Source organism: Taudactylus pleione, unplaced genomic scaffold (genome assembly GCF_031769625.1).
Source record: "Taudactylus pleione unplaced genomic scaffold, aTauple2 ptg000093l, whole genome shotgun sequence".
NCBI lineage: Eukaryota > Metazoa > Chordata > Amphibia > Anura > Myobatrachidae > Taudactylus > Taudactylus pleione.
The window spans coordinates 14223348-14284295 of NW_028284495.1; the positions used below are offsets into that span (position 1 = coordinate 14223348).

The window sequence follows — 60948 nt, forward strand, 5'->3', positions numbered from 1 at the left end:
TTCTATTTATCTATTGACATGTGGCTGCAATTTACGCTATGTAGGGAGGACCACTCGAAAAATTAAAACGAGATTCATGGAACATCGTAGAAACATCTTGAATAGGAACCCCAAACATAGTGTCTCCAAACATTATGATGTAAAACATAACAGAGATCCAACATGTTTGACAATAATTGGACTAGAACATATATCAGCTACTAAAAGAGGAGGAGACAGGTTTAAACGTCTTTGTATCCAAGAAATCTTTTGGATGTTTAAATTTGACACATTGCATCCAAATGGTTTGAATGAGTCTGTAGAGTTGAATATTGTTCTATAGATTGCAATTTTAGTAATGAGGCTCTCTCTGACCTAACTAATATGGTTACCTTTTTCAATAAAACATCAAATTGGGATGAGGTTGGACCTAATTAAGTAGGACTCCATAATGTTTGTTTATAGTGGTTATTAGGGACAATGTGTCATATTTGTCTTATTAATGATAACTAAATAGCGTAGTCATATGATAGAATGTATATCTTTGATATATAGGTATAACTGATTCTAATATTATAAAAATACTTAAGACTTATTATATGAGATTTTCATGTTTTTTTCGAAATAATAGAGTAAAAATCCCCTAATGAACAAAAAAGGAAATAACAATATATCTTCTTATTTGTGGGTTATGATAAAAATAATGTGCTATTCTGTATGTATTTGCCTCATTATTAAGATATATCATTGGTTTAAAATTATTCCTTTTTTATTATGTACACGGAGATGAAGTGTGATTGATTTCATGTGCAGGCAATTAGTAGCCATATTGAATGTGTATAAATACCCTCAATATCCAGACATACAAACACCTTTGATAAAGCTGGGGGTTACCCAGCGAAACGCGTCAGGAGATTCAACACCCCACTTCATAAGAAGATACTTTTTGGATTCCATCTCTGCTGTCAGTCATCATTTTGGAATATACTTTGTGGACTATACAAGTCTTTTATCTGGACTATTACTAAGTGCCGGACGGACTCTACAGCTGTTCCCAAAGAAACTTTTTGGATATTCTTCTGCTTCACCACTCCAAGGGACATTACACTGGCACAATGATGTCTTGGAAACACCTGGATCCCTATCTATTGTGAGTTGGTGGAGACTAATCCATATTGGGAAGCTAAAGTACTTTGCCACACTTGTTCCTGAAAAGAGCCCTAGAGCTCTAAATTACTGACACCATATCCTATAACAGTATCACACACGTATATAGGGGTAGTTGTACCACAGATTGACCTGCATATTTTTATTTGTATGTATTTCTATATATGTTTAATTAATTTTCATTAATTTTTTATTGCATTTATTTAATAATTAAAAATGTCTTTTTTATACTAATCACACTTCATCTGGTTAATTACAATCATTAATAGACCTATTATATTAGCGCTGTATTTCCATCTATTTGTATTTTTCTTTTTGAGTGCAACTACACTCATTTATTGCAGCTGCTGTGGAAATCGTGCACACCTGAGCGCCTGTTGTGAGGTTCTCCTCACATTAGTTAATTAATTTATCCTCAAATTAAATCTGAAAGTCTGCAGGTAAAGCACATCTTGTTTGTTTCATTTCAAAGCCATTGTGGTGGTGAATAGGGGCCAAAATATGAAAATTCTGTCAATGTCCCAATATTTATGCACCTGACTGTATATATATATATATATATATACATATATTTTATATATATATATATATACGGTCCACATAAAGCAAACAGCGGCACTCGTTGTAAATCAAAAATAGAAAAAGCTGTATTAAATCATAGCCGACGTTTCGGGGTTCGCACACCCCTTTGTTAAGATAAACACGAATAAAAGTACATGAACAATCACCTAAATAGATGTGAGAAGCCCGCTAGTTGTGCAGCATGGCTAGTTGTGCAGCAGGGAGGCGGCACGATTAACGAGTGCCACTGTTTGCTTTATGTGGACCGTATAACTCAACTTTCCAGAGGGCACAGTTGGCGGTTGTGCCGATTTATTTGGTATATATATATATATATATATATATATATATATTTTTTATTATTATTATTTTTATTTATTTATTTATTTATATATTGTGGCAGTTTCACCAGAGGTGGCACTGGTGAGCAGCAGATTCTGTGTTGGGCAGGAGAGATCTGCCCACACAGAGAAGAAAAGGAGTCTTGGAAGTTGTGTAAGGGCTGCCTTGAGAGAGCTCAGGTGTGGGCTGATGAGGCAGACCAGTCAGAGAGCCCAGTGAAGCTGAGCGAGCCATTGGGAGGCCTGTGTCTGAATCTTGCAGGAGGCAAGGGGGACCACAAACTCTCAGACTGTGACAAGAAGGCAGTGAAGCTGCAGGCTGAGGAAGCCAAGGCCTAAACCTGGAGGATACAGGGAAGGCATAGAGACAGACTGTGTGTGTGTGTAGTTGTGTCAGCCAATTAAAGACCAGGCCGGAGCCTGTGTTAACCTGCAGGAAGCAGGGCTAAGCTGACCTGGGACTTTTGTTTGCAGACTTGCTGCTCCCTTATAGAGAGGGTTGAAGAAGTGAGCTAGTGCCCTAAACAAGGGCTAGGTTTGTTTGTTATTTTCTGTTTCCTGATTTCACATGCTGCAAGTAAAGCATCACCTCGTTTATTTCATCTGAAAGCTGTGTGTGGACCCTCATTAAGCACCTAAACACTGCACCCATTCACTCTCTGCCGAGCTAATTAACCCCAAGACATCACAAAAAAAAAAAATATATATATATATATATATCTATATATATATCTATATATATCTATACAGTATATCAATATCCACAAACTGCCGGCACTCAATAATAGATAAACAGTCCTCCGGTGCACAGAGAATAATAAATACTGTATCCAAAGAAGAACTGGCACTCAGAGGTATTATGCAATAACAGCGTCTATTGGTCGACGTTTCAAGGCCGAAGCCCCGTCATCAGGACCACATCATCACACAGGACAACATATATACAAGACAATACATAAAAACTTACCCCTCCTAAATACCATAAGTGCAGCATGTGGTCCATCCTCCTCACTGCGCAGCCGCTCACCGCCCGTCGCACAGACATCCGCGTCAGTTCCGGGTGCCACAGGACGCGTCTCCATGGTAACGCATAAGCATGCGTTCCATGATACACAGCCTCTGCGCTCCACAGGCGACCTCCGGATGTACTGTGATGGCTGAGGGGCATGCACAGAGAACAAGTGAACCACAGTGCACAACAATAGCTAAAACCATGGTGAAGCCTTCAATATACAAAGTACATATCGCAAACAACCCAATAATAATGTACAATACATAAATGACAAAAAATGCAATATTAAGCTACTAGACTCATGAATAGAATTTAGACTAAACTATTCCAATTAATTTTCCATGCGTTACCATGGAGACGCGTCCTGTGGCACCCGGAAGTGACGCGGATGTCTGTGCGACGGGCGGTGAGCGGCCGCGCGGTGAGGAGGATGGACCACATGCTGCACTTATGGTATTTAGGAGGGGTAAGTTTTTATGTATTGTCTTGTATATATGTTGTCCTGTGTGATGATGTGGTCCTGATGACGGGGCTTCAGCCTTGAAACGTCGACCAATACACGCTGTTATTGCAAAATACCTCTGAGTACCAGTTCTTCTTTGGATACGGTATTTATTATTCTCTGTGCACCGGAGGACTGTTTATTTATTATTGAGTGCCGGCAGTTTGTGGATATATGTGCTAAGTACACTGTTTAGTGTACCTGTTGCAAGGCACCTATTCTATTGTCATAGTATTCCTGGACTATATACTTTTTATTTCGCCTCCATTTTTCTGTGTTTCATACACCGCAGTTTATGTGTTATTTTATATTGTACCATGGAAGGTCAATCTATGGTAACAGAGTCAAGAGATTTGACTGGAAGCCAAAGTCTGATTAACCCTGGGGCAGCTGCCACGTTTAGTTATTCTGCGAGTGAGATAGAACAAATTTTGTTCAAGGATAATCTCTGTTTGGAAGTTTCAACACAGAAATGTGAGGATTTATATTATCAATTATTTAAATTGAAACGTCGTGAGAAGGACTTTTTACTACATGGTGTGTCTTTATCTGAGTACTATCGTGAACATAAAATACCACGTGGTTTTAGAGTACATAATGTACCTACGATTGGCCGCAATAATCCAGAATTTGTTAAAAAATGGATCGCAATTTTAAATAAATGCGCCTATCACTTAATGATTGCTGTCATAGAAGAATCCAATCGAGAATTACAAATCACGCAAGACAAGATTAAAGCTTTTGAACAGCTGCATTTAAAGACTTTAAAGGAGGAAGCCAGCCAAGATTGGCTGAACAAGCTGGACAATCAATGTAACAACTATCGACGTAACTTGATTAAGTTCAAGAAAAACAAAAATCATCTAGTGGATGCTGACTATGATGAAAATCGTGTGTACAAATGGTTAATAGTGGGCGAAAATCCCCGACCATACAGAGAACGCACTCAGAGGCGAATACCGTGGCATAAGAAAAAGCCAGAGGGCCAGGGTGCCAATTATGTGCCTAACAGTGGAAGTGATAGTGACTTTCAAATTTCTGACGGTGATGACAGAAGCACATTGACAAGTGTCCCTTTAGGGCAACCACCACTGAGCACAGAGCTCGTCTTTCCCGATTTGCCACCCGCAGGGGCGGGCAAAATAAAAGGAAGAGGAAGACCAACGACCAGAAAGAAAACTTAAACTTCAATTTGTCTAAACGGGTGTTAAAGGACACAGAGATTAGTGTTCTTAATAGAGGTTTAAGTTTTGTACCTACCAATATGTTTGATGAGTTTAACTGGAAATGCGATTCATATAGATTCGCACGTAAACTCAGACTGAAAGAACTGTACAGACATGAAGATGCCTCCTCTTCTCTTGTTTCACCTATAGATGTTTTTTTGAGTAAAACCTCGAGGTCTAGATTTGACCCTAGTTTCCAAATTTGTGTCAGCTCCAGGGAAAGTGCGGCTTAATTTATCCAAAGCAGAGCGGGATGCTCTTAAGGATTTAGGATCTTATGACGACATTGTAATCAGGCCCGCCGATAAAGGCGGTGCCATCGTCATCCAAGATATTGCGGAATATAGAGCTGAAGTACTTTCTCAATTGGAAGCTAGAGTTGTTTATAAAAAGTTGAGAAGAGATCCAACCCTGGACTTTCAACGTGAGTTGGAGTTGTTTCTTATTAGGGCTAGGGACTCTCATTTAATCCATCAAAAATTATTTGATGCCCTTTATATTAAAGCTCCAAGAGTGCCGGTGTTGTATACACTTCCTAAACTTCATAAGCATCCGACTAAGCCCCCTGGATGCCCTATTGTATCGGCCAGAGACTCTTTTCTGCAATCAGTCTCCCAATTACTAGACTGTATCTTACAACCTCTAATTCAGAGTCAACGTACTTTTCTTAAAGATACCACTAGTTTTTTGCAGAAATTAGCTACTTTCCGGGATATCCCGAGGGTACCCTCATGGTGTGCTTGGACGTGTGCAGTTTGTACACGTCCATACCACACCTGGAGGCTCTACAAGCTATGAAGGAGTTTCTAGACACTAATCTGTTAAATACAGTGTTTGATCATGATTTGTTCCTCCAACTTTTGGAATTAACGTTATGTAGAAATTATTTTCTTTTTGATGGTGAATTTTTTTTGCAGCTACGGGGGTGTGCTATGGGTTCGCCCGTAGCCCCCTCGTACGCTAAATGTGTATATGTTTAAAAAAGAGGAGGATTTGTTTTTCAGCCATGAGGAGGTGGGCAGATATATTTTGTGGTACTCCCGGTACATAGATATTTTTCTTTTATGGACCGGGAGAGCCACTCATCTGCAGCAAGTTGTTTATGGTATCAACAATTCAGCTTCACCCATTAAATTCACATGTAGTTTCAGTTCTTCGGATGTTCACTTTCTGGATGTTAGAGTTAAGGTGGTGGATAATTGCTTTAAAACTGAAGTGTTTAAGAAAGATACAGATAGAAACACTTTCCTGGCAGCATCGAGCCATCACCCTAAGTCTTTGATTAGGGGGCTTCCCGTGTCTCAGATGATGCGGGTTGCGCGTATTACTAGCGACCCAGAAAAAATACCTGAAGAGTTAGATCTTCTCATTAATAAGTTTCTTGCAAGAGGTTATGAGTATAGTGTGCTTCAGGAACAAAAGTCCAAAGTTTTGAAAATCCCTAGAGCCCAGCTCTTGGCCCCATCTGTGCGGGATTCTAAAAATTTGATTCCATGGATCAGTGACTTCACTACATCTAATCCCATCATTAGACGAGCCACACAGGCCCTTTGGCCTATTGTATCGTCAGATAGGGATCTCCCTTTTGCTAGAAGTAGACCGGTAGCTGCATTCAAACGTGGTAGAAATCTCAGAGATAGGTTGGTTAGGGCTGACATTACCTGTATTGACAAGAAAGTGGCCCCCAATGTTTATGTGAAACCACCAGGATGCTATAGATGCAGTGGCTGTGCCACATGCACCTATCTCAGAGTTTGTAAGAATTTTAAGCACCCCCATGGGAAGATATATGACATAAGATCTGTTCTTACTTGTTCAACTGATCATGTAGTGTACGTGATCGTATGTCCCTGCGATTTACACTATGTGGGCCAAACCATTCGGAAGATTTCCGAAAGAATGGCGGCCCACCGTTCAGCGATTAGATTGGCACTAAGTGGGAGACCCATAGATCAACCGGTCGCCAAGCATTTTATGGCAGCTGGTCATAGTTTGGCATCTTTGTTATTTTATGATCGATCACGTTCCATTGTCTTTGAGACGCCGGTGATCGTGCTAAATTATTATTGATTAAAGAATCCAGATGGATAATGCGATTGAGGGGTAAAATGTGGTGGGTATTAGGGGTAACACAAGAAATAGGTGTTCTCCAGCAATCTCGGCCCGGCTGTATAGTGGTGATATAATATGTAATAACTACTGAGCAGCCCCAATGTGCATTTGAGAGATCTGTGAAAAATGCAAGATATCTATGTGAAAGAACTGCGCATGATTGCAGACCGTCCAAAGGTGGCAGCAGGGACTTGTAGGTAAACATATCACCATTTTCAGCTACTGTATGTGTTATTAGACAAGCAATGAAAAGTTCAGCTTTTTGTCTCTTAGGAGCCTATTTATCAATCTTTTTTTTACATAAATAATAAGAAAACGGTGTTTTCGCACTCTTTTCACATTATTTTAGTATCACTTAAATGTATCAAAGGGCTTTTGGAGCAGTTTTCGTAAATAACTACTCCAAGCCCTTAAATTTGCATTCTTTTACGAAGCAGATCACATACTTGTAATGGGAAATGTGATCTGTTTCAGATTTACTGAAAGAAATTGTTCTGGAGATGGCATTAAGCAGGGGAAGTTCCCCTCCTGTTTCACCTACTATAGCTCAACCTTCCCAGTCTGTTGACAGGGAGAGCAGAGCATGTGTGTCTGATAGACCACAGGCTGATCACAGACAAAAAAAAACAACAACCCACATTTACCTCCAGTCAGGTGCTCAATGATCCGATGAACTTCTCAGTGAGATGGTCAGCTGATCGCTGTGCCATAGTAATTTGAAAAACTGAGATGCTGGGAAGTCCTGGAGGTATAATCACTTTACAGGGTCAGATGAACGGGGTCACGCACAACCATCATAGGACTGGATCACTGAGGAGCTCCCTGATCACCTGAACGATAGTAAGTGTAAGTTGAGCAGGGGAGGGGGGAAGAGGGCAGAGCCTGGAGTAGACTTCTGTGATAAGCCTGTGTGTCTTATAGACCACAGGCTGATCACAGTAAAAAAAAGCGCACAAAATAACACACTTACCTCCGCTCAGGTGATCAATGACCCGGTGAGCTCCCCAGTGACCCGGTCATTTGATCGATGTGCCCTGAGATGCTGTGAAGTCCCGGTGGTATTCTCGGTTTACTGCAGGGTCAGATGACCGGGGTTACGCACGGCCATCAGATGAATGGATCACTGAGGAGTAATAGACCCTTTTATCAGCAAAAGCACAGAAAAAATCAATTTACGAAGATTGAGCAATTGTTAGCCACTGTGCACACGCAGCCATTGCATTGCAATTACGCTTGCCTAGAGGGTTCACTCGCAAATTGAGTGGTAGTCAGTGTTTGTGGGAGGTAACAGTGGAACAGGGGTTTTAAAAAATGCGGGCGTGTTTAAACGCCGCTCCATGGGCGTGCATAAATTAGCCATTGCAATCTCCTTCGGAGTATGGGAGCTCTCCGATGTTTACGTTGTTGTACGTCGTCTGACGAGAAGGCCACAGTGGGTGTCCCTATACTCGGGTAAGTTTTGGAAGGCGTTAGCATATTTTAGCAATTGTGATCCATGAGAGAACAGTTGTGATTGCATTAGCATAAATCTCAGAATTAGGCCCATAGTATTTTGCTCATGTTTTAAGTAGTGAGACTGTTTCCATTAATGCAACAATGTGTCTACAATAAGTACATCAAGCTCTGAAAGTGTAAAGTTTTTTTTAAGCTTGAGCGCGGGAACTGCACGGAATGCCTTATTTACAGCTACTGGAAGGAGTTCTGTAGTGCACTGCAGATCCCTTTGCCTCATCCGGCCCTCGCTGTGTGCATGGGTAATCTAAGTTCACATATGCGCAGTAACGTTAAAATGTATCCATCAAGCAGCTGTACCCTCTAATAAACTATTTATTTGATTTATTAACAGTTAAAGCCATGTATAGTAACTACTAATTACAATAATCATTCAACAGAAAGTGTCGCAACCACTGATCAATTTACACTCAGCCATTGCATGTCTGTCTCCATGCTGCCACCAACCTGCCACTGCTTCTCTCCAACTACAGACACAGTAATGACAGAAAAATCATGAACCATTGGCTGTAAATATGAGGGAGAACAGAGATATGGGTGACTGGGGGCGGCTGCTAGAAAGAACAATACAGTGGCCATGCACAAGCATTGTTAGGAAGACACAAAAGCAGACACACATACAGTATGGGATGTTGGGATGTAGTTATTTTGCCTACAGCCGGGATGTCGGCTGTTGAAATTCCGCCGCCTATGAGGGACAGAGCACCAGCCGGCGTCACGAATGTAAGTATAGTGTGTAAGGGGGGGGGGGGCGGGTTAGGCTACGGAGGGGGGAGGCTTAGGCTACGGACAGGGAGGGTTAGGTTCAGGCACCACTGAGGGGGGAGGGTTAGGCTACGGACAGGGAGGGTTAGGTTCAGGCACTAACGGAGAGTGTTAGGATGGGGGGGAGGGTTAGGCACTAACAGAGAGTGTTAGGATGGGGGGGAGGGTTAGGCACTAACAGAGAGGGTTAGGATGGGGGGGAGGGTTAGGCACTAACAGAGAGTGTTAGGATGGGGGGGAGGGTTAGGCACTAACAGAGAGTGCTAGGATGGGGGGGAGGGTTAGGCACTAACAGAGAGGGTTAGGATGGGGGGGACGGTTGGGATGCATGAACAGAGGGTTGGGGGAGAAGGGGGTAGGGTTAGTATACTCCTGGAGCCCCAGTAATACTGAGCATCGGGATGCCGCAGTCAGTGTTTTGACAGCTGGTATGCCGACTGCCGGTATTTAATACCCAACGCATCTATCTATATACAGAGACACATCTATCTAGATATATATCTATTTTTTTTCAAATTGGTCCCTGACCCAAGTTATTATGCAGTGCTATTTTTTCACAGGAACTGGGTCAAAATGTATTTTCCATAAGAAGTTTTATTTTAAAGTCCCTTTTGAGTACCTTCTTTTCTAAATACTATATACTGTATATGTACAGTATTGTGCCAAAGTTTTAGGCAGGTGTGTAGTAATGCTGCAAAGTAAGAATGCCTTCAAAAATAGAAGTGTTAATAGTTTATTTTTATCAATAAACAAAATGCAAAGTGAATGAACAGAAGGAAAATCTAAATCAAAGCAATATTTGGTGTGACCACACTTTTTCCTTCAAACAGCATCAATTCTTCTAGGTAAACTTGCACACAGTTTTTCAAGGAAATGGGTAGGGAGGTTGTTCCAAACATCTTGGAGAACTAATCACAGATCTTCTGTGGATGTAGACTTGCTCAAATCCTTCTGTCTCTTCATGTAATCCCAGACAGACTCGATGATGCGGAGATCGTGGCTCTGTGGGGGCCATATTATCACTTCCATGACTCCTTGTTCTTCTTTATGCTGAATATAGTTCTTACTGACATTAGCTGTATGTTTGGGGTCGTTGTCCTGCTGCAGAATAAATTTGGAGCCAATCAGACGCCTTCTTGGTGGTACTGCATGATGGATAAGTACCTGCCTGTATTTCTCAGCATTGACACATTAATCCTCACCAAATCCCCAACTCCATTTGCTGAAATGCAGCTCCAAACTTGTAAGGAACCTCCACCATGCTTCACTGCTGCCTGCAGAAACTAAAAATTGTACCGCTCTCCAGACCTTCGGCGAACAAATGGCATCCTGTTACAGCCAAATATTTAAAATTTTGACTCATCAGTCCAGAGCACCTGCTGCCATTTTACTGCACCCCAGTTTCTATGTTTTTGTGCATAGTTGAGTTGCTTGGCCTTGTTTCCACGTTGAAAGTATGGCTTTTTGGCCGCAATTCTATCATGAAGACCACTTCTGGACAGACTTCTCCGAACAGTAGATGGGTGTACCTGGGTTCCGCTGATGGCACTACTGGACATCTACCGATTTTGAAGGGAAGTAAGCATGATGTGTCTTTCATCTGATGCACTCATTTTCCTTGGTGACCACTGCGTCTACAGTCCTCAATGTTGCCCATTTCTTTGAGCCTCTTCAAAAGACCTTGCACAGCACATCTTAAAACCCCAGTCTGCTTTGAAATCTTTGCCTGGGAGAGACCTTGCTGATGCAGTATAACTACCTTGTATCTTGTTGCAGTGCTCAGTCTTGCCATGGTGTATGACCTGTGATGTGAAACTGCCTTCCACAACCTCACGTTTTAGCACAGTTTGGCTGTTCCTCACCCAGTTTTAAGCCTCCTGCACAGCTGTTTGTTTCAGTTAATGACTGTGTTTCAACCTACATTTGAAAATGATGATCACTATCACCTGTTTGGTATCAGTGATTAATCATATACCTGACTATAATCCTACAAGATCCCTCACTTTGTGCACGTGTACCTAGAAGAATTGATGCTGTTTGAAGGCAAAGGGTGGTCACACCAAATATTGATTTGAATTAGATTTTTCTTCTGTTCATTTACTTTGCATTTTGTTAATTGATAAAAAATTAACACTTCTAAAGGCCCCCATACATCAGAGATTGATTTCAGCAATCGTGCAATTTGCAATCGATTGTGTATAAAAATCTTTCCCTTTTTCAATCGATTGTGGCAATTCTGCAATCGATCAAAAAGGGAAAGATTTTTATACACAATCAATTGCAAATTGCACAATTGCTGCAATCAATCTCTGATGTATGGGGGCCTTAATTTTGAAAGCATTCTTATGTTGCAGCATTTTTCCACACCTGCCTAAAACTTTGCACAGTATTGTGTGTATATAAAATATATATGTTTATAATTGTTTTTCTATAGCTCCATCCCCAGTAGCTCCACCCACAGTTCCTGAATCTATTTTTCCAGAAAAATAGCTCTGTATATACCACCCTTCCCGACCCGTCAATAAATGGACACGGGTCCCTCAGCAAGCAGCTCCACCTGTCCTCACCCACTCTCTTCCCCACATCACACCCCAATCTGCACCACAGTGGTCACTCTATATGCCACACTGTGCCCCCACTCTCGCCAATATGCACCACTGTGCCCAAATATACTCCGTGCCCCCCTATAAGCCACACTGTGCCCCTCAATATGCCGCACAGTGCTCCCACTATATGCCAGTATATGCCATTCGGGAACAGGGCAGCTGTTCTCAAAATTGCAGAGCCACACCGACCTTGTGTGTGTGTGTGTGTGGGGGGGGGGGGGTGTGGTGTTTGTGTGGGGTCCCTGGGGTGACAGTCCAAGTCGCCCCCCCCCCCACCTAATCCGGCCCTGTAGGTCTTTAAGTACCTTAGGAGGACAAATGCATACGCATACACACTCATATTTATAAACTCATATATTCACTCATATTTATATACAATTATTTACTCTGGCACACATATAGACACACATTTCTATACACTTATATACTCAGGCACACATATAGACACACATTTATATACACTTATATACTCAGATATACACACACACCCATATATACATTACACACACGCACTCACAGACATACACAGACACACACAGATACAGTAGACACAAACAAGTTACACACAGATACACAAACGTTCAGGCACACTCACATATAATTATGAACTGTCGCACACACGCATGTGTTGGTCTTCAGGAAGAAAGTTTCACAACACTACCAGTAACTAACTATGCGGAAGCGCAGTGCGTGCGCACATTGCAAAGAGCCGTACTCAGCATCAGTCTAGGGTCCCCGGCACTGGCAGTGGCAGCAGGGATCACTTGGACCAGGGGATGGCACTGGGGTCAGATAAGAAACCCCTGATTAAGCTGGTGATGGCTGGGGACTCCAACGTTGGGAAGACGTGCATTGTAAGCCGGTACACCGAGAACACCATCCCATCCTACATCTCCACTGTGGGTGAGTTCATGAACAGGTTGTAACTTCTTTGGGTTAGCAGAGTTCGTAACTTGCAAAACTCCAGTTTCCACTGCAGCAAATTCCCCCATCGTCTTCATAGAAGCTGACTTTTTTTAAAACTATTATTTAAGCTTTGGAAGCAGCAGTTGCTCGCTGGGCTACATACTGTAACCACTCCAGCAACGATTCGCCTCACCCCAATTTAACTGCAGTTCACATTTTGGAATGCAGGACAAAATAATGATGTTTTTATGTATTTATAGCATTAAATTTGCTGCATGTCTTACGAATTTCTGAACATGTGATAAGTAATAAACATGCATTTGTTGAATTATGATGCAAGACAGTGCTTTGTTTGTTTCATTTGATCAGTAAACAACTTTCAGTTCTGTTTGCTTTTGTATGCTGATGTTTTATGCACAGATCCCATACATTGCACATACCCTCTCTCATGCGCAGATCCTCTACATTGCACATACCCTGTGTCATGCTCAGATCCTCTACATTGCACATACCCTGTCTCATGCACAGATCCTATACATTGCACATACCCTGTCTCATGCACAGATCCTATACATTGCACATACCCTCTCTCATGCACAGATCCTATACATTGTACATACCCTGTCTCATGTGCAGATCCTCTACATTGCACATACCCTGTGTCATGCTCAGATCCTCTACATTGCACATACCCTGTCTCATGCACAGATCCTATACATTGCACATACCCTGTCTCATGCACAGATCCTATACATTGCACATACCCTGTCTCATGCACAGATCCTATACATTGCACATACCCTGTCTCATGCACAGATCCTATACATTGCACATACCTTGTCTCATGCACAGATCCTATACATTGCACATACTCTGTCTCATGCACAGATCCTATACATTGCACATACCCTGTGTCATGCGCAGATCCTCTACATTGCACATACTCTGTCTCATGCTCAGATCCTCTACATTGCACATACTCTGTCTCATGCACAGATCCTATACATTGTGCATACCCTGTCTCATGCACAGATCCTATACATTGCGCATACTCTGTCTCATGCACAGATCCTATACATTGCACATACCCTGTGTCATGCTCAGATCCTCTACATTGCACATACCCTGTCTCATGCATAGATCCTCTACATTGCACATACCCTGTCTCATGCACAGATCCTCTACAATGCACATACCCTGTCTCATGTGCAGATCCTATACATTGCACATACCCTGTCTCATGCGCAGATCCTCTACATTGTCCATACCCTGTCTCATGCACAGATCCTATACATTGCACATACTCGTGTCTCATGCACAGATCCTCTACATTGCACATACCCTGTCTCATGCACAGATCCTATACATTGCACATACCCTGTCTCATGCGCAGATCCTATACATTGCACATACCCTGTCTCATGCGCAGATCCTATACATTGCACATACTCTGTCTCATGTGCAGATCCTATACATTGCACATACCCTGTCTCATGCACAGATCCTATACATTGTCCATACCCTGTGTCATGCTCAGATCCTATACATTGCACATACTCTGTCTCATGTGCAGATCCTATACATTGCACATACCCTGTGTCATGCTCAGATCCTCTACAGTGCGCATACCCTGTCTCATGCACAGATCCTCTACATTGCACATACCCTGTCTCATGCACAGATCCTATACATTGCACATACTCTGTCTCATGCACAGATCCTATACATTGCACATACCTTGTCTCATGCACAGATCCTATACATTGCACATATCCTGTCTCATGCTCAGATCCTCTACATTGCGCATACCCTGTCTCATGCACAGATCCTATACATTGTCCATACCCTGTCTCATGCACAGATCCTATACATTGCACATACTCTCTCATGTGCAGATCCTATACATTGCACATACCCTGTGTCATGCTCAGATCCTCTACATTGCGCATACCCTGTCTCATGCACAGATCCTCTACATTGCACATACCCTGTCTCATGCACAGATCCTATACATTGCACATACTCTGTCTCATGCACAGATCCTATACATTGCACATACCTTGTCTCATGCACAGATCCTATACATTGCACATACCCTGTGTCATGCACAGATCCTATACATTGCACATACCCTGTGTCATGCACAGATCCTATACATTGCACATACCTTGTCTCATGTGCAGATCCTATACATTGCACATACCCTGTCTCATACACAGATCCTATACATTGCACATACCCTGTCTCATGCACAGATCCTATACATTGCACATACTCTGTCTCATGCACAGATCCTATACATTGTGCATACCCTGTCTCATGCACAGATCCTATACATTGTACATACCCTGTCTCATGCACAGATCCTATACATTGCACATACCCTGTCTAATTGGGCCTGACACAAAAGTCGTTGGTGCTGCATCTTCTTATGCAGCGGATCTGAGAAGTTATGCAAACGTTGCAGGGCACCGCTTTTTGTAAAGAGACCCCCACCGCTGGCTTCTCACGGAAACATCGATAGCACTTTCGGACCCCTGAGTAACCCTGTGGTTGCTCAGAATGCCCATCACAAGTTAGAAGTGTTGGCCAGTGACATTGCGTACAAAGACGCAGTTGCTGGCTGCCACACACCCCTGAAACAGTCTCAACATGCCTGTATTTTTGTCGTCACTCGCCGTTACCTCCCCCAATCGGCCGCTGTCTGTCAAGTACCATTATTCACACTGCGACCACCTTCGCAAGAATTGCGGCACATGTGCAGTGTGCGGCTCAGACACTTACGCAGTGGGCAAAACTTCGCCCAGTTGTGCCAAAATCTAACCTGCGTCCACCTCTGAACCAGGCACATTGTCCTTTCCCTACAAATGCATTGCACAGAGCATCCTATCCCACCAGCCCCCCAATGTATACTTGCCCACTCTCTTGGGATGTAGCTTTAGGGCTATATCACACCTGCTGGTTTTGACCGACCGGCAAAAACACTTCAGTTTTTTTGCCGGGTGTAAAATTTTATTAAACTTGGAAACTGGTGGGTCCATTTAGACGGCACGGGCACAGCCATATTACAGCCGGGAATATCCACTGAGGATGGCTGCCGTGCCGTGTCCCTGCAAGTCAATGGAGTATAGGATACACTGTTTCCTTTCACACACGCCGGCTTTTCTGAGCCTGTACTGCTACTGCTGCGCATCCGCCAAAAAAAAAAAACAGCATTAAAAACGACTCAAAGCTGTTGCATGTGAAAGGAAATGTTTGTCGGAAAAAAAATGGCCGGCTTGTGCCTGGTGTTTGTCGGCCGGTCAATACCAGCGGGTGTGAAATAGCCCTTAGGGAGCTCGCACGGACTCCTGGGTGGGTGTCCAGCCTACTGGAACCCACCCACTTCCTCAGAGGCGCCTGGGGGCTTAATGACACTGTGAATAATATAATTTAGGCCTTGCATCTACCCTGCTGCTCAATGGCACAAATTGCGGAATAGGGTAGTGGGACTGGAACGCGAATAGTGGCGCCATTAACCTACCCACATCTGTCAGCGGGTATGCCTCATTTGCATATAACCTATTACACAGATCCCAGGGCTGCCCAAGGCCCCAGTTACACAACCCTCAAATTGCTATATGTTGCTATGCATTGCACGCGTAACCTATTCCCCTTCATTATTTACATAAGTGAAGAGGATCTACTGTTCTTCATGTTCAGCATTAGAAGTAGCTCTTACAGCCATTTTTATTTATCCATTAATGTAGGGCTTTTAAACAGATACAGGCCCATGTTCAGCGGACCTGACCCTCCCCCACTGTGCAGCATTCCCATTAATACATGTTGTCATTTTTTTTTTCTACTTCAGGGTCCATAGGGTATCCACAGGATACCTTGGAGTATAGGCGATGGCGATAGACATTGGGCACCTCAGAGTTAAAGTTTTCAGCCTCCCAGGATGCACTGGGATCTCTCTCCTATACCCCGCCCCCGAGCCAAGGCAAATCAGTTTCGTAGGTGCCCAGCTTGGAGTCAGTCACTATATTCAGAGGGGGGCTGTTACAGCCCCTGAAGTTTATTTTCAAACAGCTTTGTTGTACAAGATGAGCTGTACAGCATAGACAGTCAGTTCAGACGTCTATGCTGTCGCTCCTTCACCCCGCCGTACCAGAACACCGGTACTGATCTGGGGTGCTGGTGGGTGTCTGGGGTCGCAGCTAGTGGTGACCCCGGAATATCCCTAACTGTGACCAGATTCAAGGGGGTCAGGTAAGCGGTGGGGTCCCGTGGAGGGTACCTGCCGATTCACGGTCATTTGGTCCTCAGGCAGCGGGCTCCCTGGGGACAGGCTGCTCGTGGGGCCAGGTACTGATCCTGCGCTTTACACTAGACCACCAGGGACAGCGGGCTGCAGCAGTGTGGATATGCTCCAGCATTCCAGGGGTTAATAGCATGCCAGGGGAGCGCGCCTTCCCTGTCTCACAGCCGGCGCCTCCCCCGCTGCACAGTGCCTTTCCATAGTGGTCTGGTGAGCTGTGTCAGCACTCCTCCCCTGGGCCCGCCTCCTCTCAGCTCCTCGGCTTCCATTTTCTAGGAAGTGTGCAAATGCTGTTGGAGTTTGATACAGGTGGCATCGCGGTCCAGGTCCTCCCGCATACCTCTCCTCCGATAAGGTCAGAGTGTGCAGCGCTGTTTCCTACCAGGCTCTGGTCTGTGTAGTTGATCACAGTGCTTGTAGTGCAGGTTATTTAATTATTCTGCATTGTATGTGACTATCTGCTAGCGCTGTCTGACTGTACTTTCACTTCTGACTGTCAGCCATTTTACTATCCCTGTTCTTCCTCTACTAAAGCCCTTGCGGTGTGGTGTTGCAGGGTGTTCATTGCCTCACAGTAAACAAAGTATTTTTCTGTGTGGGGAGTCACATACGCTCCGTTTACACTCATCATGTCTGGGAGTGAACATGAATATCCTCTTCAGTTAAAATGTAACACATGCAATGTACTGTTAGCGGAGGGAGATGTGAACACTGAGGATTTATGCAGGGCATGTTATCTTATATCACATCCGATTACTGTCACTGCGCCTGTACAGGAACCGCCCTGGGCTTGTTTTGCTAAGGCATTTACAACCCTTGTGGGCCAGTTAGTGACGCCCCCTGCGTTTCCCCAATGGGGTTATTGCAGCAGACGGTAGTCTCATCACCCATGCAGGGGTTCCCCAGGCAGTTGATGATACCTCAGGGTCTCCCGGTTTCGCCCCCCCAGGTCTCGCAGGAGCCTGGGTGGGTGAATTAATTGTCCACTATGGTACAGCACCTGACGGACGTGTTACAGGGGAAGTCACCATTGCGGCCTTCTAAGCGGGCTTTATTGTCTTAGACGGATGATGATGACATGACGTCTGATGACAGTGAAATTATTGACTTTTCAGACCAAGAGCCCTTTCGTGCAAAGGAGGCGGAGTCTAATTCTAAAGTCTATATACCTGGCCTTATACGGGCAGTCCGTGCGGCCTTGGTGATCCCCCTGTGGCCAAATCTAAATATGCCTTCTTTAAGGATGTTAAGGGAGATGCCACTGTATTTCCTTTCTCTGGTCAGTTAGAGGATCATTTAGAGGAGACGTGGAAAAATCTGGGTAAGCGGTACCAGCCTCAAAAATGCTTGGCCTTTGTATACCCATTTGCGGATAATTATTTTTCAAAATGGGAAACACCTCCACAGGTGGATTCTCATGTCAGATGCCTCCATGTCCTCTTTAAAGGATGTTACGGATCGCAAGGTGGAGATATGCCTAAAATCTATTTATTTACTTGCTGGAGAGGCTTCCAGACCGGATATGGCCGTGTGCTGGGTGGCCAGAGCCATGGAGTGGAGGGCGGATACCTTGGAGGCATCTGTGGACACTGACTCTTCCCCTGAACAGGTGGAGTTAGTGGGCAATCTCAGAGACTCAGCCACGTACATCAATGAGGCAGCCTTAGATATAGGTCTCCTCGGCAGCAGTAGCGACTCGCCGCTCCCTGTGGTTGCACTCTTGGAAAGCGGACGCAGATTCCAAGAAGGGATTGGAATGCTTGCCCTTTAATGGTCAGGTTCTGTTTGGCCCTGACCTGGACAAAATTGTGGCCACACTGGCAGCAGCTAAATCTGCGTGTTTGCCATCGGCTACAGTCCCATCAGGGTCTGGTAATTCGTCCTTTCGAACTTATAGGGCCCAGGGTAAGTCCAAGATCCAGTCCTTTCCCAGACAGTTGGGTAACAGGAAATCTGCCAAGCCTAAGAAGCGGGCTTGGAGTACAAGACGTCCTACTCCCAAGTCGGACGATAAGCCTTCAGCCTGACGGGACGAGCCTCCCCTTGGGGGACCCCAGAGTGGGAGGCCGCCTGCTTCAGTTCGCCCAGTGCTGGTACCTGACTACCAAGGACACTTGGATACAAGAGGTGGTCTCTCGGGGGTATGCCCTCTCCTTCCGGCGAAGGCCTCCCAGCCGGATTTTCACCACAGGCCTTCCGTAAGATCAAGGCAAGGCCCAGGAACTCCAAAAGGTGTTGCACTCTATGCTCCAGGCTGGAGTTATAATGCCTGTTCCGTTATCCCAGAGGGGCACGGGTTTCTATTCCAATCTCTTTCTGGTGCAGAAACCCAATGGGTCTTACCGACCCATCCTCAACCTCAAATCTCTTAACAAGTCCTTGAGGGTTCCTTGGTTTAGGATGGAGACCCTGCATTCCATTATTCTGGCAATGGAGCCTGGGGTCTCCATGGTCTCGACCATCGCGACCATCAACCTGGACGCTCGCACTAGCTGTGGCCCCCCTCTTCCCTATCTGCAGCTCATTGTAGGACCCCCGCCGCCGCTGCTGTGCAAGGGACCTACTAGGCAAATAATATCCTGCTCTGCTCCTGCCGGAGACTTGGCCCACACCCTCCACCCGACCAGACGGTGAGCAAGAAGGGAACCAGCACTTACCGATCACACCAGCAGTTGCTGGCCGCCACTGCTGTGCCCTCTTGCCCCCGGCTCACAAGAAGACTGCTCTGGGAGCTGGGAGGGAGCGTCAGGAAGGTAAGTGGACACAGCAGGGATGGATCTTTTCAGATTCCTCTGCTGTATCGCATGCTGTACGGCATCTCAGGGTGGCGTACAGCATCACTGTCAAGTTATGAAAAAAATGCTTTTTTCAGAACTTGATGAATTTCATAATTTCTACATCCCCATACTAAAGTATGGGGACTGTGGAAATTATCGATGCACAATTGTAACCAGGAGATATCTGTGATATCTCCTGCGCTACAGGAATGATGAATAGGGCCAACACAAATGATACAAAATTAGGTGAAAATTTTTATTTTTCACCTGCTTTTGTATAAATTAAGTGATGATGAATAGGCCCTTAAAGCTGGAAAATAACCTGTCTTGCAACTCAACTGTGAATAGTGCACAAAAAAATGTTTTATGAATATTTAAATAATTACCATACTTTGTATGATCTTTCATTTTTTTAAATTTATCTTCTCTCTGACATGAAATTGGGTGACACTGTATACTATGAGGAATAGAGGTGCAGTACAGGAGCTTGGGCACTTTAATTCTTACTCAAGCTCCTCCCCCTCTAAACGCTATTGGCTGCCTGGCAATTGAGTGTTTCTCTTACAAAACCCCAAAAGGCCAGAACCTGAGAGATAAGGGATTACATTAAGTGCAAAATACAATTTATTTATTTTATTAAATAATTGTTTTATTTATTTATTTGAAGATTCAACAATATCTTATTCTTTGACATATATATTTTAGATAGCATGTTTTACATGCGATCTCCATCATTTTCTTGTGGTACTTTAACACATAACAGTCTTAGTTATTCATAGGACATGCTGTGGAAATATGGTTTATAAACTGTGCTTTAACTCCATGGACCTGCCTAATTCTTCTACTCCCTGACGTGGTAACTGGAATTGAAAACTTCTCACCAAAGTTATTTTGAAGGAGGATACTCCAAGCTGCCGCTGAAGGTCTGTAAAATCCTGTACCGGATGGAAGACACAGCATTTCCACAAGAACTAGTCAGTCTGCATGGAAATTGTGATGTTTCCTCTTCTTCACAGTTTGACCACCTGACTTTAAATAAGGATCATGTTTTCCATCAATGCATTATTTTGATTCTTATATTTAACTGCAATTCAAATACAGTATTTTTTTTTTTGCTACCAAAGAATTAACAACCAATGGGAAGCTTCTCCCCTCTGCTGTAAAGCTATAAAGCTTCCCCCCGCTATAAAACCCTATCTAGCTTCTAGGGGCTGCAGTCGCTAGAAGTCTTAGCTCAGTGAGCTACTTGTCAATTTGTGCGCATGAGCGGAAACATAATCCCACACGTGCACACAAGCCGACAGCACAAAACGTAGAGAGCAGTAGACCCGAGCAGCGAGCAGACACCCCGGCAGATGCAGGTAGGAGCCTCTGCTGCTCGGGATAGAATGTGAGAGTAACAGGGAGAAGTTCGGCAATAACCAATATGCCATCGGAAAGTAGAAATGGAATCGCCTATAAAAATTAGGTATTTTTATTAAATAAATCACTCTGGTTACCTGTAAGAAGAACCCATGACTACGTACTGTGAGTCAGCAATACCAACCACTGTGCCACAATGCTGCTTATATTTAAAAACAGTGAAATAAATAAAGTTGTAAGTGACTTGCATTCTTTTATCTCTATGTAATTTATAAGTGGTTATAAAATAAAATGTAAAATTTGTTTTGTATTAAAGAAGATATCCACTCAAAAGTTTTCATTTAGAGTAATATTCTCCGACTAAGAAGTGAATTCAATTAAACGCTAGGAGAGCAAGTTGCTTTTGTAAAAGGGTGGAAACGCTGCCAATGGCCCTGCAACTCACCCCCATCTCAGCCCTAGCTCTCCCCTGACTCGTAGATGTTTTATGGGGCAGTACCATAAGTGCAGCATATAGCCGTAGTTACTCACATCTGCAAGCAAAGGTGCCTATCCACTAGATGACTAAAATGAGCAATTGAACGATATCGATATTGTTCGATCGTTCGATAACCGTTTCAAAATCGTTTGCAGATTGTTTAAAAAATTGGTCGTTTAAACATCTATCATCGGTCAAACATGCTGGTCAACCTGACGATTACGTCAGGTTCAGCATGTTTGCAGATGATTGATGTGCCTACACTGAATGACTGCTCGTTCAGTGTAGGCTCATCATAGACCGACAAAGGACTGCACATTTACAATGCCGTAATCGTGCAGTCTTTTGCCTGTCTTCTAGTGGATGTGTGCCTTAAGTCGCTTCTAATTGAATCGACCTCTAAGAAGATAATTGAAAACAATTGTTATTTATTTTTCAACTGATTTATGATTAAGATTCAAATTGATACTTTCCCTGTAGCACTAACATTTATATCAGGTGTTCAACACACTTTCACAAAGTTTGTTAAACCTAGTTTAAAGCTAAAAGTTAAAGATAAAATGGATTGGACTTGTACTGTATGTACTTTCTGACAAGTGTTTATTAGATTATGTTTTGAGCCAATTTCATTGTTGCCAGCACTGGGCCTGATTCAGAGATGGACGCAGGTCTCACAGCAGCTGCTCAGAGATGGACGCAAGGTCTCACAGCAGCTGCTTCTTAGGACACAGCTGCTGTGCGAAAATATGCAAAAGTACCAGGAGACATCTGTAGTTAGAAGATGCCCACTGCATGCTTTTGTCATCTGCTGCTGCATCAAAGCACGCAGCATTGGATCATCTGCATGAACATTGGTCATCTCAGTAACCCTCAGGTTAGTCAGTATGGCTGTTTTTTTATAAGCTGCCTGGGCCAGTGGTGACGCAGCCACTGGCCTCAGCACTCCCAGAAAATTGGACTGACAAACCCCCGTTTTCTGTGACTCTTGCGGTCGCCTCCTGTTTCCCAGGGTTGCCGACATTCTGTCTGCCCCCTCTGGGAGGGAGCAACCAGATCAACATAGCAGAGGGGCGTGGCCAGCATGGGGGGGGCGTGGGCGGACAGCTTACCTGGCATTTGTGGGCGGAACAGGTGGCGTGGCCAGTCGATCATATTATTTTGGCCCCGTCCCCACTCCACAATGCCGAGATTACGGGCATTGTGAAGCAGGGCTGGGCCAAAATTACGTGATTCAGCGTGAATCGCGCCATCTGCCTTCCCCGCTGCGGGGGTTTCCCTTATAACCGAGGGGGGGAAGCTTCCAGCTGAATCGGGAGGGTAGGCAAGTATGTGTTTCCCGCTCCCAAACAGCTGCAGCATGTAAATGGTGCTGGGGCTTAGGGGGCATTGTGTCGGTCATCGCAGACAGACATCTGCACATGTGCAGTAGAACCATTGGAGATGTGTGCAAATCATCAGGGTTGTGTACATCTCTGAATAAGGCCCATTAATCATGAGCGTTAACACTTGGTACAATATAGTGGGGTTCTATGGAAATGTTAATGTTGCAGAAAGGTTTTGAGAAAATGATTTGAATGCTCTGTTAAAATTGAATACATGATTAACCATTACTTAAAATGTAAGTTCAGTGCATGATTTTGCTTCGCTATCAGCAGGCAGCGGGAAATGTAATGAACAGTATTTTTTTTAATTAAGGATATTATGCGATTTTTTTCTGCCACATTTAAAGCATAAATTTTTTTAAAACTCTTCCCTGCTCTCCTGGGAGTCAGAGAGAACTCCCTAAAATGTGGAAGTCTCATGGACATCCGGGAGAGTCGCTTGCAAAAATGCTCTAAATGAGGGTTGTTCAACATGCGGCCCTCCAGCTGTTGTGGTTCTTTACATCCCAGCATGTCCTGCCACAGTCTTAGCATTCTCTAATACCAAAACGGTGGCAGGGCATGCTGGTGTGTGCAGTTCCACAAGAGCTGGAGGGCCACATGTTGGACACTCCTGCTGTAAATGCTTCTCTTTTTAAATCCATATTAATTTTACAATACATTTTTTTATTATATTTTTAGGTATTGATTTTAAAACAAAAACAATCCACATTGACGATACAGAATTAAAACTTCAGATCTGGTAAGATTGTATTCCTGCTAGCAGACTCCTCTAGCTGTTAAAATAGCTGCTTAAGGCTTTGGCATAAAGTGAGGTTTGGTACGCCTGACTTTGATGCTCTCCCATTGCTGTAGACTGTGCTCCTGTAATGATTCTTATAGAGTATCTCCAGCTTTGCAGTAAACGATGGTTCTGTGCTGCACAGGTAAGACACATTGCATTTGCATAAGAACTGCAACCATACAGCATGTATCTGAGCACCTGTCAGCAAAACCAAGCTTTCTATTTCATTTAACGTTATCATGCTTTTGGGGAGCACATGGCTTTTGGTCAATTTGGCAGCAAGGACATAAATGCATAAATAAATGGCCTGATTTGTATCTCTTGGTGTAGTTTTACTGGTCTAATTGGTGCTGGGTGTAGAACTATATTTTGTTCAGATGGGTAATACTTATAGTTCAGTGTTGCCGAATTGAAAAATAAATTGTACCTTCTTCTGCATGCTCCACTCTCATTTACTTGTGCCCGGAGAGGTGGAATAGGGGATGAAACAGGCGTTCCAGTGTTGCACTAGTATAGGTAGGACATGTTTGTGCACTTGTGAAAACACGCAGATAGACACACACAGGCATATATGCCTGGGAGAATCTTATTATATGCAGATGTTTAAAGGCACACTTGTAATTTTGCATATGCATGTCATTTCAGCTTTTTTTAGTAACAAATATTCCTGCAATTTGGGGAGCAATTGCATCCTGGTCTGCATCAGCACACATATTTATTACATATTACCGGTCATTTATTACATATTACCGGTCAGGTTGTTGTGTTTTGTTTTTTAAATAAAAACACAGTACAACACCCTATTATGTGAGTTGCTGCTTCAGGGAAAATATTTGTTCCACTGCTGATTATTGTTATAATTGACTGTGTGTAGAAGAACTGAGCTCCAGCCATCATAGGAATCATTTTTGAAAGATCTGTTGATAGTTTAGTGCAGGCCTGGCCAACCTGTGGCTCTCCAGCTGTTGTAAAACTTCAAGTCCCAGCATACCCTCCCACCGATCAGCTGGTAAAGCATGCTGGGACTTGTAGTTTCGCAACAGCTTGAGAGCCACAGGTTTGCCAGGCCTGGATTAGTGTGAGGTGAAAGAGGGCAGGAAGGTATACTTACAGTTACCTCCAGTCCATACAATATGGTACAGCAGTTGGATGTTGGGATACATGTATGCCATCAGGTAGAACCTCTGCAGGTTTCTCTTTATTTTTTATCTGGAATATTAGAAATCCCCTACAGAATCCGTGACCGCACACAGAAATATGTACTGCCAGCTTGTCCTCACAGTAAGTGACTTGTATTTGGGAAGCACAAATCAACGTCTTTTACTTGTAAATCAAACATTGTGACTAATTAGGAAGAAAATCAGAGGCCCTTTGCACTTCTACATCTGAATAAAGCCTAGAAATGATAACAGTTGTACTCATTTCATTTATTTAGTTACCAGATATGTTAGAAAATGGGCATCACAAGACATTACCGTGGCGAGACTCTGAATCGGGCATAGAATTGGGACGGAGAGGAGTCCTGCAGTACTGGATCTCATTTCTAAATGAACTGTTTTTCAGGGATACAGCTGGACAGGAACGTTTCCATACCCTAAGTGTCAGCTACTTCCGTGGTGCCCAAGGATTTGTTCTTGTTTATGATATCACAAATCCAAACTCATTTGAAAACACATCTTTGTGGATGAAAGACATTAAAACGGTAAGAAACAGCAGTAGGTCAGTAATGGAATAGTAAGTAAAACAACAATTTGAGTTATTTTCCACTGTCAATTGGGATGTAGTCATGTTGTCGACCATCACAACGATGACAGTCAAAAGTCGACACCGTAATGTAACATTTCATAATGTCTGCCTGGTTAAAATGTCGATACCTGCAAAATGTTGACATTGTTAATCCCTTCGCTGCTGAGACCATTTTTCTGACATTAGCCCTCGTCACATTTCAACATCAATATCACTGATTTCTTAAGTTATACCTTGTTTTTCCAGAAGACTTTGTATTTTCAAAAAATACCATTTAGCTTTTTACTCATTCTAACACATCAACATTTTTTTACCCAAATTGCCAAAAAGTGGTTTTATTGAAATTCCAAAAAAGAGAACCAAATGCAAACGTGATTTTTTTTTTCAAAAATTCAAATTCCAAATAGAAATACTGGTTTTTGTTTCGCCAATAATCTACCCGTCCCAAATTGTAAAAGCAGGATTCTATATGTAGGTAATGAAAATCTGCACTTTAATTGAAAATGCATCTTTTTAAAAAAAAAAAATTTGCTGTCTATACGCTTCTTTTGTGTAGTAAGAATACGATAGCCCTGTAAGGTTCCAATTTTAAAAACTACACAACCTACCGCATTAAGAGTCTGATATGAGTGCAGCTGGCCAATGTACTGCACATGTGTCCCAATTGTTACTGTTCGGAGACGCAGAACAAATTTGGATGCAGGGAGTGTGGATTTTAGTGGCCATTCCTGAGATGTAACGGGTGGTGGCTAGCAGACACTGGCGTGTCGCTGTCAGCAGACTGCGTCCAAAGATGCACAACCTTTCATACATTACGCCATTCTCAGACGGACCAACAGCAGCTGTCATAGGACTGGTGCAGGTTTTAATGGTGCATCTGTTTTACAGACAATAACTACTAAGGAGTTACATCATTTGAAAGAGGAGACTCTACTCTTTCAAGACAGGATGCCTCCATGTGTATGCGGGCCAGTATAGGGCAGATAGGCCCTTGATTTTTGGGGGTAACATTAATGGGCTGCTCAAACCATTTTTTTTTTTCAAACTCCTAAGATCTCTTCTCTGTGCCAAGTACAATATTTTATTTAGAAACATTCTGGATTTAACAATTCTTTGAACCACTTGTCACCTTCTCCATGAAGTTGTGGTAATGCTGACTGTCAGCAGCCTTTTCATACCGTGCCTGAGCTTCTTGGGACGCACATGAAGCACTCTTGGTGCTCTTGCAGATTTGTCAGTGACTTCTGGGATAGAAATTTTAACTAAGAATGACAGCTGGAAGCTTTAATATGTGAAAAAAGTGCTTTAGGAATTGGAACACTGTTAATCATTATTAGACACACACTCTGCTTCAGGTTAGATAAATTGTAAAGCATCTGAGGCATTGTTCCAACATTTAGTTGGTGTATTAGGTTTGCCCTTTAAGCTGGGTACACACTGAACAGATAGATCTGCAGATGATGGTTGTTCATACACACTGAACAACCATCATTAACCATCATTTGTGTTCTGTGTGTTGGAGGGGGGCGGGTCTGGCTGGCCAGGGGTGTGTCGCACCTTCCTCCTCACAGCTGCCGCTGCAAGTGTATGGGCGGGCGGCTTACCGTCCGTATACACAGCACGATACCCTAATATATCTGCAGATATATTGGGCATTATCTGTGCAGCACAGTCAACGCGATATATCTGTGAACGACGTCGTTCACAGACATATCGCTGGTACACACTGGACGACGGGCACCCGATATATTGGCAGATCAATTGATCGGCCAATAAATCTGCCAGTATGTACCCAGCTTTAGAGTGCTGGAGAAAGGCCAATGATAATTTTAATCTTATTTTCAGTGTCAAGGGAAAAACATATTCAGGGATTTGAAGTAAATTAAACTTTGTAATAAGAAACCACTTCAACTGGGATGCTATGTAGACAAAACACTTGTTATATCACTGATTAAACTGTTTATTGACCAGCAGGTAGACCACTAATGGTAATGTAGTTAGCCACTTAAGGAAGATGATCTACAAACACTAGTAGCAATAGTAACATTTTCTCTGGAATTGTGAAGTTGAGTAATTAATGCATGGAGATAGATCCCAAGGTATTGCAGGCAAATGGAAAGCAAAAGTACAGTAGACCTCTTGAAGGAGCTTAAATAATTTTTGTCTGAGCACAAGTGCACAGGAATTCACATACTTGAGGACATTCTGATAGATATCCTTGGTGGCCTGTAAGCTTAGAATCGTGAAGAAAGCACAGTACTACGAGTATAAAAAAAGATCATACAGACATAGGCAGCTTATACAAATGCATGTTTTTGTTTTTTTAGGAGGGTCATATTTAAGAATCGGTGTGAAACTACTGTATTAGTCTAGCCTATATGGACATAGTTCTGTTGCATATTTGCATATTTTGGATCATTTGGACATACCATGGCATATTTTCCACTTCATAGTCCACAGGTACCATTATCACAGGAGGTGATTTGGACCTGGACATGGTCAGCATCTTTATATAACTTTGTATGGTGTCCGTCTAGTGCAAACGCACTGGACACTACATATGTATCTGAAACAGCCCCCTGTTGATAGTTACCTGCAACTGCCAGTCGCACATGGGGAAAAGCTACTGCAGGTGTGAGTCACAGAGCATTTTGTATCACTAGGGACAAACAAGGAGGGCCAATGTACCCTAGCAGATGACCCAAGGATCACCCTCAAGCCAGGCACAGCACCATACAGTGTAGAGGAGCTTCCTGCGGCAACAGGGATAAAAGCACAAACAGAGGTGGGCGTCCAGTGTCCCCTGTGGAATCAGAGAAAAGGATTTACTGGTAGGTACCAAAATCCCATTTTCTCTTTCACCCACTAGGGGACACTGGAGTTGCTTACCGCTGGGGACGTTCCAAAGTTTTCCCCTCGGGCGGGAGCGCTCTGTGGGACCGGCAGAACCAGACGGCCAAACCAGATGCCGAAGCAAAGTGAACGTATCAAAACTGTAACATTTGACCCACGTGTGAACTGAAGACCAAGTGGCCGCACAGCACAATTGTGACCTGGAGGCGCCCCTAGCGGCCGCCCATGACGCACCCACAGAACGTGTGGAATGAACCGAATGGACGTAGGTGGCCGACAGTCAGCGCTAATCTAAGCCTGAAGAATAATCAGCCTAATCCAACGTGCCAACGTCTGCTTAGACGCTGGTCAACCTCTCCGAACAGCATCATAGAGGACAAAAAACGACTCCGACTTGCGGAGGGACGCTGTCCTGGCATATAGATGTGGAGAGCTCTAACTACATCCAAAGTAGAAGAATTACCGGAGTCCTCCACCAAAGACGGTACCCAATAGGCTGATTAATATGGAAAGCCAACCCAACCCTGGGAACACAAGCTAAGGTGGCTTATAGGACAGAGCACCCAAAACTAAACTACGAGCCAAAGCCAGAGCCAGGAGGAGGACACTCTTCCAAGACAAATACTTAATTAAAGCTAAGTACCAGGGAGCTATCGGTGGTACAAAAGGAGGCTACACAAGCAAGACCCCCTAAAGTAACGTCTGCCCTCAGGAATGAGGGCCAATTTTCATTGAAAGAAAATAGAAAGGGCAGAACTTGCACCTTGAAAGTTCAAAGGACCAGAATCCAGTCCCATCTGAAGAAAAAAACAGAAACCGTGACAACCGGACGGAAGACCCGACTGGAACACCATTCGATATAAGAACACCAGATGCAATAAAGCGCAGCCAAAACTGGCTTCCTGGCGTGTAGCATGGTGGGAATCAGAGTCTGGGATGCTTCTGCATTAAAAGATATCGGTTTCAGGAGCCACCCCATTAAACGCAGTTGCGCTAAATTGGAGTGGACGAAAAGAACCCTGCTGTAGAAGATCCGTGCGCAGATGAAGGGGCAACGGGTCGTCTACCAATAGGGACCGAAGATCCGAGAACCAACTACTCCGAGGCCAGTTCGGTGCCACGAGAAAGACAGTGGCTGACTCGTGTCTTATCCTTTTTAGAAGGAAGAACTGGAATCGGAGGAAAAAGGTAAACGAAGTTGTAGATCCATGAAACTGTCAGAGCGTCTACTGCCTCCACCTGTGGATCACAAGTTTTTGACACTTATAGTGGGAGTTGAAGATTCAATCATGACTCCATGAGGTCCACCTGAAAACACCATCGACGTATCAGCGCGTTGAACACGTTTGGATGAATCTTCCATTCCCCGGGATGTATATCCTGGCGATTTATGTAATCTGCTTCCCAGTGGTCCAAACCCTGGATGAATACCACCGACAGGATTACTGACTTCTTCTTGGCCCACCGGAGAATCTGAGATACTACTCGCATGGCCATGCGACCACCAGTCCCGCCCTGGCGGTTGACGTAAGCGACGGCCGTAGCATTGTCGGCTTGAACTCTTACCGTACAAGTCTTTTGCAACGCTGTTGCTTCTATCAGAGCATAGTAGATCGTTCTGAGTTCCAACACATTTATGGGCCACTTCTGATCCAGAGGGGACCATCGACCCTGAAAGTGAAAATCGAGGACTACTGCTCCCCATCCTCGAAAGCTGGCATGCGTTGTTACGATGATCCAGAACCATACCGAATTTTCTTCCCGCTAAAAGACTGTTGTATTGTGTCCACCAGAGGAGGGCCACTCTGGTAACCTGGCTCAGACGGATTTGTCGCTGTAGAAGCAGATGAGACCCTGACCCTTGTGACAGCAGGTCCAGCTGAAACACTCTGGAGTGGATCTGTCCGAACTGTAGTGCCTCGAAGGCAGCTACCATCTTCCCTAAGAGACGCAGACAAAGAATTAGGGACACATTCTTTCTACTGCTCCCTTGATATCCAGGGATAATAGAAACTCCCCTGGTTTCAACCACACAATGATGGACTGCAGGGACACCATGTTGAAACGATATACAGTCAGGTCCATAAATATTGGGACATTGACAGAATTTTCATATTTTGGCCTCTATTCACCACCACAATGGCATTGAAATGAAACAAATAAGATGTGCTTTAACTGCAGACTTTCAGATTTAATTTGTGGGTAATTACATCCAAATCAGGTGAACGGTGTAGGAATTACAACAGTTTCTATATGTGCCTCCCACTTTTTAAGGGGCCAAAAGTAATGGGACGATCAACTCAAAAGCTATTTCATGGACAGGTGTGGGCTATTCCCTCGTTATTTCATTATCAATTAAGAAGGTAAAAGGTCTGGAGTTGATTCTAAGTGTGACATTTGTATTTGGAATCAATTGCTGTTGACTCTCAATATGAGATCCAAAGAGCTGTCACTATCAGTGAAGCAAGCCATCATTATGCTGAAAAATCAAAACAAACCCATCAGAGAGATAGCAAAAACATTAGGTGTGGCCAAATCAACTGTTTGGAACATTCTTAAAAAGAAAGAACACATCGGAGAGCTCAGCAACACCAAAAGACCCGGAAGACCACTGTGGTGGATGACAGAAGAATTATTTCCCTGGTGAAGTAAAACCCCTTCACAACAGTTGGCCAAATCAAGAACACTCTCCAGGAGGTAGGTGTATATGTGTCAAAGTCAACAATCAAGAGAAGACTTCACAAGAGTGAATATAGAGGCCTCACCACAAGATGTAAACCATTGGTGAGCCAGAAAAACAGGAAGACCAGATTAGAGTTTGCCAAACAACATCTAAAAAAGCCATTACAGTTCTGGAACAACATCCTATGGACAGATGAGACAAAGATCAACTTGTACCAGAGTGATGGGAAGAGAAGAGTATGGAGAAGGAAAGGAACTGCTCATGATCCAAAACATACCACCTCATCAGTGAAGCATGGTGGTGGTAGTGTCATGGCGTGGGCATGTATGGCTGCCAATGGAACTGGTTCTCTTGTATTTATTGATGATGTGACTGCTGACAAAAGCAGCAGAATGAATTCTGAAGTGTTTCGGGCAATATTGTATGCTCATTCAGTCAAATGCTTTAGAACTCATTTGAAGGCGCTTCACAGTGCAGATGGACAATGACCCGAAGCATACTGCAAAAGCAACCAAAGAGTTTTTTAAGGCTAAAAAGTGGAATGTTATGCAATGGCCAAGTCAATCCCCTGACCTGAATCTGATTGAGCATGCATTTCACTTGATGAAGACAAAACTGAAGGGAAAATGCCTCAAGAACAAGCAGGAACTGAAGACATTTGAAGTAGAGGCCTGGCAGAGCATCACCAGGTGGTGATGTCTATGCGTTCCAGATTTCAGGTTCTGATTGTCTGCAAAGATTTTGCAACAAAGTATTAAAAAGTGAAAGTTAGATTTAGGATTGTTTAGTTTGTCCCATTACTTTTGGCCCCTTAAATAGTGGGAGGCACATATACAAACTGTTGTAATTCCTACACCGTTCACCTGATTTGGATGTAATTACCCTCAAATTAAGTCTGAAAGTCTGCAGTTAAAGCACATCTTGTTTGTTTCATTTCAAAGCCATTGTGGTGGTGAATAGAGGCCAAAATATGACAATTCTGCCAATGTCCCAGTATTTATGGACCTAACTGTATATCTTAAGATACAGGTTCTAAAGGACTAGAGGTCCTAAACCGATCCATCTGGATTTGGTACTACAAACAGGTTTGAGTACAAACCCCATACCTCGATGTTCTGGAACTGGAACTAGCACAGAGGATCGGAGTAGAGACTGGATAGCCTCCCGTAGAACCGTGGCCCTGTCTGCAGGTATTGGCAGATGTGTAGGGAAGTACCGAGATGAGGGGGGACTTCGAAGTCTATTTCTTACCGTAGGGAAATAAGTCTGTGAATCCACTGATCTGAAAAGGTCTAGTTCCAAACTTGTTGAAATTTCTGCAAAACGGGCTCCCACCACAGGAGATCCCAGGTGGGGCGGAAGACCGTCATGCCACCTGTTTCTCAGCTGGTTTAGGTTCCTGTCGACCTGCAACATTGTGTGGACGACCTCTACCTCTGTCGCCTCTTGTCTGGCTCTACCATGAAAGGAATGTGGCCCACGAAAGGAAAGAAACGAAGGTCCCATGTAAGATCCTCTGGGAGCCGGAAGGGAGGAAGGAAGACTTACCCCCCCCCCCCCGGCCTAGGATATCCATCTGCCCAATTCCGGGCCAAAAAGCATGTCACCAGTGAATGGTAAATCCTTCACCGCACGCTTGGATTCTGCATCCGGTTACCAAGCGCACAACCAGAGGGCTCAGCAGTTCGAAATAGCAGAAGCAGATATGAGGGCTCCTTAGGAGCTTCTCCCAGGTAAACTGCAGACTTACGATGTGTTCTGCCAGAGGAACGTAACTGTGCCCTGGAAGTACCTGATCACCGCAATAAACTGGTCAGCCCAGCAAATCATAGCCTTTTTAACCCAGGCGGTAACTAGCGTAGGTCTACGTTAAACTCCTGTTGCAGTATAAATAGAGCGCAGCGTTGACTCCAACTTGTAATCAGAAGGGTCCCTCAAAAATGAGGCAGCCCGTACTGGGAGTGTAGTTTTCTTAAAGGGACAGTGAGCAGACGCGTCAACAGGGGGAGATGTTTCCCCCTCTTCTATCACGGATGACGGAAATGGGTAGCTGACCAGGAACCGTCGAAGAATTTGGAACCTCTTATATGGTTGATTCCAGACTATTTTAGCCTACAGCATCTGGTATTCCCAGGCAGTCTCCCATTAACCAGGCCTGACCCTCCGAGATCAGACGAGTTCAGGCGTGTTCAGGGTGGAGTGTCCCTAGGGCCGCAAAAACTGAAAAACAGACAACCTTTTTGTTGGTCACTGAGAAGATAGGTAGCGTCCAATTACATTGTAATTGTTCCAGACTAACTTGAGTACAGCTGTTCTGACCCTGACACAGGGAGTAACGTACTCAAATAATACACACTCCTGGGATGCAGGAACTATATCCACAGGTAGATTAAATACCTGCCTGACCGCTAGAATTAAGAATTCCACCCCAGTAAAGGCAGACTCTATATATAGCCCACAGATAGGGGGCGTATCAGATATTAAACTGATAAGAACAGATACTAAATGGGACTCTCTTGATCTGTTTGCCTGTTTATTGCAGCCTTTTCCACTTGTTCTTAGCCAAAAGGGAGAGAAAATCTTGAGGAGTACCGTCATTACACAAACTTCCTCCATTCACGTTCCTTAGTATCCTCTGTTGTGAGGATTTCCTTGTCAGACCCTCTGTGACTGGAGAACAGTCGTTAGGAGGCGTTTTTGGTAGGAATTGGAGGGAGTAGAAACAGCAGTACCTATAACCTGTACCAGGATGTCTAGAGACTTGCTTAACCCTGACACCCTGGGAGTTGCGAGCCTCAGCCAACTGTGACATTAAGTCAGCCATCACTCGTACCATGTCAGCGGCCCATGGAGGAGCAGGAGAGTCAGTAATAGCCATAGGTGGATAGATTACTAAACAAGCATCATATAACATGTTTGAACAAACATCTTTTGCAAAGAGTTTGGCATTCAACCATAGTCACCCATAAAGAGGGACAGATATAGAAGACAGAAGGCTAGTTTGGGAAACAGAGGAGGAGATCACACAACTCCCTTCCCACAGAATTGATTCCCTTGCTGTACCCTCCCCTGTGCTCACAGGCTCCCAGGGATGCAATCAGGAGAACCAGCCCTTCTGTAGTAGTGCTGCTACACTCTTCCTAAATTGGAGAGATGCAGTCAGACACATGTGAAACTGCAGCCACGCTGTTCTAACAGCCGCTGCCGCTCTAAATGGAGACAGAGAGCCTGCGCTGTTAGGCTCCACCCCCTTCTTCATGCCCTAAGGGCTCTGAAAATAGCAGTCGCGCTGGAGCTTTCACCTCCCCCTGTGAAGCCCCACTGAGTAGGAGCGCTATGTCACGGGTGTCAGCGGGGAGAGGGGAGGAGGATACTCTTAGTGGAGTATGTAATGTGGAGCAGCGCAATAGCGCTATGCTCTGAGGCCAGCGTCGGCAGCGGGGACAGGAGCAGGGGGATGCACAGCTGATGTACTCACTGCGTCCCTTGGATGGCCTCTCTGATAACAGCACTCCTGCTTCTCACACTGTCTTGTCCTCAGTGCTTGTAGAAGTGCTGTGTGGTGATAAGGAGCTGTCAGTTGCTTTTTTAATAAGCACTGTGCACTCCTTCCTGTATGACGGCGCCAGGTACCCGGACCCCACCTTTCAAGAGGTGGCGAAGGGTACCAATAAAGTGTAAAAGATGCTATTAAAATCATAAAATAAAATAAATGTATTTGCTGGAGCACAGCAGATTGTGACCAGCTCCGTAGGCACATTTTCTAAACTGAGGGCTGGTGGGGAATAGAGGGGGAGGAGCTTCACACTTCTAAATTATTTAAAGTGCCAGCTCCAGTTATCCGCGCCACTATACCCCAGCGTAAGCAACTCCAGTGTCCGCTAGTGGATGAAAGAGAAAAAACAAAAACGCCCTGATTCACAGCGAGCGCTCTTTCAGAGCGGGTACGTCTCTGAATCAGGCCCAGAGTACATGACAGAGTGAGACGAGAAAGAAGGGGCAAAAAGAGAAGAAAGGGGGTGTGAGAAAAAGTTGTGAGAAAGAGAGGAAGAGAGAGACACATAGAGATGGGGTGAGAGAGAGGGGATGCAGACAGAGAGGAGAGAAAGGAGGGAAGAGAGACAGAGAGACTGGATAAGAAAAGGGCGGAGAGACGCAAGAGGGAGAGAGAGATTGGAAGGTGGGGGGAGAGAGCGACCCAGCTAATGACGGGTACAAAATACTAGTATCTTTATCTTTCTGTGATGTATAGAGTGGAGGATGTGATAGAATGAATTACTTTTCTCCTGTACATATTATACTTTTACAATTAAGGCTCGTATTCAATTAGCCGTGAAAAGTCCCAGACTTTTCGCATGCCAGACTTTGCCATCATCACTGGTTTTCCATGCGAAATAGTATTGCGCGCTTCACCGCTTATCCCCGTATTCAATTAGAAATCTGCGAAAACGGAGCCCGGCGAATTCAAAACCAGCGAAAAGTCCTGTCAGAAATGGAGAAAACACTCTGGGCCTGATTCAGACCCGCTCGCGAGCGCTGAGCACTCGCAAGTGGGTCGATGGTGCCCTAGTGCGCATGCGCGAGACCCGCATAGCGACAGCCAAGCTGTCGCTATGGGTCTCGCACCAAAGGGGGCGTGCTGTCGATGGTGAGTGACAGCACGCCTCCTTTGGTGGGCGTGCCGGGGGCGTTGCTGCCCAGACGGAGGAGTTCCCATGGGAACGCCTACCATCTGGGGCCGGCCCCACTGACATCACTAGTGATGTCAGTGGGAGTACTTTTGGCTCTGATAGAGCCAAAAGCACTCCTGGACTTGCGGCAGCGAGATCCTACCGCAGGGTCTCGTCGCAAGCCCGATGGTCGCGATGGTCTTGACCATCGCGACCATCTTTTTGGCCGCTCGCATAAGCTATGGGTGGTCACCCACAGATATGCAAGCGGCCAGGAGGCCGCTCCAATTTTGGGTAGGAGGGCCCTGATTCAGAGCGAGCGCTCTGGTCAGAGCGTCCGGCTCTAAATCAGGCCCTCTGTACCCCTGAAAAGCTGCACTAACATAAGGGATCACTAGAGGGGTGTTCTAGAACCCCTAATAAAGCTAATCTGTTTTATTTTTTCTTTCGAATAGCTTGCAGTGTCTTTGTGTCTTAGTGTCTCTACATAAGTGGTAAAGAATGGCATTAAGCAATATTTTTTCAGCTAAATAACTAGTCCCAGCAAATTTGGTGCACATGAAAATGGGTGCTAGCATATTTTGAAGTTGCTAATGTGAAGTTTTAAAAAATTCTTAAAAATCCACCTGCCGAACACCTGCAATCTTAAAAACACTTGGGGCATACTTGGGGACACCACTGGAGTCTATTTCGCTAGTTTTTAAGTTTGTTTTTTTTTCGCCCACAAAATGAAAGTACTTTTTGGGGTGTTCTAAAGTTTTTTTTTTAAACTTTTTTTGACACCTTTTACCTTTGGGGGCTGTCCCAAGGGTGCAGGGTGGTTCCCGCGTGTTTAACCCCCAAAACCCCAATTCTGCGTTTTTTTCGACAGCTTTCATTGTTGCATCTTTTTTGCCTATTCCAATGCATTGACTTTCCGCACCAGTGAAACGTCTTTGGAATTGAATACAGGGATAAGTGTTCGCCTGGCGAAATGACGTCACCGGCGAAACTTTTCCGCAGAAACTGGCTTTTCGCACCTACCTGTAATTGAATATGCCCCTAAGGTGTGGTACAGATTTACATAGTCTCTCAATTTTTTTATTCACTTCAATACGTAACCTAATATATACATGAATGTGGCCTATAGCCAGTACATAGCTAATATCTTATAGTCTTAATAGGACAACCCCTTTAAATACTCACTGTGGGCCTGATTCTGAGTCGCAGGCAATGCTGATGTTTATGGAGTTGAGCAATTGAGATGTACGATATCAGGAATGTATTGGAAATGTGCTGGGTGTTTATGGGGGTGACTGGGAGGGGGTTATTCAGATGCAGGGAGATGGTGCGTCTTATGGGCGTGTTACGGGAGTGCCACTGAGCTGGTTGCAAACTCAACTAACTAGACTCTTAATCGCTCACATTGGAGGCCATATTCTGATGGAGACTCTCCACCTCAAATGGGGATGGTAAAAGTTTCTATGGTGCAACTGGTGGTTAGATCCAAAGATACACCGAGCGGTATTTCAAACTTGGCGTCTCATTCTTGCACACACATGCGTGTACACCAGGGGATGCGCTGACACTAGCATTAGCATAAAGTCGCTACTAGGGCAAAAGATGCAAAAGCGGTCGCAGTAGCATGTGACTCAGAATCAGTTCCATATATCCATCCGTGGGCTCAAACATACATGTGTGTATTCAGATCTTAATAGTTCACCCATTTAATGCTGGTACTGTATGGCTGGAAGGTATGGGGTATAGATGCATAGACTGCATTCATGGTCACATGTGGTCTTTGTCTGGTCCTATGCACCATATTGATAGCAGCTGTGGTCTTTTTAGGCCTATACACACTGCAAATTGTTACACAGTCTCTGGGCTTATTTACCTTACAATTTGTGTGTGTACATTAATGACATTTGGATCAATATCTGTCACTGCACTATATTAAGCTATCTGCAGCGTAATTGTGCTTTTGCTATTGGGTAGTACAGATTCAACTATATACATGTTATTAAATTGGGAGCTAATTTATTATGCATGTATTATGAGGCATATATGAGACTACTAAATAACTGGTACTTGTAGTTGAACTTTGGATGCTACTCTGGTGCTTATTGGTAAATTAGGTTTCTATTTAAATGCACATGGCCCATGAGCGGCATGAGGTGGTGGGAAACTTGTTCTATATTTGCACATGTACGCATCCAAGACATCTACATTTTATTTACATCATAGTAACGTCTTGTTCCATCAATTACAACGGACAATTGTAAACCGCGACTGTGTTCACTTTTTTTTCTTCAACATTGTACATTTAAGTACAGAGTTAGCATAATTATCAGTAATACATTATGCAGAGAGGGGCCAAGCAAACAGGAGCAACATGGAAAGTGGAGTCAGCCATTAGACTGGTGGAACAGCAGCTGTCTAACACCCAATAGTGTGACATGTTTACCACAGTATGTAGACAATAACTTGCATTAAGTACAGTAAACCTTTAACATCTAGAACTTAAACCGTATGTTTGCTATTGACCCCGTGTCCCATTATAATCTAACTATAGTTTTTGTTAAATATGACCACATTTTGAAGGTTTGCCTGATGAGAAACAAAGCAATACATGTTACATATACATATTTCTGCTCTGAAGTTTTAAGGTATTTGTTTCCATTGATAAGTTTTACCAAAGTGTTTATCTCAATCTCGTATGTACTATTATCTACTTGCCATTCCCAGTAATTTGATTTGGCAAGAGTTGAAAGCCTGTAACCGGTTCAGTATTCTTGGACTAAATTAATTCTGAATGAAAATACAGAAAAGTGTCAGACTTCATATTACTGGCTTTCAAAATGTAAGTGCTTTTTGTTGTAAGACCGTCTCTCATCTCCAATGGACGTGTGCTGTAGTGCTTTCCAAAAGCTATCCATTTAGAAAGTCACTGTCTCTTTGCAATTTGCTTTTGTGATTCAGAAAGCTGGTGAAGAAGTGGAGGTAGTTCTCTTGGGAAATAAGTGTGACATGAAAGACAAACGTGAGGTTTCAAAAGAGAGAGGGGAAAAGGTAAGCATTGATTATCTCTGCATATAAAAGTATTTGAGTTAGCTGGGTACACTGCATCTGTAATGCGCCTGACCATGCAGCTCTCTCATTAGGAACTAATGTTGCTTAGAAAGGAATGGGATTCTCATTCTGCAATATTCATTGCACCTTTTTGTTAAACTGCAAGTTTGAAAAATGTCTTTTAATTTGCGTATTAAAGTTTTATCCATTGTTTCAAACTTTAGAAACTTATTTATTACCTGTTGACTTTGTTACTTTCTTGGAAATGTTATATCCCTGTTGCTCCTAGATTTGTACCTTGTATGTTCATTGAGGTTTCCCTGAAAATTACAACTGTGGGGGATATGTATCAGGCCTTGGAGAGAGATAAAGTACCAACCAATCAGTTCCTGTCATATTTCAAAGACAGGGCCTGATTCAGCATGGATCGCTATTGCGATCGCAGCTACATAAGGTCTGCTGCGAAAATATGCTAATGAATGCAATCGCAAAGCCGTCGCAGAGCCAGCATAGAGACGCCCACTATCTCACATCCGTAATACCTCTCAGACCTGTGTATACATCGGTAACATCGGCCCCTCACGCAGAATTACAGCAGGTGTGACCTGCCACAGAAACTGTAAGTCTTGTTGAATGCAGAGAGTACTCGAGCTGCGTATGACGTCTGAGTGGCTAATTTATGCACGCCAAGGAAATGGCATTCAAACGGACAAGCACGCCTGCGTTTCACCTACCACCTACCACTCGCCCATCACCACCCCCAAACGCTCACAGCCTGTCACTCATTCTGCCATGGCTTTTATTCTGCTAAATCACGCAGGTGCACTGTGCTGCGTGCGCAGTACGCACCATCGATCGATCAGCGTACTCTGTTGTGATCCATGCTGAATCAGGCCCACAGCCTGTAAAATGACAGAAACTGATTGGTGGGTACTTTATCTAGCTCCACTTTATCTCTCCAAGGCTTAACCATCTCCCCCTATACCTTTCAAAAATTGAGACATTTTCATAAATCTACAGTCACACTAATGGGGCACATCCACTAGCAGACTTAGCAACGACTGCACGATTACAACATTGTAATCGCGCAGTCGTTTCACAGTCTGTGCTGTGCCTACACTGAACGAGCAGTCATTTAGTCTAGGCACATCAATCATGCTCAACCTGACGTTATCATCAGGTTGAGCAGCATGTTCGGCCGATGATTGATGTCGGAAACGACCAGTGGGAGCGCGCATCGCTGGTCGTTCCCTACATTAATGTGCCAGTTTCATAAGCGATTGAATGATGACGATATCATTCAGGTGGATGTGCGCCTTACGATTCCTAGCCTCCTGAACGTAATTTACGCTTTAAACACAGGTCACTTTTAATACTTATGTAGCACAACTAATTTCTTATATTACAACATAATATTTTCATTACAGAATTCAGTGTCACTTTCATTACGCAGATTGTACAACTGAACAAGAACTCATCTACAATCTTAAATGCATCTACTTTATTACCAACATTTGCTACATAACAGACGTATTCATGGAATATAAGTGGTGACTCTATAAGTCCAAGGGTCTGTTGAGGATTTTGCCAGATACTAGGATGTAAACAAAACCGGGGTTTTGATTAAACATCAGCATTATATCCAACCATCCCCCTACGATTAGAGTGCAGGACAAAATGATAGTTTTCTAAAGGTACAATCCAGAATGCATCTCATGTAGGGGTCAACAATGATTTTTTTTTACATTACAAATGTGGAAACTATAATTTTCGCATTTTTTTAAGTAAGACAACTATTCAGCAATGGGATAATGGAGAAGATAATGCAAATATCTTCTCCATTAATTCCCATCTCGCAGAGTACCGCACTGTAGGGATCAGCCATTGATCTCTACAGTGCTTTAACACTTTTTGCTATACAGCAAAGCAAAAAGCGTTAAGTTACTCTATATACTTTATATAACACCAGAATCAGAATGGTGCTATAAGAAGAAAATCCTTAGATTTCCCGAAAACAGCAGGGACAGAGGGAAATTTTCCCATAAGTCCCTGCAGCATCTTGTTACATTTCCCCAAGTCTCTGTCCCTGCTTTGCGGTGACCACTGAGGGTAAGTACATCTCCAGTCTGTCAAAAGTATCTCAATTGATTCAAATGTGTACACAGGCTTTATATTAGTCTGTATATATGTATATTTATGTGCTTTTATATTTAAAATTTACTGTATATATAAGTTTTAAATCTAAAAGCACATATATATAAATGTATACAGACTAATATAAAGCCTGTGTTCACATGTCAATCAATTTAGACAGTTTTGACAGGCTCTAGTCTAGAGTGACTTACCCGTCGGCGGTCACCGTAAAGCAGGGTTGGAGACTGTTGGGAAGCTCATGCTTGAGCATGCGCAGTAGAAGAAACAGAAGGCTTTGTTTTCGGAATCCTAAAAACAATGCCCTCTCTAACATCGCAGGGACAGCATATTAACATAACCAATGTCCCTGCATAAAAAAATGCTGAATAGCTGAAATAAAATGTAATAATTGATAAAAAATCGTGACGATGTTGCCTGATAATATTGGGGGCAACATCGTCACTGTTGCTGAATAGAGCTCTTAGGACTAGCAAGACCTGGATCTTTTTATTGCTATGGGAGACCTCAGTATCATCATAAGACTGTTGATGTTTAGGGGACATTTCTATGATATTATTTTAGTTTTCTTTTAGCTGCTCCATATTCAGTATCGTGGAATTACTGTATATACAAATGAGAGCTAAAGAGGGCTCAGATATAAGTCATTACAGCAGCCTAACAAAAGAGGTTCCTGTCACTGTCATTTTGGTTAAAGTAATTACAGCATAAATACTTATTTTGTTTTTGAGACCGACAACAGCTACTGGAATCATTTCATATTCTGGAAATGTCATGATATGTGTTTGTATGTGTGTGTATGCAGAACAGATTGCCTTTCATGCCAACATGAGATACTCTCTTTGAAGGCAGTTTTAAAATGGGCTTTCCTCTTGGTATGTACATTAAATGAGATAAAATATGTAATTCTGTCAGAATCTATAGTCTTTTGTTCTTAAAGTGAATTATACAGAATAGTGCAAATCAGGGTAGAAAATAAGAGTTTAATTACATGTATGATTGATTGTTTACTGCATTGGTTGGGATCAGTTTCACTTAGATGTGCAGTATATTTTCTTTTAAAGTTTGTAGCGTGATTGTGAACATAGGGCCTGATTCAGAGTTGGGAATAGAGAGAGATATCTCTCAACTGATCATCTTGGTGAAACCATGCTGCACTGCAGGTGGGGCAGATTTAAAATGTGCAGAGAGATTTAGATTTGGAAGGGACGTGTCCAAACTGATCTAAATTGTATAGTAATAATAAAGCTGTGCAGTATTTGTGGGCTACATGTGTAAGAGCAGCCAGTATTTACCCTACATGCAAAAAAATTTATGTATTTACACCCCTTGCATTGCAATTTGGTTTGCCCAGGTACACAGTTAAGTGCTATCTCTCTCTATTCCCAACTCTGAATCAGGCCCATATTTCACTGTGTTTTCCTTGTACTATTCCCCATTCACCACCTGTTCCAGAAACCATAAATCTACACTGCAAGCCAGAAGCCGATCTTTCCTGCTACATTTTACACGATTGTCAACTACACCTGATACCTAAGTGATGTCTCTGGTTCCCAGCGAACTGATGGGCTGCATGCATCCTTATAATTATTAGTTCTGGCCACAAACTGGCTTCACATGCAATATGGTCACTTAAAACAAGTGATAACTAGAGAATTTCAGACACAAGCATTTACTTGTTAATGTAGAACTCCTAGGCAGCCGGGAAAGCTAAAGTGCCACTTTGACATATTATCATTATGTTTCCTTTACCAAAGTGTCTAAAGGGGTACTAAATTGAATCTGTCTAAGAAAATAGCTGCGTGTGCACAGCTGGATGTGTGTCTGTGGTCACTTACAGCCAGACTGCTTCATATCACCTTCACAGGAGCAGAAAATTGTTCATTCCCAGCTCTGAGTGGACGGCTGCATTAGAACCACAGTTTGCAAAGCTGTTTTGTTTCTTGTGACAAAATGTCAGTTGTCTGAGACGCCTGTATGTCATTTTGGATGTTTTGCGTTCGCTCCTCATTAAATATCGAGATTAGGAAGGTTTAAGATTGAAAAATAAAAATGCTTTCATTATGAGATTATTTGCCACTTTCACTTACAAGAATATGCTTATTTATATCCAAATGTGCAACCAGCTACCTGTATAGTGCATCAGGGTTGAATATCAGGTGTGCAGATCAAAGAACTGCTTCATTTGCTCTCTGCTAAAGAATGAAGGTAAGAGCAGAGCTGTATACGTAGGCTGCCTGCATCCTTGCTACCAGATGAGAATTGTTGGCCTGAGCTTTCAAGAATTGCTTTATTCCCATTATTATGAGAATCAATGGGATAACAGTGAGAATATAAAGAGGTTGCATGGGTTACACTGAGGCACGTCACCTAGTGCCTTCTAAAGCAGTATGGCAGCTGTGCCTCTAACTGGCTATAATGACACAATCACTTACATCTATTCTCATTGTAAATGATGTGTGTCTTGAGGCAAGAAAACTGGTTTTGGGACGACATCACCAATGTTAGCTGCATGCTACAAAGAGACCGCCACAGCTGCTAATGGCACCATTTCAATCAGTTAGACAGCACTGAGGTGACAGTTGAGGTAAGTTGAGACTAGACAGCTTCCACTTCTTTAAAGGCAAATTACATTACCAGTCGATGTTGGTTTTAGTTCAGTGAATTTCTTTTTAAAATGTCTTTTTAAAATGTCATACGCTCCGATTGTGTTCATACAGAGTCGCAGTAGTGATTTCACATGTACGCACACAGAAGTGTCTTGAAAATGTATTGGGTGCTGGTGACTGCGAGGTGGCTATTTTGCAAGGTGTCTTATGGGTGTGTTATGGGAGTGTCTCAGGCTTGTTGCTGAGGTGCTTGTTGCGTACACAAACGCTTAGTCACAGTAGAGGCCATGCATGTTTCCATGGTGCGACCGATTGTGGCATCTAAATACTCAGCAAGCAGTGTTTCAGCTTTTAAAGATGCAAAAAGTGAGAGTCTCAGTCCTTCAACATGCAGATACACGGCTGTACACCAGGGAAGGGCTTGTGGTGGAATTTGCATAATGTCTCAGATGGATGACCGGCAAAAACTGCACACATGGCCGCCGCTGCGTCCAAATAAACCCATAATCTCATCAGGAATACAGACCTCTCCTCCTAAAGCCTAACCCTCCCCCTAGTGCCTAGCCCCCCTCTTCCCCCCCGCCCCGTAGCCTAACCCTTCCCTTCTGTATTCTAACCTTAACCCTCCCCTCCTGTAGCCTAACCCTTCCCTATTGCCTAATCCTAACCCTTTCCTCCTGTAGCATAACATTAACCCCCCTCTACCTAACCCTTCCTTCTCGTAGCCTACCCCTCCCCTCCTGTAGCCTAACCCTCCCTCTAATGCCTAATCATAAACCTCCTCTCCCATAGCCTAACCCTTACCCTCCCCATAGTGCCTAATCCATATCCCTCCCCATAGTGCCTAATCCTTACCCTCCCCTTAGTGCCTAATCCATATCCCTCCCCTACCATAGTCTAACACATCGCTGCCACAGCCTATACCTAACCATCCCCTCCTGAAGCCTAACCCTCCCTCTATGCCTAATCATAAACCTCCTCTCCCATAGCCTAACCCTTACCCTCCCCTTAGTGCCTAATCCTTACCCTCCCCATAGTGCCTAATCCTTACCCTCCCCATAGTGCCTAATCCATATCCCTCCCCTACCATAGTCTAACACATCGCTGCCGCAGCCTATTCCTAACCATCCCCTCCTGAAGCCTAAAAATTATACTCTCCCTGGTGCCTAATCCCTAACCCTCCCCTCATGTAGCCTAACCGATACCCTCCAGATAGTGTCTAACCCTAACCCTGCCCTCCTGTAACCTAACCCTCCCCATAGTGCCTGACCCTAACCCTCCCCATAGTGCCTAATTCTAACCCTCCCCATAGTGCCTAATTCTAACCCTCCCCTGCCATAGCTCAGATCACCACTACCACAACCAAACCCTCCCTTCCTCATGCCTAACCCTCCCCATAGTGCCTAATCTAACCCTCTCCTCCCGTATCCTAACCTTTACCCTCCCCATAGTGCCTAATCCTAACCCTCCCCTCCCGTAGCCTAGCCCTAACCCACCGCTGCCGCAGCCTAATCCTTATCCTCCAGACCCTGCACATGCTGACATGTTCACTGTCGACATTTCAACAATGTCAACTTCATAACTGTCTACACTGTGGTGTTGACATTATGACTACACCCTGTTAGTAGGAGCCAGACTATATACTGCTCTGATTAAAAACCCTATGGATATATGTGTGGCATGGCTGAACGAAAAGAAGGCAGTATCAACCTTCAAAAGATACAGCAGTCCTGTGGGGGAGGGATTTTGGTCAGCACCCCCTAATTTCCAAATATAATAAAAAGGTTCTACACTGCTGTGACTGAAAGTACAATTCACAGTCAAACTGCATATATAAGTGCACACTTTAAGCATTAAGACCATATTTATATGTGATAAAGCACAGGTTCTCATACTCTGTCCTCAGGACCCCAAACAGTGCTTGTTTTCCAGGTCTCCTCACAGAATCACAAGTGAAATAATTGGCTCCACCTGTGGATCCTATAAAATGTGTCCGTGAGTAATATCTACACCTGTGCACTTGCTGGGTGACCTGGAAAACGTGGCCTGTATGGGGGTTCTGAGGACTGAGTTTGAGAACCACTGTGATAAAGGATAGATACTCTGCTGTAATATAAATTCTACAGTACACATGAGGTTCTTAGTGCACATACTGTATGGGCTGACTGAGTTGAAAGCAAAGCAAAAATAACAAGTAACTTTGTTTCTGAAATAAACCATGCTTCAATGCAAAGAAAGCAAATACAGTTATTGTTTTTACATCCAGGCAGTGGCGTCAGAACGATTTTATGGGGGTGGGTGACATAAAATCATTCCAACGCTGCTGCGCCTACCCCCCCTCCTTCCCTCTCTCTTACCTTTAGCCAATTGCTATAACGTCCAGCCCCTCACCGTCCACGGCTGCCGCGCCTTTCAAATGTTTTGGCCAACTGCCACCTTGCCCCACTCCCTGCACCTACGCACAAGCATCCAGGGTACATGCTGGCTGCTTTTGCAGGTAGCCCACAAATTCTGGACAGCTTCATTTTTACACTGCAATTTAAATTTGATTTTGAACACGCCCCTCTCACATCTATATCTCTTCCCCACCTACAATGAAACATGGTTTTGCCAAGGTACAAAGATATTGACTTCTCTTTGCTTTGCTCCAAACTCAGATTCAGCCCCATTATGATCAGACTGAGGGTGCCCATCTACCGTGACAAGGTGACCTAATTCAGATGGGTACCTACACTAACAATTTATAGTTATATAATGTGGGACTTACCTTTCTCACTACCTGTGAACTGCAACTAATATTGCTAGAATTTGATGATATACTTATATGTTGCCCTGATTAAAAACGGGATGTAGTTGGCATCCCGGACTGCAGGATGCCGACGGCACTAGTATCCCAACCGTCTGCATCCCAAAGGAGGTTAGGGTTAGGTTCCGGGGGTTAGGGTTAGGCATTGGGGGGGGGGAGGGTTAGGGTTAGGCACCGGGGAGAGAGAGTTAGGATTAGGGTGCGTGGAATGGGGGAGGTTAGGTTTGGGCACCATGGAGGGGGTGTTAGGTTTAGGTTGCGGGGAGGGGGAGGTTAGGCTTAGCAACTAGGGCGGAGGGGTTAGGCATCGGGGAGAGAGGGTTAGGGTAGGGGATGGGAAAATACTTACCATGCGTTCCTATGGGTGTTGGGATTCTGGCTGGCGGGATGCCACTGTCGGTATTCTGACCAGCGGCATCCCGACTGCCGGGATTTCATACCCAACCCATTAAAAACACCTATGTATAGAGGGGTGAGTGTGCAGCTCTAAATCTGTGTTTTTACATATCAAGGCAATAAGTAATGATTTAGGGCCTGATTCATTCCAGATCTCTATTGCGATTGCAACTGCGATTACTCATGCAGTCTCACTGCGAAAATATGCTAATGATCGCAATCGCAATGCTGTCGCAGCCAAAGATAAGGATGCACACTTTACCTTACACACATCTGTAATACTTTGCAAGACTGTGAAAGTATCGAATACATCGAGTACCATCGGAGCCTCACAAGGCCTGACCTTGCTAAGGAATTGCTAACCTCATCGCACGCATTGAAAGCCCAAGCTGCGCATGGCATCGCAATGGCTAATTTATGCACACCCCTGTTACAGCGTTCAAACACAGGCACGCCTGCGTTTCGCTGATCACCCCCCCATCACCAGCCCCAAACGCTCACTTCCTGTGAAACACTCTGTGATGCATCTGCGTAGTCACTGTGATTGCAGTGAAGTCTTTGCGAACACACACTGCGATGCAATCAGCCTATTGCGTGCGTAATCGCAGTTGCGATCGTCAATGAATCAGGCCCTTAGTCCAAAGCACGTACTGATGAAGCTAATCTCAAGTGACAAACAATCATTTCAGATTTTAATCATTAATTATTCAGCATCAAAAAATGTGCACCCTTAAGGGGCACATCCATTAGCAGACCAAAAAACAACTGCACGATTACGACATTGTAATTGTGCAGTCGTTTCACAGTCTGTGCTGTGTCTACACTGAACGATCAGTCATTTAGTGTAGGCACATCAGTCATCCCCTAACATGCTCAACCTGACGTTATCGCCAGGTTGTCCACCATGTTCAGCCGATGATTGATGTCAGAAACAACCAGCGGGAGCGCGCATCGCTGGTCGTTTCCGACATTCATGTGCCCGATTCATGAGCGATTGAACAATAATGACATCGTTATCGTTCATAGAAAACGGAAAATGTATGTGCGCCCTTACTGCTTCTATATCAGTAACGCATGTAATTTGAGCCAGGTGCTGCTATGCATTTGCACATGATTATTTGATCACAAAGAAATAATACATCCTACATCCTATAAATGCAGAACCTTTGTAAATTCGGTCTGGTGTATTCAGATTTATGTTAACATCATATCAAGGAGAAAAAACATATCAGAGAAAAAATTGTTGTTGCTCATCTATAAGATATAAAGCTATTTCCACAGTTTGATGTCCATTATAGCACAGGAAGAAGATTATTTACAAAGAGAGAACAATGAAGACAGTTGTCATTCTGCTCAATAATTTCACCCAAAGATCTTGCTGTATGATGTGAGATGAGAAATCACAAAATGGACAAAAATGTTATCAGGTATACTGTATATAGGTTTTTGACAGTATATGTTAGAGTTCGTGTTAGAGAAAGGCCAAACAAGTACAGTTATCATGTAACGCTAGCCAGGAGAAAGTCCTTTCTCCAAAACAAATAGAATAAAAACCAATACCATTTAGGTTAGCAAAGTTTCATCAGAACAAAACAGACTTCCAGAACAATTTCCTATTGGACAGACGACACTAAAGTACAGTTGTTTGTATTAATGCACAGTCATGTTTGGAGACCACCAAACACATTCGGCCAAATGTAATAGGGTCCGAGGTTTTTGTGCAGGACAAACCTGTACCGTCTCGCACATTTAAAGGTGCGAGTTTGTCCCACAACTTGAGTTTGAGGATATTACATTGTGCGAGTCCGTGTGAGTTTTTTTGTATGAAAACTCGCACCTTGTAATGAGAGTTTCATTACAAGGTGCGAGTAATATAGAAGCCTTCACAGATCAGTGAAGTAAGTGAAGGCTTCTGTGTAAAAAAAAATAAAAAAATAGTAAAATGTAAAAAAAAAATAAAAAAAATGGGAGTAAACGCATAACCAGCACCGGACTTTTCAATGCCGGTCCTGGTTGTGAAAATACAGGGGTAAATAAATATAGGGTTCCCCTATATTTTCATCAACCACCATCGGGCTCAGTGAGCCAGTCCTGGTTGAGGAAATACAAGGGACAAAATGAGTAGGGGTCCCCTGTATTTTCCACACAGCTGTGGTACGCTTTCATCGGGTCCCCTGGCCAAAGCATTCAACACCTGACCACTAGGCAGCCCAGGCTGGAGATCTGGGGAGGTGGGGACCCTCCAAATACAGGGATTCCCCCTCTCCGGGGCACCCCAGGCCTGGGCTGATAGTCTGGGGCTATCCCCTGCACCCCTGGGCGGTGTGTGCCGGGTTGATTGTGTAAAAAATAGAAGAGATAATATTGTCTTTTACAGTAGAACTTGAGGTCCCAGCAAGCTTCCCCCGCATGCTGGTACTTGGAGAACCACAAGTACCAACATGTGGGGTATTATTGGCCCGCAGGTACCTCTAGTTCACCTGCAAAAGAAATATTAAAATAAACACAGGACATGGACACCGAAGGTCTTTTATTTTTTTATTTTATTTCATATGCATTCACACTCACCTGCACTCACACTACATACTTACCTAGCGCCGGGCTGTCCCCTTGTCCAGTAGATTCTAATATCGGGATCTGTTAATAAAAAAAAATACAATACTCACCTACCCATTGTTCCCATCCTCTTCTGTCCATGTAGGAATACAGCGTCTTCGGAAAAAAACAAACGGAGAAAACCAGACCATACGGACATGAGGACGGTACATTGCAAATGAGGGCTCAGCCACTGCATTCCTATAAAAATGCATTGGCTGAGCATTCATGGCTGAAAGAGGGGAGCCTCTCAGGCGATGGCCCTGATTCAGACCCGCTCACTGCCGCTGGCAGCTTGCAGAGTCTGTGGGCGTTTTTGTTTTGGTCTGGCCGCTCGCAAAGCTGTGGGAGACCTCCCACAGCTTGTGCGAGCAGGCAGGAGGCCGTCGCAATAATCGCGACCATTGGCCTTGCGACGAGACCCTGTGGTAGGGTCTCTGCTACCGCAAGGCCGAGTGGACTTCCTGCTCTAATAAAGCAGGAAGTCCACTACTGACATCACTAGTGATGTCAGTAGGCCCTCCCACAAACGCCAGGCATTCCTAAGGGAATGCCTGCGTTTGTGTAGCCACTCCCCTTCCCTACAAAACGGGGCGAGCTGTCACTTACCATTGACAGCCGCCCTGTCTTGTAGCGAGCCCCGTAGTGACTGAGCTGCAGTCACTAGAGAGTGCTCGCGCACGCCGGACGCGGTGTGTGCGCACTGGTGCACCATTGAGCCGCTTGTGAACGCTTGGTGCTTGCGAGCGGCTCTGAATGAGCTCCAATGAGCTGTTCCCACCATTGACTTCAATGGTGGGAACCGCTAAGTTACTAAAGGTTACCTAGCAGTCCCACCATAGTTTTTTTTAACAAAGAAGCATGCACGGTCTCACCGATCTATGCATGTTTCTGTATAACTCGCACCTGCACAGGCTGTACTCGCTAGCCTGAAGCACGTCTATTATTTTTCGTGTTATAGGTCAGTAATAGTGTGCGAATTAAAAACTTGCACTCTATTACATTGGCCGAGTTGTATCCTCACAATAGCAAAACATCTAGATGCGAGTTTTGCCATTGCGAGCTGCGGGGATCTGAGAAACATGGGAGTTTGCATGTTCTCGCACCCTATTACATAGGGTGAGTTCTAAAAATGGGCGAGTATAGTTCTATACTACCACATTTTTAAAACTCTGACCCTATTACATTTGGCCCATAGTGTCACCATGAGAACCTCATTCCAGCTGTCAAACATGGTAATGATTTATGGTTGTTTGTAGCCACATGACCTATCATTTGAGGTAAACGTTGACCATCTGTCCTACAAATAAAGCACACCAACAAATCTACAAGAATCAAGGTTCTGTAATAGCAAAATTAAAGTTTAGACCTCAAATTCATGAAGATGCTATTGCAGAGCTGTGCAAAAAGGATTGCCCTCAAATATAAATGTATCCCAGAGCTATGTTGTAAGGATGATTGGGCTGAAATGACTGAAAATGTGCTGAAAAGACTGATAACCCCATATACATATTCTTACTTAAAGGTGGGTCTACACACTGCTGAATCATTGATTTACACTTGATCCAATGTTGGCTTTTTTTATTACATATACAGTATCATGAGAAAACTGTTACATGTTATTTGTCAAATGAGATTAGAATTTTTCACATTTCAGGATTTGGGGGGAGATGTATCAAGCCTTGGAGATGAAAAGTTGCCTAAAGCAACCAATCAGCTTCTAACTGTCATTTCAAAGATGGTGCTAGATAAAAGACAGTTAGAAGATTACTGGCTGGGCAACCAATCCGCTTGAAACCCTTGGTGAGAACTAGATGATTGTATTTCTTTTTTTTCACATCACTGTACATATGACAAGGACAATGCGTGTATTTATCTACATGATACATATCACTTCATTAAGATGTTCTGTGAGACATTCTCTCTCTCTCATATATATATATATATATATATATATATATATATATATACACATACACACCTGGTTGCTTACGCCCTGTTGCTTATTTGAGTGTTATGATCACTAATGCAGCAATATTTATAAACCTTGTCCTGCATTGTATTCTACTGTAAGTCACTTGTTGCTTGTTCATTTATTTGTCTATGTACTATGTAAGGCGCTGCGGAACACTTGTGGCGCCATATAAAACTAGGAAATACAGGGTGCAAAGAGGACATTGCTCATCGCCATGTTCGACAGTCGGGAAGGGGTGTGAACGGAGGATGCGGAATTATGCACAGGTGACCCCAGCTCCAGAGACATACTGCTGATAATGCTTACGGTAGCTGCAATACAAATCTCTCATCCATGATCCTCCTCTCCTTCCCAGTACATCCCAGTGTCCGGGCCCCAGCCAGCTGCAGAGCAGCAGTATGGGGGTTGTGGTGACACTGGTGAGATGCAGGGAGCAGGAGTGAGTAGGAGGGGGTTGTGATGAGATGCAGAGGCCTGTGGTGAGATGCAGGGGCTGTGCTGAAATATAGGATGCTATGGTGAAATGCAGGGGCAGCAGTGAGAAGCAGGAGGCTGGTGTGAGATGCAGGGGACTGTGGCGAGATATAATTGCTCCCGTGCAAAGCTAGGGCAGGTATCTAGTTATTTATATTATACCATAGACTCTATAACAATAAGCCTTTGTTTGTTTCCTAGCTTGCCTGGGAATATGGGATACCATTTTTTGAGACAAGCGCTAAAGAAAATATCAATATTGAGAACGCATTTTTTATATTATCAGAGGCCATCTATGCAAAGGTAAGTAATGTACCCATTCAAACATATCACAAATTTTAAATCCCTTGCAGTAAATATATGTCTATTATTCTAAAGTAATTATTTAAAAGAGTTGTCCCCTTCACTATTAAGGATAATTGTGAATATGTAACTTCTGTTAAAGGAGACATCCACCTAAATCCTTTTTTTTTTTAAATCAAGTATTTTTTTATTTAAAGTTTTGAAAAAACACCCAATAAAAATAGTAATAATAATAAAAGCAAGTGCGCCAAATATGAACAGTAAATTTTGTGACCTATACATACAGACAAAGCAAAGTATAAGGTATGGTCATATTATTTAAGATATACATATATGTCTCAGGCAACATATGAAAAAAAAGAAAACATACCGAGTACCCAAAGGCACCATTCGGGTTCCCGAAGCAGGAGCTGGAAACCAAAAACAACAAGCATAGGAGGTGCATAAACATACCAAGGAAATCCTATATAAATGTCCCACCATAAGACTGACCACACCCGCAAAAATAATAAGAAAATAATAACTAAACAAATACAAAATACACCAAAAAAAAACCTACCCTATAACCCTCCACCCTGTATAGCCTATCCCCAACTCAGGTATACCTGGAGCCCCCATTTCCCTCCCCCCTAACTAAACTAACCTACAACTAACAGTCCCTACCTCCTCCCGATTGAAAGGATAGATATTTGGATAATTGACTGGGCCACCTAAATCTATTTTAATAATCTCCCTTTCCCCAAGCTCCAGACCAGCAGAGGCCTGATGCCTAGCTCTCCACACATAAGTGCCTTATCATGTGTGCAGAGAACTATCTAATAGGTGCTCTCGCTGCATGAGAAGCCTCTACCTGTCAGGAGAACTTAGGGGGTCATTCAAACCCACTCGCGAGCGGCAGTACGCTCGCAAGTGGGTCGATGTTCCCCACTGCGCATGCGCACGACGGAGGGAGCTCCGTCGTGCGCATGCGCGAGACCCGGCGAGCGAAGGACTTTCCATCGCTCTGGGTCTCGCACCAAAGGGGGCGTGCTGTCGATGTTGATTGACAGCACGCCCCCTTTGGTGGGCGTGCCGGGGGCGTGCCTGCCAGACGGAGGCGTTCCTATGGGAACGCCTACCATCTGAAGCCGGCCCCACTGACTTCACTAGTGAGGTCAGTGGGAGTGATTTTGGCTTTGATAGAGCCAAAATCACTCCTGGCCTTGCGGTTGAGAAACCCGACCACAGGGTTTCACTCGCAAGTCCGATGGTCAAGACCATCGCGACCATCTTGGTGGACGCTCGTATATGCTGTGGGTGGTGACCCACAGCTATACGAGCGTCCAGGAGGACGCTCCATATTAATGGAGGAGGGCCCTGATTCAGGCCCTCATTCAGAGCCGTACGCTCTGAGCAGAGCGCACGCTCTGAATGAGGGCCGCCCTCCATAAAAATGGAGCGTCCTCCTGGACGCTCGTATAGCTGTGGGTCACCACCCACAGCCTATACGAGCATGCAGTTTGATGGCCGCGATGGTCGTGACCATCGCGACCATCGAAACGGCGAGCCGGAGCCTGCGGTTGAGGTTTTCAACCGCAAGGCCCGGAGTGATTTTGGCTCTATCAGAGCCAAAATCACTCACACTGACATCACTAGTGATGTCAGTGGGCCGGCTTGTGACGGTAGGCGTTCCCTTGGGAACGCCCCCGTCAGGGAGGCACACCCCCGGCACGCCCACCAAAGGGGGCGTGCTGTCAATCAACATCGACAGCACGCCCCCTTTGATCAGACACAACGAGCGAAGGACTATCCTTCGCTCGTCGCGTCTGGCGCATGCGCACGACGGAGCTCCCTCCGTCGTACGCATGCTCGGTGCAGACCATCGACCCACTTGCGAGCAGACAGCCGCTTGCGAGTGGGTCTGAATCAGGGCCTCAGAGCGAGCGCTCTGGTCAGAGCGTCCGGCTCTGAATCAGGGCCTTAATTTCCACTTTCACCGGCCATCCGTGACAGCAGAATTAGCCATTAGAGGAATGCCAGGGGTAAGATGTGAGTTAGCACAATTGGACCTCTTAGCTCTAATTATTGGGGAGAGGGCATTTCATTTACAGAATCTTTTTTGACATATCCTTTTAATGTCAAAGCTGACAGCAGGAAATCAGGGGCATAATTCTAAATTATTGGGCATCATACCAAAGGTCTGAAGGGAAACACTGCTACACCAAACTCATATGCTAACCACATGCGGGTCCTAAAATAATACCCAGTACTGCAGCACACTCAAAGTGCTACTTGAATAAATTTACAGGCAAAGCAAAGGACCCCTGAGTGCACATATTTTAATGATCTGTTTTGTCGTTGCTTATGGTTATATAGGAGTATGCCCAATATCAGACATCCCCGTCTGCTCTTTTAGTGCCCCACTCCCATTCCCAACAGAGTCATTTTGCTATACACCATATTAGAAATCCCTATCATGGTCAATTATTTATGCTGGGACTTTACAACATAGTAACAGGGATGATCTGGTACGGTTAAAGCAGACTGGGCACTAGCATTAGTTGAGTGTTATATCTGATCCTTAAACTTCGAGCTGATTTGTGCCACACTGGGAGGATGTAATACTGCAAGAAAACATTAACTTGCTTACATTTTTAAACACACTGGGGTAAATGTAACAGTGTGCGGAGTTCTGACATCGGTGAGACCCGTGCGAGACTGCCCGATGATTTAAAGTAGTAGTCATTTAACAGGCAAAATCAACCTGGTTTTGCCTGTTAAATGACTTCTACTTTAAAACATCGGGCAGTCTGGCACGGGTCTCACCGATGTCAGAACTTCGCACACTATTACAATTACCCCACAGACTTTTGAAAGGAAACTGAGTGCACTTCTGGAGGATGCATGTTTGTGTATGTACTGGCATGATCATATGGTGGGAGTGCCATGCCAATCCTCTGTACCATATCAGCCTCACTCACCTCTGCCACATTTTGCATACTCATCCCTCCCCTGTAACACATTTACCTCACCTCAACTCTAACATCTTCCCCGTCCCTCTTAATACACTACCCTCACTTGTAGCACATCCTAGATCCACTGTCTGCATTATAATCATCATTCTACTTACCTATCCTGTGCTTAGGACAAGGTGCTCCAAGGCGTTTTGCAGTCGGGATGCCGACAGTCTAATCCCGGCAAGGGTCTAATGACAGGCGTCGAAATCCCGACGCCTGTCATTTTAACTATGCCGGGAGCCCGACGTCCGGCATCCCGATCGAAGGTAAGCCGGGTGTGGACAGCCGCGGGGGGGGGGGGGGGGAGGGCTAGGTTAGGGGCTCCAGGGTTAGGCACCCCTAAGGGAGGGTTAGGGGGGGAGAAAGGTTAGCGATGCTTACCTTAATTAAAGATCAGGATTTTCACCCATGCGGCTGGCGGTAAATGATACTGATTCCCTCCCAGGCAGCAGTCTCACAAGGCTTTGATCATGACTTACTCATATGGTTAAGCTCTGTCTGAGCAGAATTAGTCACCTGCACTCTGATTCTCAGTCACTGTCAGACTGTCACAGTCCTTACCCCCACAGACTGTGACATGTACTGCAGTGTGACCCCTGGGGCTGTGCATCTGTGTTGTACACACTTTTTCAATCTCCTGATAACTTATGCTTCTTTTTCACAACTGTATTTTATTATGTTGTACTATGTTTAGTATGTCATCTCCGTAATATCTTTATTTTTTAGCGTTCATCATTGTTGATAGATCAGAACGTGGTGGATTTGAGAGAACCAAAGAAAAACACTGCATGTATGGCTTGTAGGTGACAGATGGACTGAAAGGAAGCACAAATGGATACCTGAGTAATCTCTATTCTATTAAATTACAAAAAATGACTCGTGCTGTCAAATATATAATATGTATTTATATACAAAGCCATCCTCCCACCACTGCACTAACAACTGCTTACTATGTCTGTGCATTGTAAAACATATTTATGTATTTATTTTCACATGGCGCAGAGTCTTTTTTAAAAAAAAAGAATTATATATTAAAAGCACTATGGTAATTGATTCTATATGACAATTTTCCTGTGAATGTCCGCCCACGCCATTCTCTAATCGCTGACTTGGATCATGAAATAAACTGCTTTGTCAGTAGTAATGGGAATGAATGAATGAAGACAGTTTTACATCTTTCATCTGTTTGACTTTTTTCTTTTTATAAGAGTGACTTGTACAATCAGGGAAAGGGATTTTATTTTCCCCTGCCCTCTTTTGGCAACACAATTAACCCGGTATAGTCTCCTATAGCATAAAACACCAACTCTATAAAGACCCTTGTTACATACAATTGGACAATATCTTGTTTCCTGAACACTTGCATGTGGGATGTCCCTAAGTCCTTCAGAGTTGGTTGATGCAATAGATTGTAAGGGGTATATTATATATATTTATCTAGTGACTTCTAGAAATTGATAGCTTGGGGTAAATTTACTAAGAATCGTGTCTGGTCTGAGATTGCCAGAGTTTAACAACTTGCCTGGCATGGTCGCATCAGATGCGACCACACCAGACTGGGCTTTCCCTGACATGGTCGCATCTGATGCGACCAATCATAAATGCCCACTAGGCAGCTGCGGGGAGCTAATCTTCCTGCAGCCGCCTATATCAGAGGGACCTGCCAGTCCCTCTACACCTGCGGCTCCCCCTCCTTTGGGTCCCGATCACTGCTGGCCACAGTGATCAGGTACCCGGCGGCACCCCTTCCTGACGTGGCTGCAAGGACAGCCGTGTGTCCCATTGAAGCAACAGCCACGGCTCCTGATAGCTGCGGCTGCTGCTGTGTCCCGATCACTGTGGCCAGCAGTGATTGGGAAGCCAGCATTACCCCCCGCCTCGTGTGGCTACATGGCAGCCGTGTCCTCTATGGAAAAAGCAGCCGCGGCTCCTGGAAGCTGGACGCGGCTGCTGCTGTATGACCCACCTCTCCCGGCATATCTTCATAAGCAGCCGTGGCTGCTGTTGTGTCCAGCCAGGGGGACCCCCGGGACCACCTCCTTCCGGCTTCTGTGCAGCTGAATCTGTATTAGAAGCTGAAGCTCCGCCTTGATCACTGCTGGCCACAGTGATCGGGCAGTGTGTATACACAGCATACATATCCATATATATAAACGTCATATATATATATGTCTATATATATATATATATATATATAAATAATCATTTTACAGCATGGGCTCGGCACTCATCCCCTGGAGGTGAACGTGGGCGCCTTCTGCAGGAATCACAAATAGCAGCACAAAATGGCAGCGGCACTCCAAGGAATAAAGAATAGAAGCTGGGTTATAGAAACCTCAAGTTTTACTTCAACGTTTCAATCGTATGATTTTCATCAGGAAGTACTTGATTAACAGCCAGGCCACTCTCAGCCAATCAGCGATCAGTTAGTATAGTTGCGGCCGCTGTAAAAATATGTCTTCTTTATTATCTCAAAAGTTCACCATCAACGTCTCCCCCTCTGATATCCATGTTGACCCTCCTCATGCCAAAGACTGTCAATCCATTGGGATGCATATGGAATTCCAAACAAGATCAACAGCTGATGAGGTCACTGACACCAGTGGCTAAATATTTTTTAAAATACCATGAAAGTAATTCTAATGATTTATTTTTTTTCAATCAAAAAAACATGGATTAATTGTGATGGATTTTAAATAAACTGATATTGATTGTTCTGATCCCACATAAGGGGATATATACTTAATCCAAGATGCAAATATTGTGCAAAAAATTTATATAAATATAGATTTATTGTGATTCCAAAGAATATCAATAAGAATAACCCAGAAACACATGTATGTGGTTTATATGTGCTAAAATAAGATCAGGAATACAATTTTAAGTTGCTCAAAAATTACTGACTTAAAATAATATGGGACAACACCATTTTCTTGTAACTTTACCTTTATTGATAAGAAAACTAAATGTTCATATAGCGTGCAATATATTTTAACCACGTTTCTAAATGGTTTCTCAGATTTCCTTATCTTCCTGTTATTATTTCGCTAGTTTTAACATTGGACCTTAAATTTTGAAAATTAAATTTTAAAAGTTATATTTTATCATATTGCCTATTTTGTGCAAACAGTTGACAAGTCTTTCTCTCTTTCTATTGTAATTTATGTAGTGTCCTCATACATTATTGTGGCAGTCGTTCCAAACATCAATTCTCTGCAAGCCAGGTACCTTGTGATCCAGCTTGCGCCGAGGGTCTTCTTTGCTGTAATGTATGTCTTAGTCGCAATTTGATGCGACAAAACCGCTGTATGAGACTGTACGGCTAGGTGTATGAGGATACATCTGTATTAACCATCCTTCTGCTATTAGAAATAGACTAGAACCAGTGGTTCCGACATGGGAAAGTTTTATGAAGAACTAACCAATCCCATTTTGACACAATCAAAGACCTGGAGGAAAGTCACATGACCGTTTTCATTAAGCTGATGACTAAAGCAAGCTATACATTGGCCATATAACATGGCGGATAAAGATTCCACCAGCGCATTAGCAGCAATTTGGATCTGGAGGTTAGCTACGTGGAGGTACAGATGTGTCCTCTTGCATCGTTGCTGCTTTCACGGAACATCACGCCACTCATGGCACGGGATGTGGGTACGCACACTGTGTTCGCACCCGCGACTCCATAGCATTGCATGGTGCAAACGCAGCAGGTGGCATGGCGTAGCATAGCGGACGCGGCTAATTGCATGGTGCGATGCGTTTGCACGTTTGTAGCATTATCGGTAAAGATGCAAGAGAACACATCTGTATCTAAACATGTACTGCAGTCATTATCACCAATGGGCTGAAGAGGCATTGTGGTGTTACAACAACTTCCCACCCAAATGCTTGCTTAGCTATAATCTAAGAATGCATAGCAGGGAAATTGTCTGAAGTCCTCCTTTTTACTAATACTGCCCACCTATATGGAAGGAGGATGTTGATTGTGTTGCTGTTGTTGTGCCCTGAAGCCCTTTTATTGAATACATTGGAGTCAATCCCATTAGGTGTGAATTGTGAGTAGCGATTTTGTTTCATGAAACTCGACGACTGCACGAATGCGCGCACCCGAGAATTCTCCAATCCAATTAAAAATGCATATTTGCTGTACTCGCAGCGGAGGTTTGCGAATGCGATGTGAGAGAAGTGTATGATAAAGTGGGGAGACCATCCTAAACTCCCCAAAATTGATAATTTTGTTAGCAGGACCTTATAGAAAGGTTGTTTGTGGGCATCAGGAAAGTACTGAAGGTCTTTAAATGGTGTCAAATGGCTGATTTGTGTTTTTTTTTTTTTAAATACAAAAAAATGCTAAATAAACAAATTAAACAAAAAATGCAAAAAAAAAGAGTAGGAAAATAGGAGATTTTGGGGTACTTTTGAGGGCACTTTGAAAAATTGTAAAAAAAAAAAAAAACAAACAATTATTTTTCAATTAAAAATTACTGTAATTAAATTTGGGGCGCCTAAACTAATGGAAAAGTTGATTTTGGGGTCATTTGAGGCCATTTTTTTTTACCCCCAAAAATGACATGTGATTATTAGACTAAGCTAATTGGAAACTTCCAATTGCCTATTTAGTCATTAGGGGGCTGTCCAAGGGGTTGAGCATGGTGTCACACCATTTTAATCTTGAAATTAAAATTTTCATTTCCATCTCTCACCCTCAGGGAGGTGCGAATGGAAAAATGTGGGTTTACTCTGACTGGTTCAGTGCGAGTTGCTAATTGTATTCCAAATGAATTCTTTATGTGAATTCAAAGAGATAACAGCAACTCACACCTCACAATTCACATCCAATTGGATTGACCCCATTGTGACCCTCATTTTCCCAGGTACTGACATACTATATCTCATCTATAGATTGTAAGCTTGCCAGCAGGGCCTTCTTACCTATATATCTGTCTGTTATTACTCAGTTTTGTTCTATTAATGTTTACAATTGTAAAGCGCAACAGAATATGCTGCACTATATAAGAAACTGTTAATAAATAAATAATAAATACTATGTGTATACAGTATGTTTATGTAACAACTTGTTTTCATCCTTTATGAAGACCGGCATTATCCACCAGGTGGCGCTTCATATTGCAAATGTAAAACACTGCAGGATTGTTTTACTGTTGAGCCACACAAAGTAGTTAGGGACGCTGGGAGATTGCAGTGTACAATCTTAAAATTAACAATTAAGAGATTAATGAATACATGATGACATAACAAATTGTCACTGAGCATCTTACAGACCGAAAAAATGTAGACCAGGCATTAGTGTATAGATAGATAATAATATATATATATATATATTATTATTATTATTACCCCGTTAAATGCAGCGGCCAAAACCGCTGGAAGAAGCGGCTGCTTTGCAAAACACCGCTTACATGAATACACCAGGAAAAGAGGAGGTATCCGAGTCCATTCATAAATAATTCAGGAGGTTAGCGTCACGTTCCCAGCAGGATCCTCCCCCTCTGACATCTTCTGTGGTCTCAGATACATGCTCTTTTCCAATTTAGGCCGGTGGACTCCTGTTTGCTTAGGACACCTATAGTCTGATGGATAGATAAGCCTCTTATTTATTCTCTTCTACGTGATTATTTGTTGTTTTTAATCAAATTATTTGTAAAACGATATCACACTATGTGGAATTTCTTTACATTCTTTTGTGAGCACTGAAATAACTGACGCTGACTGGAAGAGCAGTGTTTTGTATTAAGGAGATAAGCGACAGATCTGTCACTTGTCCTATATGCTGCTATTTTTTATGGCTTGCCATTCTTGCACATTTGCCCTATAAAGCACTTTTTTGTACGCCAGTTTTTTTACCTT

At 43.7% G+C, this 60948-nt stretch overlaps 1 protein-coding gene and 1 pseudogene across 1 annotated transcript; one reads left to right on the plus strand and one right to left on the minus strand.

The window, feature by feature from the left end:
• Positions 1-12503: 12503 nt before the first annotated feature.
• On the plus strand, positions 12504-56157 carry LOC148526843 (ras-related protein Rab-8A-like). Its single transcript, XM_088469774.1, has 6 exons — positions 12504-12686; positions 23670-23730; positions 25336-25474; positions 38683-38772; positions 51980-52081; positions 55804-56157. The coding sequence occupies exons 1-6, from the start codon at positions 12560-12562 to the stop codon at positions 55882-55884; spliced, it is 600 nt and encodes a 199-aa protein (XP_088325900.1). The 5' UTR covers positions 12504-12559; the 3' UTR covers positions 55885-56157.
• Positions 33508-33560, minus strand: LOC148526844 (U2 spliceosomal RNA; annotated as a pseudogene).
• Positions 56158-60948: the final 4791 nt, after the last annotated feature.

Coding starts and splice junctions, on each gene's coding strand:
- LOC148526843 (XM_088469774.1), top strand. CDS start 12,560: ATGGCACTGGGGTCAGATAAGAAACCCCTGATTAAGCTGGTGATGGCT. Junction 12,687..23,669: donor ATCCTACATCTCCACTGTGG/GTGAGTTCATGA, acceptor TTATATTTTTAG/GTATTGATTTTAAAACAAAA. Junction 52,082..55,803: donor CAGAGGCCATCTATGCAAAG/GTAAGTAATGTA, acceptor TTTATTTTTTAG/CGTTCATCATTGTTGATAGA.